The 72,089-nt window shown below is 37.4% G+C and overlaps 2 pseudogenes; one reads left to right on the plus strand and one right to left on the minus strand.

The window, feature by feature from the left end:
• Positions 1-9,594: 9,594 nt before the first annotated feature.
• Positions 9,595-16,426, minus strand: LOC149240669 (photosystem I chlorophyll a/b-binding protein 3-1, chloroplastic pseudogene; annotated as a pseudogene).
• A 165-nt stretch (positions 16,427-16,591) lies between these two features.
• LOC149240670 (shaggy-related protein kinase epsilon pseudogene) lies at positions 16,592-18,165 on the plus strand (annotated as a pseudogene).
• Positions 18,166-72,089: the final 53,924 nt, after the last annotated feature.

Consider the following 72,089-nt stretch of genomic DNA (forward strand, 5'->3'; position numbering starts at 1 on the left):
TGTATGTATTGAAAAATGACTTCATCCCAAACAAATTTATTATCAATCTAAAACCAAAGTGTTCACTATTTTTTAATATAAAATAAAATATGTTTATTTTCATATGCCACATCAGTCTTTACACTTACTCAGAAGCATCCATTTGATATTAAAATTGTACATGTCAAATTGACTGAGTAGACGATAACCGACCTTCCATGGTTTCCGCGGAGAAAACGATTTTACAAGCTCTCTAGTCGTGTAATTAATACACGGATAGAAGTCCAATAGTAAACTAGGATAATATAATGCAAAAAACCATTTGCAGATTTTCACCTCGACTCTATGATGCAGGATGAAGGATCGGATGGTGTGCTAGAAGTCGCTGTGCTGCCCACACTATGCACATCTATGAAAGGGGGTCTTGTGGGCGAAGGAAGATGTTCTTTCTGAGAGGTCAACATCGTCACCACACGAGACATTGAAGGTCTCAACGCTGGAGCTGCCTGAATGCACAGAAGACCAATTTTAATGATCCTAATCCGTTCCTCCCAAGAATAACTACCCTCCAATGTGAGATCGATAACTTCCAAAGCTCTCTCTGCGTTATACAGTTTCCATGTCTGGTAATTGACCAATATCAACCACGCATACAACTTTAGTTAGCGACGAATCATAATTATTATAACAACATGTTCGCAAACATCTGCTTCAAAAGATGAGATCCACAATGGCTATACTCGTTCGATGAGAAACTCTGTGTCTTGAGCTGAACTCTGATTCTTTCTTCCGCTGATAATCTCAAGTACCAGCACTCCAAAGCTGAATACATCTGCTTTCTCTGTTAGCTGTCCGCAGTACACGTACTCAGGTGCCATGTAACCACTTCACAACATATTAATAACCCTCTGAAAGTTATATGAACGATATTGGAGAGAAAATACTTACAAAGTTCCTGCAACTCTAGTGCTGACATGGGTTTTATCGTCTTCAAACAGTTTGGCTAAGCCGAAGTCTGTGAATTTGGGTTTGTGTTTATTATCGAGTAAAATATTACTTGCTTTAATATGTCTATGAATGATTAGGAAGGTAAAAAACAAACTCAACTAGAACAAATCAGAATCATCGAGAAGGTACCGAATATAGAGGCTACCATTCTGGATGTATTCTTAAACTAGTAGCCTTTCTAAATTTATCACTGAGGAACCAAGCAGTTTCACTAGGTTCTTGTGCTGAATATGACTAATAAAATTTGTTTCATTCAGAAATTCGATATCTCCTTGACTTGAACCTATTTTCAACAGTTTCACTACAACCTCTCTGCCATCTGGTAGATCCCCCTGTTGATCAAGAAGAATCATGCCCAGTCCAGAATATTTCTATGGTTTAATCATTAACAATGGTATCTACATTTAAATAAATTAAACTGGATGTAAAACCAAACCCTCACTTTAAACACGGATCCAAAACCGCCTTCGCCAAGCTTTCTCTCTGCCTGAAAATTAGACGTGGCCCCTCTCAAAGTCTCGTAGTTGAAAATAAGTTCCAGATTCGCTATAGTCGCAGACAAGCTAATTGCTCCTTCGCCTTCTGCCAAAACAGTTGCAAAGCGTTTTATTATCTTGAGAAAAGGAAATAGGGAAACGGCTCATAATATCATTGAATCATCTACAATTTCAAGACCTTTCATTTGAGAAATATGTTCCCAATTTTTCCCACGAGAGAAAATTTTCAGCTTGCAAAGGGTTATCGCTGCAATTAATCCAATCGTAGGGGTTGCTACTCCCAGAATTACCCGAAGCACTTTGGATTTTTGTGCTTCTGCAAATTTTCACAAGAAATCTCAGGTACTTTGCACAAGGAATCTCAAATTATTCACACAAGGAACCACAGAAATCACCAAAATGAAATTTTTACAAAATCCCCAAGATATTCTTGTTAATGATAAACTATGTGAAAGAAGATAATTATAAACTACGTGATACTATGTTAAAGAAGAGACTATGTTAAACTATGTTGTATTCCTGATAATTATAAACTATGTGATACTATGTTAAAGAAGATACTTATACTGGAGGGCTTTCTGGCTAATGAGGACGGTGATGGCGACGGCGAGATAATTGGAGGATTGAAAAATGGATAAAGCTCCGAACGCAAGTAGTAGTTCACAGATCCGAATTGTGATCCAACAACTCCAGCCTTGCAGTTGTTATATATTTGGGACCACGCAAACTTCAGGCACGCCTCGCCCTCTTCTTTGGACAGAGCGTCCCAACACTGCGCCAAGCTGTGGATAAGAACTGTGGAGTTATAGGGCGCAACGTCTTGCTCCGCGGAAAAAAGATTGAGACTCTTCGCAGCTTTATACAGAACACTATGGAGCATGGCCTTACTGGTAATTGTGAACTCTGGCTGACTGTTTTCCCCGGGATTGCACATAAGAAGTTTTCTCCGCTCTCATTAAAATTGTTGGAAAAACTATGATTGTCGTAACGTAATAAGCAGGCATCTAGTATCATGGACGCAGAAGTTTTGTTGCATCCTTCAAAAATATGATTTTGGTAACTAGTGCCTGATATAATCGCGGCTTTTGCAGATGCCACGCACTGTTTGCAATCGTCGGAGTTTAAATCTCACCTGCATTGGGAAAACCCAAAACTTTACTGTGGTTGTTTTGCCCCTCATCAACACTAGATGTATTGAATCCACTCGTTGAAACGTTCCCCACCAACGACTCGAGAACCTACTTTCGATTACTCTGAAAAGCACTACCGCTGTTCTCATAAAACAACCTAACCGGATTACTCAACGGATCAGCAGCTGAGAGGGGCACAAGCAGACACACACTTCCGATAAGGAATAGGCTGCTAATTAACTTGTTCATCTTCATTGCCATTGCCCAGGCGTTCGCGCAACGTTATCCTCTATTCTAATTAGATGAGTGGAGGCGGTACAGGAATAGCTTCGGTAAGTTCAAATTAGATGAGTGGAGGTAGTTCAGCCATGGCTTTCGCAAGTTCAAGTTATTGCATTCATCTGCAGGTTCAAGTTATTCCATGGCCCCTTCCAGGTCGTTGAAATGGCCGATTGTTGACTTACGCCAGTCATTGCGACATCGTCGCAAGTGGCTACTGTAGAATGTTGGAATATTAATTCCAACTGTAGGCACCGTGGACGCAGCGTGGACAGCAACTCAGCCAGCACCCCGAAACCGCTCAGCGAAACCAGCAAACCATCTGATGCATTTCGGACCGCTTTTGCGGTGAGAGCAGTTTCCGTACACACGAGCCCGATCCAGTTAATTTTAGCCAGGCGTCCTCAGCCAATTCCGCTTCCGTACTGGTTTATCGGATGCTAAAGTTCAGCGTGAAGTGGGCTCCCGATATTCATTCCAGCCGTCCGATCGCCTTCGTTGTTCTCCGCCGTCGATTGCTTCAAAGTTGCATTCGAGCCAGCATTTAAAAATTTGCGTGGAGTAAAGTTGAAGTTTGGTTGACCGCCGGTGAAGCAAGGTGTGATACCGCACAGCAGTGCGAATCAAAAAAATCAGATTGTTGCATTTTTGCACATGGGAGAGAGGTGAGCTCGCGGCAGCGAAAGGAAACAGGGGCAGCATAGGTTCACAATTTGTAAAGCGAATATTGCACAGCAGTGCATAAATGAAGAAGCAGGGGAGATCTTTTTATGAAGATAATTTTTGTATATGTGAACGCACAGCAGTGTCAAACAAAAACCCAGGTTGAAATGTATTTTTTGTTGGTTGCCCAAACGAAGGGAAGGAAGCAAGAGTAAAGTTTTTTTTTGTGAATATAATGTAAATCTTACTGCATATGAAAAATTTATTTTTACAGCAGTATATGTAAAATATTTTCACACCAGTAAATGTACAAGGGTTTTACAGCTGTAAATGAAAATGGGTTTTTACACACCAGCAGTGTAAATTCTCAGGAGGAGACAGAGTAAATATTTTGTTGGTTGAATGTATTTTTGGTAAATCCCTCTGAGTGAAAGAGGATGAATATGTATCAGGCATTTATGTTTAATGAATAGAAATCATTTTCTGGGTATGTAATACTCTGTTCTCAGTCATTTTTTTAAAAAGCTTCCCTGTGCAAAAGATCCTGTGGAGAGAAGGAAACAGAGCATTGCCTCTGTGTGTTTAGTTTTTTTTTGTTTTTGGGATTTTACCAGAAAAATCCCCAACAGTGGTATCAGAGCAGGCTTAGGCTCTTTGAAGGTGTCAAAGAAGCTGAAGGAAAGAGTCTTGTTGCAGCAGCAAGTCTTCTCCAGCAGAGTGAAGTCTTAGGCAAAAGAACCCAGGTATTCCTCAAAGTTTTTTTTCTGTGTTGCTGTTGAAGAAACAGTGAGTCATTTTAAAAACACAGTCAGGTATTTTAAACATAGTTAAGAATGGCAAGGTCAAAGAAGAAAGCCTCCAATCCTCCTAAGGTTGTGTCTCCCTCTTCTACTAAAATAGAAAACAATCTATTTGAAAGCATTCTATTTGAGGCTCCAAGGTTCGATGGGAACTTTGATATATGGGAAATAAAAATGAGGACTTTCTTAAAGTTTGAAGGGATTGAAATTTGGGAATCAGTGATTGATGATAGCAAGAAGGATAAAGAATCCAAGGAGTACAATGCAAAGGCAGCAAAGACTATCTTGGATGGACTCCCTGATTCTATAAAGAAGAATCTAGGAAAATATTCATCAGCAAAGGAGATATGGGACAGACTTCATGACCTTCATGCAAAGGGAGCACTGACCATGACCATCAGTCAAGAAGGAAATTCTAAACCCATCATAGAAGCTGAAAATGAGAAGGTTGACCTCATCAAGCTTCAAGTACAAGAAAGGGATGAAGAGCTCGCTAAGCTTAAGAAGGAACTTGATGAAAGCAAGAGGAAGCATCATGAAGAAGTCATATCCATGACAAATAAATTGAATAAAGCAAAGAAGCAGGAAGATATTTTGTCAAATCAACTTGAACAAAGGCACAAGAGAGTGAACAAACTTGTAGAAGAGATTGGACAATACAAGGTAGAGGTCTCCTCCCTTAAGTCTGAACTACAAGAAGCTAGGAAGCAGGCACAAGAAGCTGAAAAGAAAATGGAGAGCAGTCAAGCAAAGAATGAAGAAATCTCCAAAATGAAGACAGACATCATCTCTCTTAAAATAGTAGCAGCTGAAGCTACTCGTAGCGAAGAAGAAACTGAGGAACAACTTGCAAAGAAAAATAATGAATGTGAAAGATTGGAAGAAGAGATTGTCATCCTCATGAAAAAGGTTGAAGGGATGAACAAAATCATGAAGAGCTCTCAAGCCTTGGATGACATGCTCAGCTATCACAGATCTCCATCTGATAAATCAGGACTCAGGTATGTAAGTGAACCCTCAAACAAGAATGAAGATGCTTTAAGCAAAGGAGATGCGAAGAAGGCAGAAAGAAATTGTGATGCTCCTAGTTCCAGCAAAGGCAAGGAGAAAGATCAAGGCTACAATAGAAGAAATCCTACTCCAAGTAGAAAACCAGCTCCAAGAAGAAATGTAGCTGATGTCAAAGAGGTAAGAGGCAATGGTTATCATCAAAGGATCTCAAGGCAGCAAGGCTTCAGAAGTACATCAAGGAAACCTCCATCTCCCAGGTACCAAAGTTCATTTTTTGGTTATTGTTATTCTTGCTCAAACTTTGGTCATAAGGCAAAAGACTGTAGAGCATTTCATAGAGATAGATGTTGTAGTCTCCGACAATCTCCAAGAAACAATTTTGCAAGAAGAAATCATGAATTCTTATTCATGAGAAACGTAGAATGTTTCAAGTGTCATAACATTGGGCATATGGCACGTGATTGTAACTTAACATGGGCTCCTATGCAAGCTAGACCCATGCAAAAGAAAAAAGTTACACAAGTATGGAGAAGGAAGGAAATACAGTCTGAAAGTCCCTTGAGCTCTCAAGCTGATCTAAGTTTCTTTTAAGAAAACTTTGTTGAAAGAAAACGAATGCATACAGTTAAGGGGGAGCCTGTAATTATTGATCATTATTGTTGAACTGTTTTAATAGTCATTCTTTGATGAAGATCTTGTTCTAGGGGAGAGATATGGAATTAAATCTGCCATAAAAGCAGAGAAAAAAAATCTGCAGGGCATGGAGACTGCGTGGAGGATGTATTGCAGCGCAGTAGAGCGCAAATGAAATCTTTTTGTTAATCCCTCTGAAATGTAATACGCAACGGTGTTGAAAAATGTAATGTTTTTGCCTTGTTTTTTTATCACATATGCAATGCAATATGCACAGAAGTGCGGAGAAGAAAAATGGGCAGCGTTGAAATGTGAAGTGCAGCAGTGCGATAAGAAAAATGAGAAGCAGTAGAATGCATAGCAGTTCCGAAAAAAATTTCTTTATGAATTATATGCATTGTAATGCAAAGCAAGGAGACCCGCACAGCAGTGCGAAGGTAGAACATAGAACAGGGGCAGCGTGGAAACTTTTGTGTGTGGAGCACATGGATTAGAATGCACAGCAACATGGAAATTTTTTTTGTGGAACACATGGATTGAAATGCATAGCAATGGAATGTAGTTTTCCTTTTATGTAATATGAGAGAATATACTCACAGCAGAGTGAGTGTAATACACAGTAGATGGAAATGTTTTTTATTGGCAATGAAAACGCAAAGAAGTGAGAGGAAAATGAGAAGAGGGCAAAAGGCAGCAGAGCGTAAATGCCCAGTGTTTAAGAATGCAATGAAATTTTTCACACAGCAGTGAAAAGGGTAATGTAAGTCTTGTTTTTGTTGTTGGAGAATATGTAGTAAAAACACACAGCAATGTGAATATGAAAAATGCAGCAGCATGAAGTTTTTTTGTTAAAAAAAACGAAATGTAATGGGCAGCAGCGCATGTAAAAGAAATTTTTCTTTACAGCAGTAAATGTAAATGCAGTTTTTGTTGTTTGCATCTGAAATGCAAGTGAGACACAGCAACAGTGCGATTGTAATCAATAAAGGGGAGCAGGCAGCAGCGTGAAGTTTTGGTTGTTGTTCATTGTGAAAACAACAGAAAGGGAATGCGCAGTAGCACAAGTGAAATGTAATGCAAAGAAAACACAACAGCGTGAAATCTTTGCAGTTATTCTGTTGAGAAAACAAAAGGCAATACGCTACAGCGCGTATGTGCTAAATGAATGTAAGAGACAGATTGAAGTGCCTCTGAAGAAGACATGTTGGAGAATCCCTCTGTTAAGAGGAAGATCTGTTGTCTTTTGGTGAATCCCTCTGTTAAGAGGAAGATGCTTTTCAGCATAGTGTGGTAAATCCCTCTGTCAAGAGGAAGATGCTTTTTAGCATACACTGGTGAATCCCTCTGTCATGAGGAAGGTGCTCTTCAGCACAGTCTCAGGTGAATCCCTCTGTCATGAGGAAGGTGCTCTTAAGCATAGTCTCAGGTGAATCTCTCTATGTGAGGAAGATATTCTTGTAACAGCAGTTGGTGAATCCCTCTATGTGAGGAAGTGTTTGGGTATGTTTGAACGCCTAGCAGTTGAAATTAAAGGGGAGTGTTGGAATATTAATTCCAACTGCAGGCACCGTGGACGCAGCGTGGACAGCAACTCAGCCAGCACGTACAACCCCGAAACCGCTCAGCGAAACCAGCAAGCCGTTTGATGCATTTTGGACCGCTTTTGTGGTGAGAGCAGTTTCCATACACACGAGCCCGATCCAGTTAATTTTAGCCACGCGTCCTCAGCCAATTCCGCTTCCGTACTGGTTTATCGGACGCTAAAGTTCAGTGTGAAGTGGGCTCCCGATATTCATTCCAGCCGTCCGATTGCCTTCGTTGTTCTCCGCCGTCAATTGCTTCAAAGTTGCATTCGAGCCAGCATTTAAAACTTTGCGTGGAGTAAAGTTGAAGTTTGGTTGACCGCCGGTAAAAATTTAATGCTTTAATTGTGTTCGTAGAAGTATTGGTAAGAGTCTTTAATTTTAATATATTTTTTTATGCTGGAGGTATGGGCATATGCTCTTACGTGTTATATCTTTTTGTATGGCATATATATTATATGTTATGTTGTTGTTCGTGTTGACTATTGTAAAACGAAGCCGCAGGGAAAAACCAAAAGAAATATTGCACAACAGTGCATAAAGAAAAATGGGGGAGCGCATAAGCTTTTGGTAATTTTTTTTGTGTCAACCTGTGGTGAAGCAAGGTGTGATACCGCACAGCAGTGCGAATCAAAAAAATCAGGTTGTTTCATTTTTGCACATGGGAGAGAGGTGAGCTCGCGGCAGCGAAAGGAAACAGGGGGCAGCATGGGTTCACAATTTGTAAATCGAATATTGCACAGCAGTGCATAAATGAAGAAGCAGGGGAGATCTTTTTATGAAGATAATTTTTGTATGTGTGAACGCACAGCAGTGCCAAACAAAAGCCCAGGTTGAAATGTAAATGTTTTTGGTTGCCCAAACGAAGGGAAGGAAGCAAGAGTAAAGTTTTTTTTTGTGAATATAATGTAAATCTTACTGCATATGAAAAATTTATTTTTACAGCAATATATGTAAAATGTTTTCACACCAGTAAATGTAAAAGGGTTTTACAGCTGTAAATGAAAATAGGTTTTTACACACCAGCAGTGTAAATTCTCAGGAGGAGACAGAGTAAATATTTTGTTGGTTGAATGTATTTTTGGTAAATCCCTCTGAGTGAAAGAGGACGTATATGTATCAGGCATTTATGTTTAATGAATAGAAATCATTTTCTGGGTATGTAATACTCTGTTCTCAGTCACTTTTTTAAAAAGCTTCCCTGTGCAAAAGATCCTGTGGAGAGAAGGAAACAGAGCATTGCCTCTGTGTGTTTAGTTTTTTTTGTTTTTGGGATTTTACCAGGAAAATCCCCAACACAGAATTGACAACTCCATAAAAATTAAGAGAACACCAGGTTGTGATCTGTACTGCTGAGGTCATTTCAGACGAAAGGGGCGAAGGAACGCTTAAAGAAACTGAGAATGTGGACAATTGCATACTCTTAAAATTTTGAGATTGTTTATTTTCTCAAGATTTTATAATAAGGACATTATCTCACACTCCATTATGGTCAACTCTCTCAATCGATTCAACAATTCAGAGGAACCGGATTGCTATAGTACAAAGGTCCATTTTCACTTATAGTAATGAATGGATGTTTGACTGACAGTAGGAGAAGACGATGAGACCACCATCTGTTAACACAAGAGCAGAGCAGAAACTTGCAAGGTCGCTAAAGAATCTGGATTGCAGTGAGTAGACCGAGGCGTTACCATGCACATGATGTGGCATCTCAAGAGCATTGCGTTGGGCTGATCCTCCATCTCACATCCGGGAGGAGATGGTGGCATAAAAAGGGCTAAATTTGAATAAAATACATGAATGTGACCCTTAGACACAGAGTAAAGGTATTCAAATAAACAAAAAAAACTAGCCAACTTAAATATACTTAACAAAGATCCATGCACATCCTTCTATTTTTACATTGCAATTTTACAGATACAGAAGGTTCATCATACAATATATTAAAAACATTAACCAGTGAAAGCCAAAGGAAATTTCAGAGTGTAATTCCTTCTATATTTTTGGCCTAGTTGTGGATCTTCAGGTTGGTGAGAATGTTGTTGTTTACTAGATCAGCCAAATGATCTAGGTATTGAAATGGCCCAACTCGAATAACAAGGCCCTGAATCAAATAACCCAAGATAGCCAACATTGCAAGCCTTCCACTCTTGACCTCTCTCAGCTTCTCATGGACTTCTTGTTCTTACCTAATCCCAGAGGATTGAATAAGGGACCTTCGGGGTATGCGGGATTACCTGAACCACCCAAGTACTTCTCAAATCCCAAGAAATATTGTTTTCCCATCTATCCGAGGTTTTAGGTTTTTGTAATCCTGTAATCTTTTGTGTTATGCAAATCCCATAAGGGTCATCTCTAGTACAAAAATGTTGGGAATTTTTTTTGCTAAAATTCCAAAAACAAAATCACAGAACAGAGAACAATGCTCTGTTTTTCTCCATAGGATCTTAGCACAAGGGAAGCTTTTAAAAAAAGTTCTGAGCAAACAGAGTTTTTCCTCATACAAAATAAAACTTGTATTCATTAATCAAAGAAAACTTCAGTTACAAATTTGGGATTCACCAAGAACATTCAACAAAAAAAAACTACTCTGTCTCCTCCTGAGATTTTTACACTACTGTGTGTAAAAATCTCTTTTACATTCACTGCTGTAAAAACAAAATAAAAACTCTGTCTCTCAAAGATTCAATGGTGTGTAAATTTTTCATTTACGCTGCTGCATTCTTTTTTTCATCGCACTGCTGTGCATTTCATTGCTTCCATTACATACATAGAACCAAAAAAAAATTACATCTTGTTTTACTTATGACCTAAGACAAAACTCCCGTGAAAATAAAAAACTATAAACTTAAAATCCTTACCAAAACTTACCAACCCACAGTAAATTAGATTTACTGTTTCACTGACATTTACTATTTTACTGACGGTCAAAATGAAACTTTTACTCCACGTTAATCTCATGTTGCAGCCTTTTACTTCAACCATTAAATTATGCGATTTGCGATTTACAATTTGATCGCATCGCGAAATCGCATTTGGCGAAAGGGAAAAAAAATGAAGCATTAACATTTGGGTGCGATCTGTAATGTGTGATAGGATCGCATCGCACCATCGCAATCGGAGAAATCAAGTGAACAGACGGAGGCTCCAAGGATGCATGCGATTTGCGATCTGCGATCTCATCACATCACAAAGGTAAAGAAAAACAGTTTGTTGCAGTTGAAATTATATTTCAACACTCCCCTTTAATTTCAACTGTTGGGTTATCGGTCATACCGAGACATTTCCTCAAAAACTCAAAAATTTTCTGCCCCAATGGTTTGGTTAGAATGTTTGCAACCTGCTCTTGAGTGCTGCAATGTTGTAAAACAATTTCTCCGTTGTTCACCAATTCTCTGATGTAGTGAAACCTTGTATCAATGTGTTTCATTCGCTTGTGAAACACAGAATTCTTGGACAATGTAATAGCTGAGCTATTGTCACAAAAAATCACCGTTGCTGTTGCCTGCTCTTGGCATAGACTTCTTAACAGTCTCCTCATCCAAACCACTTGACATGCTGCTGCTGTAGCTGCCATGTACTCTACTTCTGCTGTAGACAACGCCACAATTGGCTGTTTCTTGGAAGCCCATGAAATGGCTCCTGAACCCATGTGAAAAACGTAACCGGATGTGCTTTTCCGGTCATCTATACTTCCAGCCCAATCACTATCGGTGTAGCCAACTAAATCTGAACTTTCTGAAAAAGTATACAAAATGCCAAATCCTTTTGTACCTTTGACATACCTCAGAATTCTTTTTGTTGCTTGCCAATGTGCTTCTTTTGGCCTCTCCATGAATCTGGAAATTAAGCTAACAACAAACATTATGTCCGGCCTAGTTGGAGTTAAATACATAAGGCTGCCAACTATGCTCTTGTACACGCTAGGATCAAAATATTTGCTACTGTCCTCTTTCCTGAGTTTTAATCCCATTACTGTGGGAGTGACTGCTGCTTTGCTGTCCTGCATATTAAATCTTTTCAATACTTCATTAACATATTTTGCCTATGAGATAAAAATCCAATTTTCATTTTGATCTACTTCTATCCCTAAGAAGTATTTCAGCAAACCTATGCCAGTCATCTCAAATTCATCTTTCATGACTGTTTTGAAATTTTCAATGAGGTAGTCATCATTACTTGTAAAAATAACATCATCAACATACAACACTACAATTAATATTTTACCATCCTTTTCTTTGATGTAGATGGTGGGTTCTCCCTCACACTTTGCAAATTCATTTTCCAGTAGATAGGAATCTATCCTACTATACCATGCTCTTGGTGCTTGCTTCAGCCCATAAAGAGTTTTCTTCAATCTGCACACTTTGTGCTCTTGGCCTTTCTTCTCATAACCTGGAGGTTGTTCAATGTAAACCTCTTCCTTTAACACTCCATTTAAGAATGTTGACTTCACGTCCATTTGGTAAACTTTCCACTTGTTTTGTGCTGCTATGGACAACAATGCTCTCACAGTTTCCATTCTTGCAACCAGTGCAAAAGTCTCCTCATAATCTCTCCCATACTGCTGCTTGTATCCCTTGACAACAAGTCTTGCCTTGTGCCTTTCTATCTTGCCTTCAGCATTTCTCTTGGTCCTATAGACCCATTTAACTCCAATGACTTCTTTACCTTTTGGTAGCTCAACCAAATCCCATGTCTTGTTTCTTTCTATGGCATTCATCTCCTCATCCATAGCTTTTATCCATTTCTCATCCTCAATTGAATCTTCGAAATGAATAGGGTTATCAACATGACAATACAAAGCAAATAAAGAATTCATTCCTTCATCATAAATGTCACTTAAATTTCTGAATTTTTTACCTCTTTCATTTGGTGTGCAAGTGCTTGAAGACGCACTTGAATTTCCTCCTTATGGTGTGCTTGGAGAAGCACTCTCATTTCCCCTCAAGGGTGTTTCTTGTTGTCCTTGTGTTGGCGCTGCTGTTTGGGGATGTGTTTCAGCCAACTCTTCATCATCTTCATCATGAGACAAACAGTTTTTAACATTAACTGTTTTCTCTATGCTTCCATCCCAAGCTTCCTCCTCAATGAACTGAACATCTCTGCTCACAAAAAACTTCTTGGTGGATGGGATATACAACCTGTAAGCTTTGGATTCCTCACTTTATCCAATGAAAACACATTTCTCCCCTTTGCTGTCCAACTTCTTCCTTAGTTGATCTGGAATGTGTGCATAATCCACAAATCCAAAACTTTCATGTGGGTGACTCCTTGCTTTCTCCCACTCCATGCTTCTTCCAGCACTTTGTTCATCACAACTTTTGTAGGACACCTATTCAAAATATATACTGCACAGTGTACAACTTCAGCCCAATAATCATTTGGCAAATGCTTTGCCTTTAACATGCTCCTCGCCATATCCATGATGGTCCTATTCTTTCTTTCGGCAACTCCATTTTACTGTGGAGTGTACCTTGTGGTAAACTGCTTATGTATTCCATTTTCTCTACAAAACCATAGGAATTCCTTGGAGATATACTCACCTCCTCCATCAGTTCTCAAAAATTTGATACGCAGCCCACTTTGATTTTCCACAAGTGCTTTAAAATTTTGAAATTTTTCAAACACTTCACTTTTGTTCTTCAGGGAATAAACACAAGTCTTTCTGGTGAAATCATCAATGAATGTTAGAAAATATTGGCTGTCTGCTAGTGATGGAGTTTGCATCGGTCCACATAAGTCTGTGTGGACAATTTCTAAGGGTGCCTTTGCCCTTATGATTTTCCCTTATGGAAAACTTTCTCTGTGTTGTTTCCCCAAGATACAACCTTCACAAAGCTTGTCTGGTTTCTCTATCAATGGTAATCCTCTTACCATTCCTTTTCTACTCAACAGGTTAAGACCTCCAAAGTTGAGATGTCCAAATCTCAAGTGCCACAACCAATTTTCATCTTTTGGTTGGCTTTGGAAAGCCTCTTGGGTAACTGCTACAATTACTTCTTTGTTTTTCAAATCTGCCCTTATTCTGAGAGGGAACATCTTGTTCCTTGTCATCTTCACTTCGGCAATACATCGTTTGCTGGGTGCTCTATCCATGATGGTGCATACATCATTTACAAAGAAAACATTGTAACCCTTTTGAACAAACTATCCAATACTCAAGAGGTTACACTTCATTCCAGGAACATAATAGACATCTGCTATGGTTTTCTTTTCACCTTTCTTTGTAAATATTTTAACTTCTCCTTTACCCATAACAAAAATTTTGCTATCAGTCCCAAGTGTGACTTGTGACTGCACACTTTCATCTAAAGCAGAAAACAAAGCTATGTTTCCTGTCATATGGTTGCTACAACTAGAATCTAGAAACCATATATCTTCACTGTTTGTTTCAGCCATGCTACAAGCTAAAAGCATATTATCCTGGCTTATTTTTTCTCTAGGGATATTTGCACTAGATCTATTATTCATATCATGCTACTTCTTCCTACATTCATTGGCATAATGCCCATATTTTTTACAATAATAACATTGGACATTGGATTTTTCATACCTTTGTTCTTGAGCATGATGTTGTCCACTTTGTTGGCTGTTGTCTTGGCCTTGGTTCTGATTTGGATTGCTGCCACTTCCTTGAGCATTTGCTGGACTGTTCCTTCCACCTCTGTTTTGTCTTCTGCCTCTTCCTCTCTTGTTTCCTCTGCCTTGACCTCTTCCTCTTCCAAATGACATCTGGGTCTTGAAGGCTTGCTCTAGAGATGAGTTTTCATTTCTACTCAACCTCTGTTCATGTGTTATCAGTGATGCATGAAGTTCATCAACTGAAAAGTTTGAGAGATCCTTTGTCTCTTCTATGGTGGTGACAATCACATGGAACTTTGAGGGTAGGACCCTCAATAGTTTCTCCACAATCCTCCTTTCTTCAAGAACTTCTCCATGAGTCCTTATTTGTGTGACCAGACCAATCACATGTGTGAAGAATGAGTCAATACTATCTGACTCCTTCATGCAAAGATTTTCAAAATCTCTCCTCAGCGACTGTAGTTTTGCTGTCTTTACTTTCTCCATGCCTTGATAGGCTTTCTTGAGAGTTTGCCATGCTTCTTTGGATGTCTTTACTGCTGCTATCCTTGGAAACACACTCTCATGCACTACTTGATACAAAAATACAAGGGCTTTTGAATCATTCTTCTTGTAGTTCTTCAGCAGATCTTTCTCTGCCTGAATTAGATTATTAAACTCATTTTCATCTGCTGGTTCTTTAAAACCGTCTTCAACTATTTCCCATAAGTCTTGTGAGGCAAACAGGGCTCTCATGGTTATTGCCCAATAGTCATAGTTTTTTTCATTAAACTGTGGGAGCTGAGTATTAAAAATACCCATACTAGATCTGGTGCTGGCCATTCCTTGCATTCTCAACTATGCTTCAAATACCTGACTGTGTATTTAAAATAACTCACCGTTTCTTCAGCAGCAACACAAAAAAATCTTTGAGAAATACCTGGATCCTTTCTTGACTGAGTCTTCACTCTGCTAGAGAAGTTGCTGCAACAAAAGGAACCTTCCTTCAGCTTCTTTGACACCTTCAAAGAGCCTGGACCAGCTCTGATACCACTGTTGGGAATTTTTCTTCTAAAATTCCAAAAACAAAATCACAGAACAGAGAAAAATGCTTTGTTTTTCTCCATAGGATCTTAGCACAGGGAAGCTTTTAATAAAAGTTCTGAGCAGACAGAGTTTTTCCTCATACAAAATAAAACTTGTATCCATTAATCAAAGACAACTACAGTTACAAATTTCTTCCTCTCTCTCAGAGGGATTCACCAAGAACATTTCAACAAAAAAAACTACTTTGTCTCCTCCTGAGATTTTACACTGCTGTGTGTAAAAATCTCTTTTACATTCACTGCTGTAAAAACAGACTACAGAGAATTACATTCACTGCTGTAAAAACAAAATAAAAACTCTGTCTCTCAAAGATTCAATGGTGTGTAAATTTGTAATTTACGCTGCTGCGTTCTTTTTTTCATCGCACTGCTGTGCATTTCATTGCTTCCATTACATACACAGAACCAAAAAAAAATTACATATTGTTTTACTTATGCCCTAAGACAAAACTCTCGTGAAAATAAAAAACTATAAAATTAAAATCCTTACTAAAACTTGCCAACCCACAATAAATTACATTTATTGTTTTACTGACATTTATTGTTTTACTGACAGTCAAAATGAAACTTTTACTCCATGTTAATTTCATATTGTAGGCCTGTACTTCAACCATTAAATTATGCGATTTGCGATTTGCGACTTGATCGCATCGCGAAATCGCATTTGGCAGAAGGGAAAAAAAATGAAGCATTAACATTTGGGTGCGATCTGCGATATGCGATCGAATCGCATCGCACCATCGCAATCAGAGAAATCAAGTGAACAGACGGAGGCTCCAAGCATGCATGCGATTTGCGATCTGCGATCTCATCGCATCGCAAAGGTAAAGAAAAACAGTTTGTTGCAGTTGAAATTATATTTCAACAAAAAAGAGTGAAAGGGTCAGACCAACCTGTTGGAGGAATGACTCCAGTTCGGACCTAGGGAAGTGTGGTCTCCTGTGGGATTAGCCCAAGTTTGCCTAAAGATTTCAAGAGCAGTGGCTCCAACTGCACCCAGCATTGTGAATCATTCGTTGATGATTTCTCCATAAGAGAGCCAACCTGGTTCGATAAAATCTCTAGGTCCTTCAGGATCCATCAAGCCCAATGGATCAAATCCAAAGTCACCAGGTAGGCTGCAATTACCCAAATATATTCAAATAATCAGAAGAAGAATCACCATTCCATATAACTCTTTGAGAATTTCATTGGTGTCCTACTTCTATAACTTTTAAGTTTTTATGGATAACAAGTTGAAGAAGAGGACATTAAACAAATTGTATGAATTGTCTAACCTTAACCCTTACAGGCAGCATGGGATATGCAGCATGAATATACAAATTAGTTAAAATCATGGGTAAACAACAACAAAAGTTATCGAATTTGGCATCCTTTTCAGATTACAAATTAGTTAAAAGCATGGGTAAGCAACAATAAAAGTTCTCGAATTTGACATCCTTTTCAAAGAAACTCCATTCAATATAGTATATTAGCAAACAATGATCCCACAATAGTTAAAAAAACTACCTCATACCCAGCCAAGTTGGTCACCAAAGACCTCAAAATCAACTCATCCTGAAATAAACAAGAAATCAAGACCTTACCTTCACTATATCAGTTAAGTGACTTTACGACATTCACTTTTCATGAGGTAGGCAACCCTACCTAAGGGAATTCATAGAAGGGGATGGAAAGAAAATCAGCCCGTTCTCCCCCACCCCAGTGAGCTTCACTTAAGTTTCAGATAAACAACAATAGGTGGTCAAAACAGGCAACCAAAACAGACCATCAGATACAAGGAAGAATGTATGTTGGGCACTGGATCATTTGGTATTGTCTTCCAATGGCAATGGCACAGAGACTGGCCACATAATTTCAACAACAATAGGTGGTCAAAATGGGCAGCCAAAACAGACCATCAGATACAGGGAAGAACGTATTGTGGGCACTGGGTCATTTGGTATTGTCTTCCAGGCCACATGCTTAGAAACTGGAGAGGTCGTTGCCATAAAAATGGTGCTGCAGCATAAGAGATACAAGAATAGAGAACTGCAAATTATGTGCATGCTTGACCATCCTAATATTGTTCAACTCAAACATTGTTTCTTTTCAACTACTGACAAAGATGAATTATACCTCAACCTTGTATTGGAGTATGTACCTGAAACAATGTATCAAGTTACAATATACTATAGGAGGATGAACCAACGTATGCCATTGATATATGTCATACTCTACACCTATCAAATAAATGTCGTTCTCTGGCTTACATCCATGGTGTTGTTGGCATTTGTCATCGTGATATAAAACCTCAAAATTTATTGGTTGACCCCATATTCACCAGTTTGAGCTTTGTGACTTTGGCAGTGCCAAGAAGTTGGTGAAAGGGGAGGCCAATATATCATAAATATGTTCGTGTTATTACAGATCTCTAAAACTTATTTTGGGCGCTACAAAGTATAATCGAAAATGGATATATGTTCATTGGATTGCTGCTTCGAAGAATTTCTCCTTGGATTGCCCCTGTTACGGGAATAGATATATGGTCATTGGATTGCGTCTTAGCAGAATTTCTCCTTGGACTGCCACTGTTTCCTGGAGAAAGTAGTGTTGACCAGTTGGTGGAGATCATCAAGGTTTCGAGGACTCCAATTCGAGAGGAGATTAAGTGCATGAATCCAAACCATAAAAATTTTAAATTCCCTCAAATTAAAGCACATCCATGACACAAGGTATTTCACAAACTTACACCTCCAGAAACAGTGGATGTCGTATCAAGACTGCTCGAGTATTCTCCAAACCTTCACTGTACTGCTCTGGAGGCTTGTGCGCATCCTTTCTTTGATGAGATGCTTGATCCCAATACAAAATTACCAAATGCTCATCCTCTACCACTTCTCTTTGACTTTACACCCCAAGAGCTGTAGGGAGCCTCACCAGAATTATTTCAGCGACTTGTGCCTGAGAAATCTGCCAAAACAACTTTAAGCAATGAGTTTTATATATCACATATATGTTCGCGTTATTACAAAGCTCCATAACTTATTTTTGGAGCTACATACTATACTATGAAAATAGATATATGGTCATTGGATTGCATCTTAGCAGAAATGCTCCTTGGACTGCCTCAGTTTCCTAGAGAAAGTGGCGTTGACCAGTTGGTGGAGATCATCAAGGTTCCGGGGACTCCAACTCGAAGGGAGATTAAGTTCATGAATCCAAATTATACAGAGTTTAAATTCCCTCAAATTAAAGCACATCCATGACAGAAGGTATTTCACAAATGCAAACCTCCAGAAACGATGGATGTTGTATCAAGACTGCTCCAGTATTCTCCAAACCTATGTTGTATTTCTCTAAAGGCCTGTACACATCCTTTCTTTTATGAGATGCATGATCCCAATACACAATTACCAAATTCTCGTCCTTTGTCACTTCTCTTTGACTTTACACCCCAAGAGTTGCAGGGAGCCTCACTAGAATTATTTCGACGACTTGTGCCTCTTTAATCTACCAAAACAACTTTTAAGCAATGAGTTTTCTACTCTATAAGCATAGAGACCACCACCACACCACACCAAATAAAACATAACACAGGGTCAGGAAAACTCGTACTTCTGAAAAGATGGTTCTCCAAACTACCTCTGGGCATAAATTCATAAACCAACACTCTTTCCTCGTCCTCACAACAATAACCAACACACATTTCATATCCTTTCAATATATGTTTTATGCAGTTAAACAAGAATGAGACTCACTTAATCTCTGCCTAGGTCTACAAGAGGGCCTGCACTCTCTATAGGATGCAGAGATAAAATGATGGGTTTTTCCAGTTCTCTCTCCCCCAACCCTTACCCTTTATTTTGAACAAACAATTTTGATTGTTAAAAAACTTTGCCTTTTTCTCTCCTCTCTCAGGTCTTCAAATTGAAAGTGAAGTAAATTGTGAAAATGCACCACTGGTTAGAACATTAGTGTTGTGCATTCCTAAGCAATAATGGTGATTGGAACTGTGCCATGGTACACCTAATCTCAAAGAAACTGTGCCACAATCTACCCAGTTTCCTGACATCCCAGGGGGCAACCAACAAATTTACATTCTATTTCACAAGAGACTTGCAACAAGAATCTAGGATCAAGTGGCTTGTTAATCAAGAATGATCTACAATATCCCAACATTCAAACATATTGGAGCATTTTATCTCCCTATCAAAGATTCTTTGGTCCGTAACTTCATCTTATAATTGATATCATGTCATCCTTTCAAAAAATTCCAACCAAATTAAATTTTCAGAGAATTCTATTTAACATAGCCAAGATGAAGAAAATATTGGAGCGATAGTTCTTCACATTATTTACTATATGTTTCACTTTTCTCTAAGAAAAATTATTGAATTATAACTCACTAGTTAAATAAGAGTTCACATCAAATTTTTTGACTCAGATATTGGCATCTAGTGATTCTGTTTCATCAATTTTGTAGATGGAAAAAGATAGCAAGGTGAACACAAGTCGCTACAAGAATTATTTATGCAAAAGCACAGGAAAATAATTGTTTGATTAAAGCCATCTATAAAATGTTCATGAATATTTTGAATCTAAAGACACTGTATTATTCTATTCTTAATCGGTTATTTGCCAAGACCACGGATGCAATCCTATCAACTCAGACTCAACTGGAAGAAATAATCATTATCCAACCATGCAGAGAAGGCTACAATAACATAGAAAGTGTAAGAAGGCATACATATGTTTCTATTCACTATGAAGATATGACATTTCACAATACTTTGTCACAGAATAAAGTTGTGACCTTCAATTCTTGAGTTCCTGTGATTGGTGACAAATCAAACAATCAAAAAATTGAGATAACCCTTTCAACATTAGAGAGTTTCACTTCCAAATATTTGTAGGATGATGTTTTCCTTAAATTCATTATGGCATCATGAAAAACATAAAGATAAGATGAAATGTATTTTCTAAAAAAGGGTTTTCAATTTTTTTAAGTTAATAAAAAATTTCAAATGGAGAAACGAAAACAAATACAAATATCTAAACAAGTTACAACAAACAAATGAAATGGAATTATATAGTGACTGCATCTCATGCTAGAACAGATAGTAGAAGGCAAGTTGACTGTTTCCCCTCACGCTTGTAACCTCAACATCAATTCATCTCTTTAGTTCCAGAGTTCATCATAAAGCTACAACAACTCCCCTCCATGCCCAGTACAGGGAGGCAAGATCATTTCACCAGGTTCTTCCGCTCCAAGGGTATTTCAGTCTTGAATGGTATAAGAGCTATTGTCAAGGGTTATTTACAAGTTACAACCCCCACTACTAGTCCAATGACCTTTTCTCATCCTGGAGCACCCACTTGATGGCATCATCAAGCTCTACATCAAGAATTTTGTGTAATAATTTTGATTTCACTCATCGTGAAAACCTCCAAATTCGATCCTGGGGACCACTGCAAGAATTCCTCCACTTCCCATAGTGTCAAAGGGTTGTTTTTAGAATTCATTTTCGACCATGATAGCTTCTAAAATGATGTCATTTTTCTGATCTCTGTAGAGGATTTTGGCTGGGAAGCTTGACATTTGACAACGCTCACGACCACGAATTCCTCTTGTGTGAAAAAAATCTTCATCAACCCCTACCAACACACTGTATTCTTACTATTGTTCTAAGCAGAGATGGGATTTTCTAATAAAACTATGACAGAGATGGCATTTTTTGATAAAAATGTGATTTTCAAGATAAAACTATGATTTGTAGGTGACAAAAGGTGTTGTGTTTATGAGGTTCGAACCGGGAACAACAAAGGAGGGGATGGCTTCTACAATGCATGGATCTCTAGGACGTGTTATGCGTAGGGTGGAAAATGCGAGCTGAAGAAGGTTGTACTCAACAACACGCCAAATGCAAGTCGAAGAAGGTTATTGAGGTGTTAACTCCTAGGGTTAACTCCCAACCTCAAAAACATTGGTAAAAAAAGTTTACACAACCTCAAAAACATTGATAAAAAATTTACATGTGTTAAATTTTGATGGGTGAGAATGACGAAAATGGAGTGAGGGGATTGGTTGGGCTAAACAGTGTTTGCCCAACCAACTTCATAGAGAAAATGCCTTTTGGTGTAACAATCACTTCAAACATTATAGCTGAATTGATTGCTTCAAACATTATAGTTGAAATGAGTAGCGACTTGCTTACTTCGTGCCTTGTAGCTCTGCATGGCTAAAGTTTCATTTGTTTGATTTTTTCCACACTAAAAAAATTAGTTTGACTTTTATGTAATTTTGAAATTTTATGAATGATTTAATTAATATAATTTTATATAAAATTAGCATATTTATATTATTAAAGATGGTTGATATATATTTTTCAATACTTTTTTTCAATTTTTTTAATCAATATATGAAAATGACATTCATATATCAACCATATTCTTTAGTGTGATTGTGCTAATAGAAAACCAATGTGCATGGGACAAATTCGTAGACAATGGTTGATTATGGTTAAAAATAGTTGTTAAGGGTTAACCATGGTTGAAGAGGATTGATGAGATTGATCATGGTTGAAACGATTCACTGAGGTTGAAGAGAGTTGATCAAGGTTGACCATGATTGATGTCACATTAATGTTAATGTTGATGCTAAAATCATAGTTACATTAATGGTTGAAGAGAGTTGATGAGGTTGACCATGGTTCAAGGTAGACTTTGGTTCAATATGGTTGCTTATGGTTGACCTTGGTTTATCATGTCAACCATGTTTACGAGGGATGTTGAGTAGAGATTATGGTGGACTAAACATGACCATGGATGACCATGTTAACCATGTTTAACTTGTTGACCATGTGATATGAATTTATGACGGGAATGAAATGACATATAGATTTATAACTAGAACACAGAGAAGTGTGAAACTTGACTTCTATTAATAAATGGAAAATGTTGAAACTATATAAATGTAGAATGAAAACAAACTAGCATGAATGGTGGTAGCTTCTTTTTTAGAAGAGATGTGGTCGCTACACACCTCCATCAAATTGTCTTAGAATGAGGCTCATAGGAATTTTTCATCATAAAGAAGCAATGACAAAACCTAAACATCCAAAAACCTAACCCTAGGAAATGAAGTGTTAAATGCTTGTGGAACCCAATGGGGTATGTTGGAACGTCAACTTCTGAGGGTTGTAACTTTGGCATACAATTTATATTTGGTATGCATGATAACTCATTGGAAATGTCTATTTGAGATGTACAATTTCCAACTATCGACAAAGTATATGAATTTTGTTGGTGTATTTCCCCAATAAACATCATTGAGTGCCTCAAAATAACTTCGAAATTTCAAGACCTAAAAATTATATAAAAAGTTACCAAAATATAAATTGTGTTATGAACCAGTGGAATAGGTGGATGACCACCGATATCCACCTCGACTAGTCCTCCACCCTTAGGAAGAAATGATATCCATTGTGTTGATTTCCTCTATGAGATAGGAAAACTTCTGCTAAGATTGGTCCCTGCTAAGCCACTTGGGTCGGTGTAGGAGTTGGATTGCTTTGACAACTTGATACAACTAGATCCTAGATTGTTGAGTGTTCTTAATTTGTGTTACCACGGCCTAATCAAATGTGACATGTTAAATTCAAACTAGTTTGATCCTCATCAATGTCATATGCTCCACAATTTTTTATGTGTCTAACAATGGTGAAAAGTATGGGAAAAGGTAGTCCACATTGAAAATTGGGTGCAAGCCATGGAAGAGGGGATAGTTAGCTCAAAAGCATTGTCACCCACAACCTTGGTGATGGTGTAAGGTCCATAGTGGAGTGGTCGAAGCTTCTAATGGGCCCCTAGAAGGTGTTCCTTTGGTAAATGTAACTAGACCATCTCTCCCACTTGAAAATTGTGTGGCACTTGGTGCTAACCATTGTGTTGTTTGTAGTTAGCATTGGCTTTTCACAAGATATCATGGACCTATTGGTGGATGTGTTGAATTCATTCATTAAACTAGGTAGCTTTGTTGGTCCTAGATTGAACATGTACAAATTCTTCATGTGTAGTTATGAGGGGCAATGCGAAAACAATGGTACCCAATGGTTGAAATCATAGGCCCACTTGAAAGGGTTGATGACCAATTGAGCTATAGAGAGATGTCTTATAGCTATGTTGAACATAGGGGAGACCCTTATCCCATGTGTGTGGATTTCTAGAGTTGTACATGTAAAAAATGTGTACGATCATTCTTTTGATGACCTCTGCTTGGCCAATCGTCTGAGGTTGGAAGGAAGTTGATTTTGTGAGGTTGATGTCAAAAAGTTATCAGAGGCTCGAATAGAATGCGCTAAGGAACTTGCTATCCTAATTTGATATGATGGTGTGTGGGATCTCAAAATGTGCCCACACCCATTCGAAGAAGAGCTTGGCAATGACTTCTACTATGATTCTCTTCTTGTAGGGTGTTAGAATGGCCATTTTAGAAAATATATAAATGGCCACAAACATATTCATTTATATGCTTGATAAAACAAAGGCCACACATATAGTCCATTGAGATGGTTTCAAAAGGTTGGTTAGGAGTAGGAAAAAGGGGTGTAAAGGCCTCTCTTGTTAATGGATAGTTTGGTAATGTCACATGTGGTACATGACTTGATATATTTGCCTATGAAAGTTTCAACCAATAAAAATAATTTTGCATTAATTCCACTATTCTATCCACTCCAAAGTTCCTAGGTAACCAACAATAATGTTCCTCCCATATCATCTTGGGATGCTCGCTTGAAGGAACACAAATGTGTACCAAGTAGCAAAATAGTCCATCATGGAGGTGGAATTCTTGAACTTTCTTACTTATCTTCAACATCTAGCATATGGAAGTGAATTTCAATTCATTGTTGTATAATTGTGGCCACCTAGAGGTTTCATGCCCACAAGAGTTGAGAACTATGGCCAATGCCACAACCAAGGGTTGACTGAGGTATTCTATGACATGATCATTGATACCCTTCTTATATTTGATGTTCAAATGGAACTTTTGTAGGTATACTGACAGTTGTTGATGGCAATTGTTTTCTAACTTAACTTGTGTCTACACAAATTGAATAGGCATATGATCCATGTTGATAAATGTCTCTTTCCCCAGAATATAATGTTTCCATTGTTGGTAAGCTTGCATGATGAAATACATCTCCTTATAATAGGTGATGTATCTCTAGATAGTATGAAAGAGTGTTTCTCTAAGATAGGACATCAGGTGTCCTTGCTGAATGAGGACAGCACCAATAGCATAGTCAGAGGTATCTATCTCAATATCAAATGGTTCTTGTAGGTATTGGAGGGAGTGGACTAGTGCAGAGCAAAGAAAGTGTTTTAATTCATTAAATGGCTTATGTTCTAATTAAAACAAGAAAACAAAAAAACTTTACTTTTTCTCTACCCTGTTGGAAATAATACTGAGAGGGGGGGTGAATCAGTATTATCAAGCAATTTACCAAATCTTCCTTATTTGATCTTTTGAGTTATTCTTGCATATCAGTACCATAAAATAATGAGCATGAATAAAGAAAATAGACAGTCACACCAAAGAACACAAGATGTAAGGTGGAAACCCAATGCGGGAGAAAACCACCTGCTGCAATATGTCTCTATCTTCTTTCAAGAAATTCTTTTTACAATGATTTTGTACTGGTGCAGTCCTTTACCAGCACGCAGGCTGCAACCTGCAGAGAGCTACAACTCTCTCTCGTTTTCCAGTCTCTCCTGGAAGGGAGCTACAACCCCCTACTTCTTTTCATGAAGAATCAAATGATCAACAAGTATACAACAGATACAGTCCACTACAGATATCAGATCAGTAATTACAGAAATAACCCAGAACACCTTATGAACAGAAATATACAGTCAACAGATCATCTTAAGACAGGGACGCATATTTTCTTTCTGTGACCTGCGACTGGACGCAGTCTACCTTCCACTGTTCTGCGTGCTGACGCACTGTTCCTCTATGCTTTGCTGCGACCGGCGCACCCAGAAACACTATCGCGCCGCGTCTTTTGCTTCAGAGACGCACCCAATAACACAGTCGCACCGCGTCTTTTGCCTCAGAGACGCACCTGAGCCTTTACTGTACTGCGTCCCGGCGCACTTTCCCTTCACTGAACCTGCGTCCCTTCAGATATAAAAGATATGAGGACTTCAGAACCAACCCAAACACTCAGATCCACAGATCTGATCATGCGCCATAGAGATCACAGTCCATTAGAAGATTCGCCTTCATAGATCTGGACTAGATCTCACCAAAAGATATTCAACCAAGATGATGCATAATCCAAATGAACTCCTTTGCTTTATATAGGCAAGCTTCTCCCCAAAACATGGAACAAAACCACGAGCCGACACCATAGAAACACAAAACCGTCGGCTAGATACCACACAAGAAACCCCCACGTGCTTTTCTCTGCCTTGAAATGTGTGCACTGGGCGGACGCACCTCCTGAACAGCTGGCCTGCGTCCCTGGACGCGGGTTCTGTATGGTATACCTGCGGGGACGCACTTGCTGAACATATTTCCTGCGTCCTTCTTGATTTATCACCTGAATGGGTTTGCCATCAAGGACAACACCTGAATCATAATGCCAACAATCTCCCCCTTTGGACTTGATGGCAACCACATAATCTTCAGCTTCATTCTCCCCCTTTGACATCAAGGGCAAAGGGTATGCTCCCCCTATGCTCATGCATCTCCAGATCTGTAACCAGAAATCCATCATGAAGGAGATAGAGACATATTGCAGCTATTTCCAAGATCTCCTTTTCCATAATGCCAAGAATGCATTATGTGCTCCCCCTGAGCCTATACCACCAATAGGAAGATGATCAACAGTAAGATGATGCATCAACAACCCCCAGCTTTTGCCTGAGGTATTCAAAAGTGTCCCTGGGCAACGGTTTGGTGAAAATATCAGCAACTTGTTCCTTAGAAGGAACATACTCCAACTTGACCTTCTGTTCAAGTACTTGTTCCCGGAGAAAATGGTACTTGATTGGTATGTGCTTGGTTTTTGAATGCATAACCGGATTCTTTGAGATGCTGATTGCACTTGTGTTGTCACATAAGATAGGAATAGGAGGTGTACAAGTGATGTGATAATCCTGCAAAGTCTGCATCATCCAAAGAAGTTGGGTGCAACAAGATGCAGCAGCAACATATTCCGCTTCAGCTGTAGACAAGGCAATTGAACTCTGTTTCTTGCTGAACCAAGAGACCAGTCTGGGACCCATAAAGAACGCACCACCACTTGTGCTTTTCCTGTCATCCACGCTTCCGGCCCAATCTGCATCTGTATAGGCATGAAGAGTAAGATCTGTATCTCTAGGATACCATAAGCCATAATTTTGAGTCCCTTGAAGATATTTGAAAATTCTCTTTACTGCTTGAAGATGAGTCTCCTTCGGATTTGCCTGAAATCTTCCAACTATTCCAACTGCATGCATGATGTCTGGTCGGGTACCTGTCAAATATAGTAAACTTCCAATCATAGATCTGTAGGTTGGTTGATGTACTGCTGCAGATTCATCATTTGCACTGAGACTACATCCTGTGACCATGGGTGTACATACTGGTTTTGCATCTTCCATGCCATATTTCTTTAAAATCTGCTTGAGATACTTGGTTTGAGATAAAAAGATTCCTCCTTCCTTCTGTTGGATTTGCAAACCAAGGAAATATGTCAGTTCTCCTAGCAAGGACATTTCAAATTCTTTCTGCATGACTGAGGCAAAGCTTTGACTCATAGCTTCTTCATTACTGCCAAAAATAATGTCATCAACATACACAACAAGTATTAGCAATTTGTCATTTTCAACTTTTATATACAGATTGCTATCTGCTGAACCTTTTAAGAAACCTTGTTGATGAAGATATTTGTCCAACCGGTAGTACCAAGCCCTTGGAGCTTGTTTGAGACCATAGAGAGCCTTTTTCAATCGGCATACAAGATTTGGATCATTTCCAAGAATGAACCCATCTGGCTGTTCAATGTACACTTCTTCTTCCAAGTCTCCATTCAAAAAGGCTGATTTCACATCCATTTGAAATACTTTGAATTTCTGAAAACTTGAGAGAGCAAGGAACATTCGGATGGCCTCAAGTCTTGCAACAGGAGCAAAAGTTTCTTCAAAGTCTATTCCTTCTTGCTGCGCATACCCTTTACAAACGAGTCTGGCTTTGTTTCTAATTACTTCTCCATTTTCATTCAATTTATTTTTGAAGACCCATTTTGTTCCAATAACATTCTTATCTTTTGGTCTAGGAACCAGCTCCCAAGTGTTGTTCTTTTCGATTTGCTCAAGTTCTTCATCCATTGCTTTCACCCAACATTCATCTTTGCATGCCTCTTTCACATTTTGTGGTTCGGTGGAGGAAAGTAATGCCAAATAGCTTGAAGCTTCTGCAACTGTTCTTCTAGTTTGTATACCTGCTTCTTTTTGTCCCATGATCTGAGATTCTGGATGGTTCTTCTGAACATATCTGGATGGAGTCTTTTCTTCTATTCTTGTCCGTTCTTCTACTTCTTCGTGAGGTTCTTCTTGAGATTCTTCTTGAGGTTCTTCTTCTTCATCATTCTGTCTTTGAGGGTAGCTCTCATCTTCTTCGATGTCTTCACGATGTATTTGCCTAGGAATATATCCCTTTTCATCAACCACTACATCAATGCTGTCAACAATTCTGCCAAGTCTTTTATTGTAGCATTTGTATGCTTTGCTATGTGGAGAATAGCCAAGAAGAATGCCTTCATCTGCTCTAGGATCAAGTTTGCCAAGCTGCTCCTCAGTATTCTTGATATAGCATTTGCTCCCAAATATTTTGAAGTGCTTTACCGAAGGAGTTTTACCACTCCAGAGCTCATGAGGGGTTTGAGTGCTGTTCACCCGGACATTTGTCTTGTTGAGAATAATAACCGCAGTATGTGCAGCCTCACCCCAGAAGGTTGCGGGGGTTCCTGATTCATCAAGCATAGCACGAGCCATTTGTTGGATTGTTCTGTTCATTCTTTCAACAACTCCATTTTGCTGAGGCGTTCTAGCTGTAGAGAATTCTCTCCTTATCCCATGTTCATCACAGAAATCGAAAAATTCATTTGAAGTAAATTCCCCACCTCTGTCAGATCTGAGGCACTTAATTTTGTGACCTGATTCATTTTCAGCCAAGGCTTTGAAGGTTTTGAATTTTTCGAATGCTTCATCTTTGTGCTTCATAAGTCCTAACCAAACAAACCTGGAGAAATCGTCAATAAATAATATCAAGTATTCCTCTCCTCTAGGTGTTCTTTTTCTGAATGGTCCACATACATCTGTATGTACTAGCTCAAGAGGCATGCTGGCTGATCCTTCTTTCTCTGGAAAGTTAGTTCTGGTTTGTTTTCCAAACTGACATGATCTGCATATGGTGTTGTCAGGAATTTTGATATCTGGAAGATCGCGAACTGCCTGATATTTGCAAGCTTTCCTTATTTGTGAGAAGCTTAGATGTCCCAACCTTCGATGCCATAACCAGTGCTCTTCATTCTTGCTTAGATAGCATTGTTGTTGTCCTTCATCAAATATGTATAGATTATTTGGAGTTCTCTTTCCTTTGAGAACTGTTTTACCTGTATCAAGATCACGAACAAGGCATCCATTTGATCTGAATATAACCTCGGTTCTTTGATCACACATCTGGCTGACACTTAGTAGATTATGCTTCAATCCATCAACAAACAAAACATTTCCAGCCTTAACATCTTCTTTTAAAGGAGCAATACCTTTTCCTTTTATAGTTGCAGGAGTATCATTTCCAAAAGAGACTTTCTTTCCCTTTTCTAAATTAGAATAAGACTCAAGTTTTTCTTTATCACCTGTCATATGCTTCGAACATCCACTGTCAATGTACCATAGATTTTCTTGTCCTTCTGCATAAAATGCTATCCCACATCTTTCTGTTTGAGGTTCCTTTATTCTCCATGTTTTGGCGCCTGAGGCTTGTTCCTTTTTCTGCTCTTGTACCTTTCTTTCCGGAAACCTGCTTCTGCATTCAAAGTCTTTATGTCCAAAATTATTGCAAATAGAACATTCAACTTCATTTTCAAGAGCTGAAAAGTTGTTATAGGTCCTTTTTGTAATTCCTGTCATACTTCTTTGTTTTTGAGCTTCCCTAGTCATGATTGTTTTATACGCAACACATTGAGCTGCTTTGTGACCAAAGTTATGGCAAGAAAAGCATTGTCCATTGAAGAAGCTTCTGCGATTATTGGATCTACCAGCCAACTGATTGTAATTTCTATTTTCATCTATTCTTGAACCAAATTGAGAAGATTTTACCTGTGGCTGGTTGTGGCTTTTGTTCACCCTTAAGCTGGATTGCCCCTGATAGTTTCTGCTTGACATTTGTCCCTGCTTTACCTGATGATCTTCCTTGTGCTCTTGCTCATTTCTTCTTGCTGCATCAAGATAACTTTTTGAAGTGGATGCTTGAGAAGTTTCTCCATTATAGCCCAAACCTGTCTTATTTAGTGGAGACCGCTGCACACTGATAATCTCATCCAAAGTTTCAGATCCTTTGACAAACTTGAGATTAATAGTTTTTGTTTTCTCAATTTCTTTTCTAAGACCAACAATTTCACCTTCTAATTTTTCAAGATGTTTTTCCTTTTCATCAATTTGGAATTGTAGAGTATCAATAATCATGTTCTTTTCTTCTATGCATCTCTTGAGTCTAGTAATTTCATCATAAAGGTTATCCACATCTACAGCATCCTCATAATCATCATCTTCAAATGCCATTAACAACCCATATTTATTACCTTGTTCATCTTCATCACTGTTTGATAAGCCATCACTATCTTCATGGGTGTAGTAGCTTTTCTTATTTGCGCTTTGTTTCTTGTTCCATCTAACTGGTTCCTTTCCTTTATCCTTATAAGAGCATTTTGCAGCATAATGACCTACTCTTCCACAAGCAAAGCATTTGAAAGGTAGCTTACCTCTGAACCTTCCAGAACCTCTTTGAAGATTTCTGACAAAATTTGATTCTTCTTCCTCTTCTTCTGGATCATGGCTTGCTTCATAGTAATCTTCTTTGCCTGATGCTTTAAAAGCAGCCTCCCTTCTGTCTGATGGTCCTCCCTTTCTCATTTCATAAGCAGTTAGAATTCCATGTAGCTGAGACATAGTAAGAACACGGAGATTTTCTTTTTCTTCTATTGCAGATACTTTGGATTCAAACTTGGGGGATAATGATCTTAGAATCTTTTGAACTACTAGAGACTCCTTTACTTCTTCACCCAAATTTTTCATACAATTTACAATCTCATCTACCCGAAGAAAATAATTAGCCACACTTTCATCATTATACATCTTGAGAGTCTCATATTGAATTCTGAGAGTTTGAAGTTTGGCTTGTTTTACCTGTTCATCTCCTTCATAGCTTGTGATCATTTTGTCCCATATTTCTTTTGCTGATTTGAAGTGCATTACCTTCATGAATTCTGTTTGGGATATACTTCCTAATAGAGTACTGACTGCTTTTGCATTTGTTTCATACTTCTTTTTCTCAGCTGGATCTGTAGGAGTAGGTGAAGGAAAAGCATAGCCTGTTTCTACAATGTCCCAAACTTCAGTACCAAGAGATTGAAGATATGCAGTAACTCTTACCTTCCAATAATTGAAGTTTGTCCCATCAAAAACTGGTGGCCTGATTGATGCTTCTCTCTCGTAGTTGCTCATGATGAACGATCTACCTTCAAGCGATCAAGCTTTTCTGAAGGACCTGCTCCGATACCAATTGTTGGAAATAATACTGAGAGGGGGGGTGAATCAGTATTATCAAGCAATTTACCAAATCTTCCTTATTTGATCTTTTGAGTTATTCTTGCATATCAGTACCATAAAATAATGAGCATGAATAAAGAAAATAGACAGCCACACCAAAGAACACAAGATGTAAGGTGGAAACCCAATGCGGGAGAAAACCACCTGCTGCAATATGTCTCTATCTTCTTTCAAGAAATTCTTTTTACAATGATTTTGTACTGGTGCAGTCCTTTACCAGCACGCAGGCTGCAACCTGCAGAGAGCTACAACTCTCTCTCGTTTTCCAGTCTCTCCTGGAAGGGAGCTACAACCCCCTACTTCTTTTCATGAAGAATCAAATGATCAACAAGTATACAACAGATACAGTCCACTACAGATATCAGATCAGTAATTACAGAAATAACCCAGAACACCTTATGAACAGAAATATACAGTCAACAGATCATCTTAAGACAGGGACGCATATTTTCTTTCTGTGACCTGCGACTGGACGCAGTCTACCTTCCACTGTTCTGCGTGCTGACGCACTGTTCCTCTATGCTTTGCTGCGACCGGCGCACCCAGAAACACTATCGCGCCGCGTCTTTTGCTTCAGAGACGCACCCAATAACACAGTCGCGCCGCGTCTTTTGCCTCAGAGACGCACCTGAGCCTTTACTGTACTGCGTCCCGGCGCACTTTCCCTTCACTGAACCTGCGTCCCTTCAGATATAAAAGATATGAGGACTTCAGAACCAACCCAAACACTCAGATCCACAGATCTGATCATGCGCCATAGAGATCACAGTCCATTAGAAGATTCGCCTTCATAGATCTGGACTAGATCTCACCAAAAGATATTCAACCAAGATGATGCATAATCCAAATGAACTCCTTTGCTTTATATAGGCAAGCTTCTCCCCAAAACATGGAACAAAACCACGAGCCGACACCATAGAAACACAAAACCGTCGGCTAGATACCACACAAGAAACCCCCACGTGCTTTTCTCTGCCTTGAAATGTGTGCACTGGGCGGACGCACCTCCTGAACGGCTGGCCTGCGTCCCTGGACGCGGGTTCTGTATGGTATACCTGCAGGGACGCACTTGCTGAACATATTTCCTGCGTCCTTCTTGATTTATCACCTGAATGGGTTTGCCATCAAGGACAACACCTGAATCATAATGCCAACATACCCTTGGTCGCTTGAATTAAAGTCTAATTGATATATGAGAACCCCAACATGAATCTTCAATAGAACTTAGCAAGGCTCAAGACATTGTGAATCTCTGTTAGAGTCTTCAGGTCTAGCCAATCTCAAATGACTTCAATCTTGGTTGGATCCACATGCACACCTTTCTCATCAATAATGTAACCTACGTATTGAACCTTGTCCATGTCGAAGGGGTATTTTTCAAAGTTAGTACATAGCTTGTATTATCACAAAGTGTGAATGATTTGTTGAATATCTTACAAGTTTTTTTCTAAACTCTTACTGAAGATGAGGATATCATCCAAATATAAAACCACAAAAGAGTTTGTGAAATGTCACAAGATATGATCCATCATTCCCATGAAAGTTTCTAGAGCCTTTGTTAACCAAAGGGCGTGACCAACCATTAGAAAAATCTCTCCCTTGACTTGAAAGAAATCTTCCACACATTAGTTGATCCTATTAGCACTTATTGGTAGCTAGAATTCAAATCAATCTTTTTGAAGTAGGCCCCCCACTTAAAGTTGGTCACGAAAGTCGTCAATTTGGGAGATTAGGTACCAGTTCTTGGTTGTGACTTTGTTCAAGACTTGGTAATTAATGCATAGTCACCAAGTCGCATCTTTCTTTTGCACATTTGGGCTTCCACAAGGTGAGGAACTTGGCCAAATGTTCCCCTTTTGGATTAGTTCTTGGATCTATCACTTGATTTGTTCATTTTCCATAAGAGAGGGACAATATATTGTCCCATTGGGTAGAGGTGCACTAAGGTTCACATTGATTGAATTCTCGATCTAAAAATGTAGAGGTACCCATTGGGTGAGGAGAATATGTCCTTGTATTTTTCCATGTCCTTATTCACTTGCCTCTATTATATGAAGGATCCCTATGTGGAGGCTATGGATGTGGACACAATCTTCCCCTTACTTTAAGAGTGAATTAGGAAGAAGATAAATTTCCCAATCTTAGAGATGACCTTACTGCATTACTTGATATCTTGTATAGTTATCTTCCCAAAGTAATAATAACGCTATGGGGTTTAGACTCATATACAACATGTCACTTCCACAAGTATGGTTGGCATAACAAAACATCACAAACTTCAAGGGTAGCAACATCACACAATACCTTGTCCTTAAAAGGCTTGATGATGTAGGGCAAGTGATACTGTTGGCTGACGTAAGGCTCTGTCTCTAGGTGGAGACACCTAGTAGTGTATGGATGCAAGTGTGGTGTTGTTGATATTCCCAACCACTTAATGAAATATGCTAAGATGAGGTTCTTTTGACACTTGCTATCAACAATCAAACAAAATAGAGAACCCTTTAGCCACATTCATGAGTGAAAGAAGCGCTCACCTTCCTCAAGACCTTTGGGTTCACTTTTTTGGACCTTGGTGGTGGAGATGGTGGCACTGGGTTATGTGTGAATGATCTATTTCCCCTTGTCTAGTTATGATTTAGAGTTAGCATATGTTTCTAACTATGAGGATTTTATCGTGGCCACCAATGGCTGTCTTGCACGACATTCATTAGTGTTATGAGAGGGGATCTTATGGAACTTGCACCACTTTCCTATGTCTTTCTTCTTCTTCCTATTACCATTTCTTGTTTTCATCTTAGGTGGGCTGTCTTTTGGGGATCCGCCCCAATTTTGTTATTATTCTATAATTTGGGGATGTCCCTGCCCTGTTTTTGTTGTGAAGGATTCATAGATCCAAAGTCTCATTTTGTCTGTTTAAGCTTTTACTCTATTTTTATAGCATATAAGTATGTTGCGTTAAGTGAGGAGATGTCTAGAAACTCCATTTCTTTCAAAATGTATTTTTGTAGACAACCATGGTACAAGAATTATATTTTTCTCAAAGTCTCTGGTACCTATCTTGGTGCACAAGGTATGAAATATCTTTGTGAAATCTGGTAGTTATTGGTTCATTTCCTATCATAGTGTGATGCATCTCATGCATTGGTCTTTGTAGCTTATAATAGTGAGATAATGTTCCTTAACAACATCCCTAAGAGATTCCCAAATGGGTGCAAATAAAAATAGTGTGGATTCCTCAGTGGCTATCTTCTAACAATGAGTTTTCCATTAATCACTAACATGTGGGAGAACCCTTAAGGAATGCAAAGGTAATATTTTCTTTATCAAAAAAATCGTGGATTGAAAAATATCCTTCAAGCATATTTAACATTTATCTAGAGAATTCACATCTATTTAGCCTTCAAATAAAGGAATATCAAAATTAACTTTTATATTAAAGGGTGGAACACCTCCAAAGTGGCCACTAGATGAAGATGCATCGGCTATTGACATTTGTCAAAGAATTAGGGAAAAATCATCTATCATCTCATTACTTTGTTGCATGAGGGATTCTTCAAACAATAATTTAATAGGATCTCTTACTCCCTTATATTTCTTTTCTTCCACCATGGGAGGTCATCGAAGTCAGTGAGGATGGTCTTTCAAGGTCTTAAGTAGTTCGAGTCCCAACTCCCTATACCCCGACCTCATTAGGACATGCACAAAAAAACATATAAAGAGTAGACTTCTCTGATACCAGTGATCCAAATTTATGAACATAATGAAATGTTTTACAAACTTATAATCAAAACATAGAGATATAAAGAACCTTGACTTATATTAAATAAATGCAAAATGTTAAAACTATAAAAATGCAAAAGGAAAACAAACTAACCTGAATGGTGGTAGCCTATATTTGAAAATAGATGCAATGACTACATGTCTTCACCGAAATATCTTACAATGAGGTCCAAAGGCCTTTTCTATCATAAAAAAATAGATGAGAAACCTAAACATCCAAAAACCTAACCCTAGGAGATGAAGTGCCAAAGGCTTGTGGCCTCGATGGGGTAAGTTGGAATGTCAACTTCTCGGGGTTGTAACTTTGACATATAATATCCATTTGGCGTGCATGATATCCCATTAGAATGGTCTATTTGGCATGTATGATTTTCGACTACTGATGAAGTCTATGATTGTTTTTGGATATTTCCTAAAAAAACATCATTTATGGCCTAAAAACGGCTTTGAAAGTTCAGGACCTACAAACTATAGAAAAATTGCCAAAATAGAAACTATGTTGTGAACGAGTGGAATAGTTGGGTAGTCACCAATATCCACCTGGATCACCATGTTTGACCATGGTTGAGCCTTTTTAACAATAATTGACTATGGTTAACTATGGAGAACCTAGGAGAAAAATGTTGACCATGGTTGACAACATTTAACTATAAATGACTATGGTTGACCACAGTTAACTATGATGACCACCCAACCATGGTCAAGCATAGTTGACCATGGGTGACCAACTAATGTATGCATGATCTAATTAAGAATATTAGCTTGTTATGCTAAAATCCTCCTAATATTAGAAACAAAATGGTATTCATGTGCTTAAGGATTCATGAGTTTTGCAAGTGAAAATGAGTTTTTATGTTAATTTTATGAGCAATTTTAACATAAATAAGAAACTAAATAATAGCATATAATTGTATAAAACATCACCAAAAACACATCACAATAGGAACATTATGAAGGAGTTCATCCCTCCTGGGCTACGTCTCCTTGGTCTAGCTTCCAATGTCTTGGGCCTCTCTATTATGATCAAATGTGTAAAAAGATGTGTTTACAATGCTCAAATGCTTCTAAAACCTACTCCAATGAGTCCAGAATGTCCAAAAATGGCTACCTAGCCTCTTTCTGCACCTAAGTTGGTCAAAAGCTAGAAACTTTATGACCTCTCCTAGTTTTTCAACTATTCACTCCACAAATTGTCCAAAATATGGCATCATCCTACAATTTCACCTTCTAAGTGTGCTAACAGAGTGAACATTTCACCGAGAATAGGGCGAAATTGTCGGACAATTAAAAAGAGTGCTAATGTCTACGAACCAAAATTCATGGCCACGTGGGGTGCATAGGACCAGGGTCGGGCTCTTAACTCCTACCTAATCCACTAACCACCAAAACTTCACGGGCACGTTCACATATGGTGGTCATGTTTAAGAATCATTGGTTATGGTTAACGTGGCGGTGAAGGGAACGGATTATGTGGAAATCATATGGGCGGTTAACATAACATTTTGTTTAGGGAAATGGTTAGCCCCTAGCCATGGTTCGTGGACCAAGGTTGGGGGTTAATCACTGTCCCCACACCCCAAATAAATGTGGTATATACCTTAAATAATACGTGCCATCACATATAGTTAAGAACCATCGCTTGGTATATTGGTAATGGCACTATGTTATGAGCCTAGTCCCTCCGGCCCTCACCCATAATTTTAAGAGGCCCTCAGGAGTGCACATGGTGGTCTCTAACTGGGCCACGTGTCACCTCTTGATTGGCTGAGTCAATACCCATGCAACCAATGAAAAACTACCAATTGGACTTGTACAGTGATGACACTTGTCATCTCCTCATTCGTCGAAGGAGATTCGTTGACCAGTCAACCTGCCGGCTCATCCTGCATTGTTAGCACCACATCAGTAGTAAGGACTATTGACTAAGCTATAAAATTATGCATAATTTAACTATTTGAGAAAATGGACAGAATGCGTTTCTGGGAGCATATGGTGTCCATTTTGCATGAAAAGAGTTGTGTTAGATTCAGTATGACGAGAAATATACTGACATTTAGGTTCCACACAATTCTAATTCACTTTTATCTTTTAGCATAATTCTAAGCACCTGATCATTCCTTCCCACTAGAAGCCTTTTGGACCCAAAAAGATCACTTTCAGTTGTCCAGCAGGTTGGGGTATAGTTCCCCTACCTTTTCTTTGAAGGATTTTTTTCCCTTAAGCCCCACTCGAAGATAGTCGACACTTCCTCTTTTCGATGTCCTTGTTCTTCTGTCAAGTATAGTGTCTTGCTAAATCTCATCAAGGAATTTTGGAGAAAATTCTTCAATAGATGGAATTTGAACAATGTTTCCTTGATCTTCAATTAAAGGAGGCTCATACAACCTTAAGTTCTCAACGTTAACAACAGAGTAAATTTGCATGTGTGTAGGAAACTCTAACTTGAAGGCATTGCTACCAATCTTTTCCAAAATTCTAAATGGACCATATCTAATTTGTTTTAGCTTTTTACCTTCTCATTGGAGCCTCTCTTTGCTAATGTGAAGTAAAAATTCATCACCAACTTGAAACTTGTGATCTCTTGCTTTTCCTTTCTTCAATTTTTTCTTGAACTCTTTGATGTACCAATTGGATTTGTTCAATGAGCCTTCTTGCTTTTTCTATGTCACTATGACCATCAATAGCAACATCTTTACCAAAAATGAAATCCAAACGAGATTTAGGCAAGCATCCCAAACATGCCTCAGATGGCGATGTTTGAGTTGAAGAGTCCTTGACCTAGTTGTAAGCATGTTGAATATAGTGCAAATGTTCATTCCACAACTTAGGATGCTTACTACAATACCCATGAAGAAGATGTATCATTGTCCTGTTCACCACTTCTGTTTGACCATCTATTTGTGGATGAAATGTTGTACTCCTTTTCAATTTGGTGTCCATGAATCCCCACAATCTTGACCAAAAAATCCCAACAAAGTGAGAATCTCAATCACTAACAATGGATGTGGGAAATCCAAAATGTACCCATACATTCTAAATGAATAACTGATTAGTCTGTTTAGCTGTAAATTTCTTTTTACATGGCATCAAAATATACATTTTTTTGAACCAACACACAACTACATACAAATAATCATGACCTCTTTTTGACAATGGAAGACCTCCTAAAAAACCCATAGAAACACTCTCCCACGGTCCTGAAGGAATGGAAGTGGTGTGTAGAATCCTAACTTCCTATTGCTAGGCTTACTGAATACACATAATAAACATCCTTTAATTAAACAAGACACACTTTCAAGCGTATGAGGCTAGTAAAAATACCTTTGTAGATGTTCCACCGTCTTACTTACACCAAAATGACCAGCAATAAGAGAAGTATGTGCCTGTCTTATGATGTTGACTCTTTCTCCCTATGGAATAAAAATCTTGCCAAAATGGTACAACAAGTTATCATGCAAATGATAATCTAATTCCTCTACTTGGTTACCTTGACTCAAGATTGCATAAACATCTTAAAAGTCATTGTCTAATGCATATTGCTCAATATAACTTTCATCCAAAACAAAATTATGCTTGAGTAAATTAGTTGCACTAACAATACGCTTAAAAATCATATCACCAACTTTATTTTAGATACCTTCCTTATTCTTGATTAACAAGTGGAATTGTTGAAGAAAACCTATCCATCGGAAGTGCCTTGATTGCTGCAACTTTGATTGACATTGCAATTATTGCAATGGTTTATGATCAATGTGAATGATTGTTTCCTTACCCATCAAGTAGTGTTTCCACTTTTTAACACTTTGCACCAATGCATACAATTCCTTGTCATTTGTACGATAGTTAATCATTTCACCATTAAAAGTTTCTGAATGAAAACAGATAGACTTATCATGTTGCATGAGGACTACACCCATGGTTTAGTCACTAGCATCAGTCTGAATCTCAAATGACTCTCTCAAGTCTGGAAGTGCAAGCACTGGAGATGAACTGATATTTTCCTTCAATGAATCAAAGGCCTTTTGTTGTTTGCCTCCCCACTAAAAAACCTTTTTTCACACTTGTCAATGCATGCAAAGGAGCTACTATAGAAGAAAAGTTAGCAATGAATTTCCTCCAATATTGGGCTTCTCCCAAAAAACTTCTTACCTCAGTAAATGTTTTGGGCCTTGTCCAATTCAAAATGACATCAACCTTAGAGGGATATATTTTCAACTCACCTCCTCCAACAATATGACTCAAGTAAACTAAATAAGTTTTTCCAAACTCACACTTTGACATCTTAAGATACAACTGTTCTTTCTTTAAGACATCAAGTAATTTTTTCACATGCATGACATGTTCATCATGAGATTTACTGAAAATTAAGATTTCATCTAACTAGACTATAACAAACTCATCAAGAAATAGCCTCAACACATTATTCATCACACACATGAATGTAGCAGGAGGATTACATAAACCAAAAGGCATAACTAGCCATTCAAACAAACCTTGTTTTGTTTTGAATGTTGTCTTCCAAATGTCTTCTTTATCAATTCTAATTTGATGGTAGCCACTCCTTAAGTCCAACTTAGTAAAATAATTTGCATCTTTCAATTGATCAAGTCAATCATCTATTCTAGGCAGCGGGTAGCAGTTCTTTATCGTAATTTTGTTCAATGTACGAAAGTCCACACACATTTGCCATGTTCCATCCTTCTTTGGCACCAAGACAATAGGTAAACCACCTGGTGAGGAATATTGCCTCATGATCCCTTTATCCAACAACTCCTGAATTTTCTTTTTAATTTCTACACTTTCCATCATTAACATCCTGTACATGCCAATGCTAGGAAGAGGACAATCCTTCTGCAATTGTATCTCATGTTGGATTCCTCTCTTGGGAGGAAATCCTTTTGGTTCCTAAAACATCTCACCATATTGGTTAACAACATCAACCAGTTCAAATTTCAATTCTGAATCACAACCTTTAAAATCTTCATTATCGACATAATTATTGGGTTTGATCATTAGAAGCACAAAATTCTTGCTTGAATTCACTAGTATTTTTATATGACATGCATTAACAAGTGAAAACTTTAGTTTCTTTCTATGAGCTCTCACAATATATTCTACTCCATCTTTGAACAAATGGTATATGTTTTCATGTCTATGGAAGATAGCTTTTCTATCATATAGATACAAGCTTCCCAAAACTATACCACATATATCTAATCACACAACATCAAGCTCCACTTCATCTATGAAATTCGCAGTAATGGCGAATTTCAGTTTACACTTTCTAGTAACATGTAATTGTGCATTGTCACACACCCATCTGAGTGGATATGGTTTATGATGTTGAATGGTTTCCAAGTTTAAACTTTTGACAATGTTTTCATAGATAAGATTAGCTTGAGAGCCACTATCGAAAAGTGGATCAATTTTTCTATGTTTTGAGATCACCCTTATGTGAAAAAGTTCTATCCTCTTCTTTTCATTTGGAGTTTCATTGTGTGAATTTGAAGTACTAGTGATACATTATTTTCCTTTCATACCCATGGCTGTAATTTTAGTTTCATCACCCAAATTGGATCCCAAATCCTATTGAGTGGTTGTAGTTGTCTTTTGTTTTCCCTTGTTGTTGATTTTTTTTGGTTTCATTTTAGGATGAAGCTTCCAACAATGAGCTTCATCATGACCCTCTTTGGAAAAATGTGTGCATGTTAATTTCTCTCCATCCTTCTTGACACATGCATTTTTCTTTCCCTTCCCTTTTGAAACCCTTTTCTTTTTATTTTCTCTTAAATGTATTTTTACTACCTTCTTTTGGAGTGTTTTTCCCTCTTACCTCAATATGAGTGGCTTGCACACACATGTCATCTGGATTATTGGGATTAAACATTAAGATAGTATGCCTAAGGTAACTTTGTAAACCCCCTATGTACTTTAGTAGTGTCTCTTGTAATTTCAAATCTACACCTAACATTAGACACCTTTTTTTGAATTCTTGGGTGTAATCTTGCACATTTTGAACTTTAAGTTGTCTAAAGTTTTGCCAATTCATGATGGCTTTCTACATATAAGCTAGGGGGTAGAATTGTCTTTTAATTACAGCAATGAAATCAGACCAATAAATTAAGATCTTACCATGTTTTTTTATCTCCTCTTGTGTCTTTGATGCCCACCATACTAGTGATGCACTCTCCGTTCTCAAGGAATCTAACTAAATCTTTATGTCATCCTCTTGAAGGTTTTGAATTTTGCAATAGACCTCCAACTGACGAATCCAATTATCAAGCTTCCTTGCATTCACTTCACCATTATACATGGGTAGCTAAAATTTAATCTCAATTTTTAGTAAGGGTGATTTATTAGTTCCTTTTGAGGTATGTTGATGAGTATGAGTAAGGGTTTTGTTAGTGGAAGAGGGTGAAGATGTCTGTGAAGAACAAGATGAAGAAGATGGTGGTGAGGGTGCAGGTTTATCTCCATTTCCATTACCTCCTATTGAAGAACCTTTTCCTTTGGGGGGTTTGGAGCTCTCACCCTATAGCCTGGTATTCCTCTCTTCATAAAGGACCTTCAGCACCTTTGTCATATCAAATAAAGCCTTCCTGAATACCTTCTCATCTTTTGTCATGTTTGTAGGTTCTCCTTCATGAGACATGCTCATTGGAGTCTCAACTTCAACTTCAGGATGAACTGGTGTTGGACATTATGTAACCTTGCCCTCCTTCCCCTTGATCCAAATTCATGGCTTCCAACCAACTTCCCTTTTCCTCTTTTGAGTTTTAACCTTGTAAGCATGACATAAACTTGCAAACAATTAAATCCTTCTGGCACAAAGAAAACCTATTGCTATGATACCAAGATGATTTGATTAAGAATATTAGTTTGTTGTGCTAAGATCCTCCTTAGATTAGAAAGAAAATTCTATTCATGTGTTTAAGGATTCATCAGTTTTGCAAATGAAAAATGAGTTTTTATGTTAATTTTATGAGAAATTTTAACATAAATAAGAAATTGAACAACAACATATAAATGTACAGAACATCACCAAAAACACATCACAATAGAAACATGATGAAGGAGTTCACCCCTCTTGGGCTATGTCTCCTTGGTCCAGCTTCTAATGACTTGGGCCTCTCTATTATTATCAAATGTGTAAAAATATATGTTTAAAATGCTGAAATGCTTCTAAAACCTGCTCCAATGGGTCAAGAATGTCCAAAAATGGCTACCTAGCCTCCTTCTACACCCAATTTGGTAAAAGAATAGAGAAATTATGACCTCTCCTAGTTTTTCCACTATTCACTCTACAAATTGCCCAAAATCTGGCATCATCCTACAATTTCAGCTGCCAAGCATGCTAACAAACCGAAAATTTCACCTCAAATCGGGTGAAATTATTGGATAGTTAAAAAGATAGCTAACACCTATGAACCAAAATTCGTGGCCACATGGGGCGCATGGGACTGGAGTCGGGCTCTTAACTCCCGCCCAATCCACTAAAAACCAAAACTTTGTGGGCGCATTCACATATAGCAGTCATAGTTATTAGTCATGGGTTATGGTTAACGTGGCGGTGAAGGGCACGGTTTATGTGGAAATCATATGGGCGGTTAACATAACATTTTTTTTGGGGTCGTGGTTAGCCCCTAACCATGGTCTGTGGACCGAGGTCGGGGGTTAACCATGGTCCCCACCCCCCAAATACATGTGGTATATACCTTAAATAATATGCGCCATCACATATAGTTAAGAACCATCGCTTGGTGTATTGGTAACGACACTGTGTTATGAGATCGAAGGTCGCATGTTCGAACCTTGTCGGTCCCTCCTACCTTCACTCGTAATTTTAATAGGCCCTCAAGAGGACACGTGGTGGTCTCTGACTGGGCCACGTGTTACCTCCTGATTAGCTGAGTCATACCCATGCAAGCAATCAAAACTACCAAATCGACTTGTATGGTGATGACACTTGTCATCTCCTCATTCATCAAAGGAGATCCGTTGACTAATCGACCTTCCAACTTAGCCTGCACAATCAGCACCACGTCAGCAATATAGACTTCTGACTGGGCTGCACAATTTTGCAAAATTTACTTGTTTGATAAAACTAACATAACGTGTTTTTGGGAGAATACTCTGTCCATTTTATACGAAACAAGTTGTGATAGATTTAGGACGTCGAGCATTACGTGGTCATTCAGGTTCCACACCATTCTGATGACTTTGATTTTTTAGCATAATTCTGATGACCTGATTAATGTATGACCATGGTGACCATGGTTATATATAATTTAGTTGGTTTGATCATTATTGGCTATGGTTGAGCTTGTTAACTAAAAGGTTTGACCATGGCAAGCACGTTTGACATGGCTAGGATTATATGGCCATGGTCGACTATGGTTAGATATGGTTTACTATGGTGAACATGGTTGTCAATTTCTAAATATAGATGATTGTGGTTATTCATGTTGATTAATGTTAATAATATTTTACCATGGTTGATCATGTAGACCACTTGCCTATGTTTTAAAAGGGTTTCTTTTGTTGTGTATGTTGTCCATGGCTAATCATGTTTAACTAAGTTCATTGTATTTGAACTATTTTTCTATGGTTTACCATGATTGACCATAGATGAGCATGTGCACCCAAGTTTGGCCATGGTAAACCATGGGTGAATATGGTTAACTTACCTAACTGTCTTCAATGGTCACATTTGACAAAGATAACTATAGTTGACTAGCATTTCCATTGAATTTGTCCTGCGTTGTGCATAATTTCCATCGCATTGTGATGTTAATTATTGTTCACCACAATGCAATATCAAATTTTTATTTGTTAAATTGTGACATTTGTAGTTGTTTGTAACAATGTGACATCAATGTTTGTTCACCACATGCAATGTCAATTTTTGTTCATCACATGTAATGTCAAGTCTTGTTCGTCACTTTGCAATATCAATTTTTGTTCATCACATTATTGCGATGTTTTTTCTTTCATCATATTGCCACATTGAATTTAGCTATCACATGAATGAGTGACACTTTTTTTTAATAAAGTGTAATGCCTATGTTTATTCATTATATCGTTAGATATTGATGAGTTTTTATCACATTGTAATGTCAACTTTTTCCCATTAAAATGCAATGTTAATATTTAATAATCATATTCCAATTAAACTTTTGTTCACCACATTACAACATCAAATTCTTTGACCATGGTTTAGCTTCTTTGACCGTGGTTAACTATGGTCAACCATTGGTGACAATGGGAGAACATGGTTGACCATGGGTGGCTATAGGTGAAATTTGTTGACCACAGGAAAATTCTAAGGATGGAAGTTTATCTCAAAGTTTAGAAACATTGGTGAATCTAACTAGTCTCTAATAGAAAAATTGTAAAATGTTTGATGATATTTTTGTAAAAATATCTAGATTTCTAATTATATTATATTAGTCTATATAATATCTTAGTAGGTTTTAAGGTAATATAATTGTATACTATAAAACTTGGGTAAATCATTTATATAAAAAAAGTAAATTGGAAAATCATTTTTTTGGAAAAAGTATAGAAAAGAAGCCCACATGCTAATATTAGCCCCTAAATTTTCCATGGTTGATCATGATTATCAACGTTTAACTATAGATGAATATGGTTGACCATGGTTGTTAATGTTTAACTATAGATTAATATGGTTGATCAATATTAAGTGGGTTAACCATGGATGAAATTATTGAGTTGGTTTAACCATGGTTGACCATTGAAGAGTTAGTTTGAGCATTATTGTGCTTGTTTCACCATCTCTACCAATGTTTAACTATAGATGTGTATGGGTGACCATGTTAATTATGGTTGATCATGTTGACTATGGTAACCATGTTTGATAATGAATTACCATGTTCAACCTTGTTAAGTTGGCTTGATCATGGATTAACCTATTAACCATGATCTAATATGGTTCTCCATGGTCAACACTTTTGACCATAGTTCAATTTTTTTAACCATGATTAACTATAGAAAACCGTGGTTAAACATGGTTGACCATGGTTGTCAATGTTTCACTATAAATGAAGGTAATGTGGTTGTTAACCTTGTAAATATATTAAACCTAGTAAACCTAGGTCAACCTACTAAGCGCATGCTAATCTGGTCAACATATGTCATCCTAGTAAACCTAGGTCAATGTAGTAAACCTAGGTCAACTTAGTAAACCCAATAAACCTAGGTTAACATAATAAACCTAGGTCAATCTAATAAACCTAGTAAACTAGGTGAAAATAATAGACCTAATCAAACTAGGTAAGCCTAGTAAATATAGGTCAAGCTAGCTTAGCCTAGTAAACCTCTGTCATCCTAGTAAAGCTAATAAAAATAGGTCAACCTAGTAAACTTGAGTCATCCTAGTAAACCTAGTAGACCTAGGTCAACTTGTAAACCATAGGTCATCTTAGTAAACTTAGGTAAACCTAGTAAACCTTGCAAACCTAGGTTAACCTAGAAAACTTAGGTCAACCTAATCCACCTATTAAACCTAATAAACCCAGGTCAACCTAGCGAACCTAGTAAACCTAATAAACCTAGGAAAACTTAGTGAACCCCAATCAATTTAAAAAGCTTGCATCAACTTAGTGTATGTTGGGTGTGTTATATTCTTTACATGACTAGTCCCATGTGTTTTTATGTTGTATCAGGTGCTGCAAGGGCTGCAATGGGGCAACAACACTCCTATCGATGGGTGGTACCCCCCATGCATAGGGTTTGGGGCAGTGCACCGAGAATTTTCTTTTTTTGCAAACCCAATAATAGTTAGGCAGACCCAAGGATGGGGAGCATGTAGGAATTTATAGGGTAAGTTCCTTAGATAGAACACCAAAGGACACTGCTCACAAACAAATCACAGATCAATACACCAATATTATTGACGTGGTTAAAACCCTCAAAGGGAGAAACAGTCCACCGACCTAAGCCAACGTGGCCACTTCAAGCAATTTATTAATGAAAGAAAGAAAATTTGCATAAGCTTCTCTCATGAACAATTACCCTACAAATGAACCTCCATGCTATTTAAATAGAGATCATCGACCAATCGGGCGGTAAGCCACGGATCAAGTCTCGATAATACCGAGGAGAGAATGAACTGTCAGATCAGTTCATGTTAGAACATATTGTGACCTTTAGATTGCAAGTTACAAATGTGCATAGTAAAGAAACACACTTTACCTAACTCTATATTGGACCAAGTTATACTTAACTATTTCCTATGTGTCAGAATATCCTAACATCCCCCCTTAAGAACAACTTGGGATAGGATTGAAGGATGTAAAAATATGACACAATAGGAGAAGGAAGGAGGAATTAGAGCCTATCCCCCCTCAGTGACAACTTCCTTAACTCCAACCATAATTCGAAGTTTAGTAAACTTCACCTCTGTGAGAGCCTTTGTAAGGATGTCTGCAACTTGATCATCTGTTGAACAATATTGCACTTCAAGAACATGGTCATGAATGAGATTTCTGATGAAGTTCATGTGTAGTTCAATGTGTTTGATGCATTGATGTTGGACTGGATCTTTGCATAGTTGAATGACACTTCGATTATCACACCAAAGTGTAGTTGGATTTTGGTGCTGAAAGCCAAACTCTGATAGGATCCGACGAAGCCATGGAGCTTCCTTACTAGCTTCTATGATGCCACGATACTCTTCTTCTACAAAAGAAAGAGAAATGGAACTTTCTTTCTTGCAAGCCCATGTAATAGGTCTAGAACCAAGAGTGAAGACATAACCTGCAGTAGACTTCCAATCATCAAGGTCACTAGCCCAATTGGAATGAGTGAAACCAACCAATAGAGGTGATGCTTCTACACTGTAATGAATCCCAAACTAAACTATACCTCAAACATAACGGAGTATTCTTTTAGCTGCTTTCCAATGAATTTCATGTGGGTTTTTCATAAACCGATCAAGAAGGCCAACAACAAAGGAAAGGTCAGGACGTGTATGGCTCAAATACAAAAGTTTTCCTACAAGCTGATGGTATAAGGTAGCATCAACTTCAAGGGAAGTACAAGTGACTGAAATTTTGGCTCCAGACTGAAAGTGAGAAGGGGTTGGCTTACAGTCTTCCATGTGAAAGTGGCATAAAAGATCACAGGAATACTTTGATTGGGAAAGAGAAATACCTTCCTTGGATTGCAAGACTTGAAGACCAAGAAGATAATGCTAGTGTCTTAAGTCTGTCATTTCAAACTTATTTTTAAGGTTGGACTTCACATGGTTTATAAGGTTGGGATCACTACGAGTAAGGACAAGATCATCAACATAAAGAACAATAATGATAAGAGACTTACCCACTTTCTTGGCGTAGACAATATTGTAAGAATGACACCTAGGAAAGCCAGTATCTAAAAGAAAGATATCCATTTTTTCATACCAAGACCGAGAGGCTTGCTTGAGACCATAAAGGGATTTCTTAAGCTAGCATAGAAGGCTGGAGTTTGTTTTTATAAATCCAGTAGCTTGTTCCATATAGATTTCTTCATGCAAGTCCCCATGCAAAAAGGCAGATTTAACATCCATCTAATCAACTTCCCATTTGAAAGAGGCAACAAGGGAAAGAACAAGGTAGATAGAGTTCATTTTGGCAACATGGGAGAAGGTTTTAGTATATTCAATGCCATCAACTTATGAAAAACCCTTAGCAACAAGACGAGCTTTATGTTTATCAACTTTTCCATTTGGTCCATACTTGGTTCTGTAAACCTATTTGCATCTAACAAGTTTTCATCCCTTTGGAAGAGGAACAAGATCCCATGTATCATTTTCCAATAATGAATGATACTCTTCACTCATAGCTGCGTCCCAATTTGGATGGCCTGAAGCTTCTACAAAGGTGTCAGGATCATAATTCGCTGAAGCTTGAGCTAGTAAAGAAGAGGCTCTATCGAACTGAGAACATGTATGTCGCTGATCTGTAGGATCACCTGCAAGAGCACCTGCTGCATCCTGAGTATCATGGACCCATTTTGGAAGCTGAGGAGCTGACAGAGGATCCTGAGAAGGTGGGGAGGATTGTCATCCTCGTTTTCATCATCCGAAGAAGAAATATTTTCATAAGTAGAAGGGATAGAGAGAGGTGGCACATCCACCGAACTAGGCTCGTAGGCCGATATATTTCTAGAAAAATTTACATCTCTTCTAATGATGACATTTTTGGACTTAAGTGGAATAAGTCTATATCCTTTGACATCTTCACAATATCCAACAAAAATACATTTTTCACTCTTAGGTTCTAAAGCTTTATGTTTGTCATCTGGAATATGGGCCCATGCTTCACTTCCAAAAACACGAAAGTGTCTTAAATCTGGTTTAATTGAGCTCCATGCTTCTTCTGGAGTGATATTCCTTAAAACCTTAGTAGGAGTCCGATTTACTATGTAATTTGCACAGCGAATTGCTTCTACCCGAAAATTAAGACTAAGTCCTTTAGATTGAAGCATACAATTAGCCATTTACTTTAAGGTGTGATTCTTCCTTTGAGCTACACCATTTTGTTGTGGAGTATATGGAACAGTATGTTGCATTTGAATTCCATTCTCGATGCAAATTTTGATGAATTTGTTGTTAACATATTCTCCGCCATTATATCTTAAGAATTTGATGCCCATATTGTTTTTCAACAAAGGCCTTAAAGGCCAAGAACATGTTAATACTTCACTCTTGAGTTTTAAGAAGTATACCCAAGTGGGTCTGGAGAAATCATCAATGAAATTTAAGAAATACTTGTAGCGAGAGAATGAAACAACTGGAAGTGGACCACATAAATCACTATGCACAAGCTGTAAAGGGGCTGAGGCATGTCAAGAGGCACGTTTTTCAAAACTATCTTGATGATGTTTTCTGAACACACATGTGGAACAAACACCATCTCTGCAAGATACTATAGGAAGACTTGTCACCATATTTTCTTTACGTAAATTTTGAAGAGAGCTATAGTTTATGCGACCAAATCGCTCATGCCAAAGTTTATTCATTTCATAATTATGAGCAACAAATATCGAGGGAAGAGTTGATGACCCAAAGTTTTTAAACTTATACAACCTTGTAGAATCATTAGCAATGCCAGTAGCTAAAATATGTCTAGGATCTCTTAGGTCCTTAATTACAACATCATGAGGTGAAAATTCAATGGTTTTACCTTCACTTGAATGAGTTATCTGATCTCTCTCTCTCTCTCTCTCTCTCTCTCTCTCTCTCTCTCTATATATATATATATATATATATATATATATAATATTGCAGGATAAGGTTGGAACACATAGTACATCATTAAATTGACCATCATCTAGATGGATAGTTCCAGTCCCTACAACACTAAGAGGTCTATCATCACCAACATATATATTTTTAGTGTTACAATCATTTAAAGAAGAAAACATGGCTTTGTTTTTGGCCATGTGATAAGAAGCTCCAGAATCAATGAGAAACTCATGAGAACGAGAAGAAGAAGATACATTTAGTGCATAACTAGACCAAGATGCTTGACAACCACATGCAGAAAGTGTTATTCCTGAAGATGAAGTTGAATTTGAAGAGTGTTCCAAATGGATGTTATACTTCTTCATTGTTGCTTCCAAGGCTTCCATATTCTTAGAGAATTTTCATACGAAGTGGCCATCTTCATTACAAAAGTGGCAATGTCTATCAGTCTTCTTCCCTTTCTTTTTATTTTCCTTATCATTTTGTTGAAATGAATTTTCATTTTGAGACTAAAATTTTGGACCCTTGTTTGGTTTAGGACCAAAACTTTTAGGATACTTCTTCTTAGGATTCTTTGAATTTGGTTGTTGTTGCGGGACTAAGGCTTTCTTAGAAGAGTTCCCAAGATGAAAAAGACCAAGATGTAAGCGTTTTTCTTGTTCTCTTATTAAAGAATCACAAAATGCATCAAAAGAGGGGGGACTTGTAGTCTTGTCCTTGAGAAATGTAGGCTTCTCTAGTAGAATGGGAGGTAGAAACAAACGCAGCTGGTCCCAACTTAGTAAGAATGGAATAGATAAGGCTACCATCTTCTTTCTTAACCATAACACCTTCCAAGAGAAGTTTAAGGGTCTTAAACTTGGACAAAAAATCTTCAATGGAAGAAAATTATTGGGGTCCAATGTAAGAAACTCATTTTTGAGTTGATGAGCTCTAATTTCATTTTTAATTCCAAAAAATTTAGTAAGTTGTTTCATTGCTTCATTAGGGGTATAAATTTCTGCGATATGGAATCTAAGGTTTGGAGAAATAGACATCCCTATCAACCCACGTGCTTGATCTTCCCTATTTTCCAGTTTGGCTGCCTTATCTTCATCTTTAAGTTTATTTTTTTGGCCTGAGGTTATTTTGTAAATACCTTTACTTCTAAGTAAATCCACAATGTAGGACCACCATTGGAAGTAGTTGGTGTTGTCAAGAATAACTTGGTATAGAATTTCCATTTTAACAGAAACTGAAGATGTAGATGCTAAAACTAAGTGTTCCAATGGAAATTTCTCAAAAAAATAGCCAATTAAAAAAAAATGGCTCTAAAAACAGCTTCCGAATGAAGAAGTTATGGCTTTTTGAAGAAAATTTGTTGAAGATGTTGACGAAGTGCGTGAATGTGCAGAAGTGAATGATAATGTTATATTTAGAAACAAATCCCCCTCCTTTCCAAACTTAATCTAATTAGCTCACATTAAAAAAAAAAAAATTATGTGACCCACTTTTATAAATAAGTGAAAGTTACTTTTACAATGGTACTTTATGAGCTGCCCACTAAATTGTAACTTAAATAAAAGATAAAGAGACTTTACAATTATGTGACTCACTTTTTATAATGGGTGAGAACACTTTACATAAAGTAACATTAAAAAATAAGCTACATGTGCTTTTTGAAAAAGTAACTCAACAAAAAGAAAGACTTGAACGCAAGACCTCTATTCTCATAAAGTAACTTTGGACCAAGTGAGCTAGTTTAAAACATTAGTAATTTTTTGAAAAAATGAAGGTTTTTTTTTTTTTAAGTCACTGAAGCTTTGGAGTGCGTACTTGCTTGAAAAAGCTCTTTTTGGCTTCAAAAAAAAAAACCACACAACCCAACATGGACATACAAAAAAAACCAAACCTTATGGCTTGAAGTTAGCTTTCGCCAGAAACTAAATATTTTCCTCAATGTTTCTAATTTCCAAGATTACACTAAGGCATTGCGGAAAAGAGCATACACATGAAAAAAAACCTTCCTTTCTGTTTCTGATTTTGCCAAATTGCATAGAGTCGTAGGGCAAAGAGCATACACAGAAATGAAATGTATAGATCTAGTAATAAAACAAGAGAGCTAAATAAACCGAAATAAATAGATAGATGAATAACTAAAACTGCAAATAAAGATTTTATACGTCCAGATCTTAAAAATGACATAGTTAGGGCTACCGGAAACCTTTTCACGTGAAACAAAATGGGTTACTCATTGGAACGAATGCTCCTAACACAATAGAGTAGTCCTATCGACCTGAAAGCAGTAAAAAAAATATATCTAGGAAACAATAGTCGCACGCACTTGTACCGGCTTCGGATTTGGATCACCAACAGATGCAACCCTCAACTTGGTTCTGATACCATGTAGGAATTTACAGGGTAAGTTCCTCAGATAGAACACCAAAGGAAACCCCTCAAAAATATATCACAGATCAATACACCAATATTATTGACGTGGTTAAAACCATCAAAGAGGGAAACAGTCCACAGCCTGAGCCAACGTGGCCACTTCAGGCAATTTATTAATAAAAGAAAGAAAATTTACCTAACCTTCTCTCATGAACGGTCACTGTACAAATGAACCTCCATGCTCTTTAAATAGAGATCATGGACCAATCGGGTGTTAAGCCATGGATCAAGTGTCGGTAATATCGAGGAGAGAATGAATTGTTAGATCACTTCATGTCTAGAACATATCGTGATTGTTGGATTGTAAGTTACAAATGTACATAGTAAAGAAAGACACTTTACCTAACTCTATACTATGCCAAGTTATACTTAACTATTTCCTATGTGTCGGAATATCCTAATAGGGCATACCTAAAGATGGTGGCTGGAACTACCCATGGTTTCGATCATGTTTCTTTCACATGGTTTTGCGCATGATATTTTTTTCCCATGGTATTTTGTAAATCCGGTCAAGGGAACTATGATTATGTTCTAATCTAGGGTTAATGGATTAGGGTTTATAAATGCATCCACATGTATATAATGTATTGTAGCATTGAAAGGAATATAATGAAAAATCAATTTGGTTTTCTTGGTTTGGGTTCCAGGAAAAAATATCTACCTATATTCTATGTTCTCTCCATAGTATATTTTTTTCTGTTGTAAGAATATGTTTGCAGATGATTTCTGTATAGAATTAAAACCTACGTTTGGTATTTGAGTTATATCAACTTCAAGGGGAAGCCTTTTCTATTTAGGGGTTTTTCTCAAGCCTATGGTAGACCCTGTTATGGTGGGATATCTACAAGATTGATTCTTGTAGTGAAAGAATATGGTAAATAATGGAAAGATAGATATTGACAAATTCAATCGACAAAGTTTTGAGTTATGGAAGCTCAGGATGGAGGATATGTTGGTGGACAAAGATCAACAGATTTTTGTAGATCTAGGTACGACACCAACAAGAATGTTGGTAGAAGACTGGGTGAAGTTAGATCGGAAGGAAAAGAGAAAAATATGAATTTTTTATTTTTATTTTATTTATTTATTTTTTATTTTATTTTTTTTATTTTTTTTTCCAGATTCAATATTGTTGAATGTATTGGGAGAAGCTACGAAAAAGGCTTTGTGGGACAAGTTAGGGCCTTTACATGAATCTAAGTCTCTTGTGAACACACTATTCCTACGGACAAAGTTGTATTACTTGAGGTTGGTGGATGGAGACTTAGTGACAGATCATCTAAATACTTTTAATACTGTGGTAAGTCAGTTATTATCTGTTGATATTAAAATTTAAAATGAAGATAAATACATTAGTTTGTTTTGTTGTCTACCAGAATCATGGGATATTCTAGTTGTTGCTATAGGTAGAAATACAACTACCTTTAATTTTGATGAAATAGTCTCATCCTTGTTGTTGGAGAAGACGATAAAAATAAAAAGGGAGAACCAAAATGGAGATGCCTTGATTGTAAGAGGACAATCCCAAAACAGAAATAGAAATAAGTCCTCAAGTGGGAGATCTAAATCTATAGGTATATTTAAATATCTAGGAAAATATGTATAGGTAAGTTGGAAATGTAGAAAAGAAAGGCACTAAAAAAAAGATTGCAGATCTAAAAATACCGAGAAAGGAAAGGGATCTGATGATGCTCTTTGTGTAAAGGCAAAATATACCTCATATGAAGGTTGGGATGTGTACCTGACTTCTTCTTCAAGTATACATGTATATCATGAGGCATCGTTGATTGACTCAAGTGCATCCTTTCATATGTCTCCCCATAGGGAGTGGTTCTGTCAGTATGATAAATATGATGGTGGTGAAGTCTTCCAAGGAGATGAAAAGAAGAACAGAATCATAGGACACAAAAATAAATATTAAGTTGCAAGGTGGAAGTATTAGAACACTTCTTGGTGCTTTACACATTCATGGATTGGCTAGAAATCTTGATGCAGGAGCATCAACCCATCCTTCAAAAAATCAACAAGGAGATCTAGAAGGAGAAACTGTAGAAAAGGAAGGATAATATCTATTTCTTAAAGGATTCAAAAGATTCAAAAATCACATCCATAAGAAATCTTAGGATTCATTGCTAGATTTGTAGAGAAGATCATGGATCTTGAAATAATCCATGATATTATAATTTTCTAATATAAATTTTCAAATTATGTGTGTATAAAGGGCAGCCAATTGGATGAATATCATACCTGTTGAGGCACCATGTAATAGTGTGGTGATTAAATTAATGAAATGTGATTTATGCGTTAGGAAATTCTATATGTGTGAATTGTGGGTTGATGTTTCGATGGCTTGATCCATTGATAGGATGATTTTTTTTATGAATTAACATTGCATGTAATGACATGTGATCCAAGAATTAGGAATTGATGTTGCATGCATACATGGGATAGAGTACATAAAAGAAGAGTGTAGTGGGGCCATAACTTATAGGTCCAATGTTAAGACCATAAGAAAACATGGAAACGACAGACCCCCATAAATTGTAATCATCAAGTGGTATCAGACCATAGAATATTCATGTGCATAGTGTGGAGGAGAAGTAGTAGAATAAGGTATAGGTGGATTGAAGATTTGGAAAGATATTGTTTTTTGTGTGCAGGTGACAGCAGAGGAAGGTGAGAAGATTGCAACAACCTAGAGCAAGGAGTGCTCGAAAGGTTACAGAGAAGAGAACTGGGAAGATTGCAAATGCCCAATCTCGAGAGAAATTTTAGTGAGGTATCGTGTAGAAAGGTAGAGATTTCTTACTGAAGAGGAATGTTGCATCTAATGAGTTGAAGCTGTTATGTGAAGAGCAGAAATCATGACTAGGAGGTCATAAATTTTTGTACCTTGGGAGGCTAGTTTAGGAGCATTAGCCCATGCTCCATAAAATCAGCAAGAAGTAGTTCTAGAAGGTGCAACTCTCAAAAAGGGAGGATAATATCTATTTTTTAAAGGATTAAAAATCTTCAAAAATCACATCCATGAGAAATATTAGGAATTTGTTGAGAGATTTATGGAGAATATTGTGGATCTTGAAATACTCCATGGTATTGCAATTTTCTAATTCAAATTGTAAACATGTATGTGTATGAAGGGTGGTCAATTGGATGAATATCAGACCCACTAAGGCACGATGCAGTAGTATAGTGATTAAATTAATGAAATATGATTTATGTGTTAGGAAATTTTATGTGTGTGAATTGTGGGTTGAATTTTTTATGGCTTGATGCATTGATAGGATGAATTTGTTTGATGAATTAATGTTGCATGTAATGACTGTGTGATCAAAGCACAAGGAATTCATGTTGCGTGCACACATGGGATAGAGTGTGTAGCAAAAGAGTGTAGTGGTGCCATAACCTATAAGTCTAGGATTAAGACCATAAGAAAACTTTAAAACGATAGACCCCCATAAATTTTTTTCATCAAATTTAATTTTTGTAAGTAAGATGGATGTTGCAGGTCTAAAAATGGTGTTCGAGAAAGATACCAACAGATGGTTAAGGGAGCACTCGTATTGATGAGGGGATTTCTAATTGGAACTCTGTATAATATTCTGGGTAGAACTATTGTTGATGGGTGTAATAATTGTATGGTTGCTGAAAGTGGAGTAGAAAATCGTCTAGTATTTGTTGAAAAGACTATGTTGTGGCATCAAATATTGGGAAACATTGGAGAAGGGCCTTTGAATACTGCATGGAAATGGTATGGTAGAAGGCATGTATAATTTATCTCTGGATTTATATTTTTATGAACATTGTGTATATGGGAAGCAAAATCGAGTGAGTTTCCCCCCAGTTGCTAAGAGGGTGAAAGGCATATTAGAGCTAGTGCACAGTGATGTGTTTGGACCTTTTCCGGCTCCATATCTAGGTAAATCTATGTATTATGTATCATTTATATATGACTTCTTAAGGAATACATGGATATATTTTCTCGAGAAGATATATGAAGTATTAGGTAGGTTTAAAGAATTTAAGGCCCTAGTGGAAAATCAGACAGAGAAGAAGATTAAGGTGTTGAAGGCAGACGATGGTGCAAAGTTTTGCAAGAAGGAATTTGAAAAGTTTTATAAGAAGTGTGATATAGCATGACAAAATACTACTCCATATACACCTTAGCAAAATGGAGTTGTAGAAAGAATGAACAGGACATTGATGAAAAATGCAAGAAACATCCTCAGTGGTGTCGATGTAGGATAAGAATTATGGGAAGATGTAGTGGATACTACATGTTACCTATTTAATAGATCACCTTCATTAACGTTGGAGGATAAGACTCCACATGAAGTATGGATTGGTAAGAAAAAATCTCTCTCACATCTTTGGGCATTTGGCTACGATGCGTACATGTTCCAAAGGATAAAAGAACCAAGATGGATAGTAAATATGAAAGATGTATCTTTATTTGGTTTAAGGATGGTTTAAAAGGTTATAAGCTTTGGAACTTATTATAGGGAAAACCCAACACCCCCCATTTTTGAGTTATTGACTCAAATAATGGGGACCCTTTATATTAGTTTTTGGCTAAGAATTTTTTATGATTTTTATTTAAGTTGATTGTCTTACAATTTTGAGATTTTTCATTTTTTATTAGATTTCCATATAGATTGTTTCATTGAATTCAACATTTCACTATTTTTCCATCGATACTTGTTTCGCCTCATTTGGTCAACCAATTTGTAAATAACACTCCTTTGAAGTTTGATCATTTTATCGCGTGGACTAAGAAATGTGAATAAATGTATGATATTTCAATTTTGACAATTAAAATATCCATTCATTGTGAATATTAAGTCTTAGTTAATTTTTACTAATTCTTTCATTTTTCACTAATAATCTTACAAAATGACCCAACTAAATTGTACAACAGATGAAAACATGTTTTGGGATCCTGATAATTTATTCCAATTTATTATTTTAAATCAAATTGCCAAATCCAAAACCCCAAAATTACAAAGTGACTATAGTCCAATTTGTAAGATCATTAATTCATGTGGGCCCCACTTCACATCCCTTCTCTTCTTTAAAAAAAATTGTGATAAAATTTTGTGATGTGAAATTCCGATATCACATATCACAACTTCCTTAAAATCCTTAATTTATTTTTTTTGGATTCGCGATTGGAAATATGTGATAGGTTAAATAATTTTAATATAAAGTTCTTTTATCAACTCCTTATACCTCCCAACTTCGATGAACTCAGCCACCCTCCACCTCATTACCTTATCTCTCCACCTCTCCTCACCTCACGTAAGCCTCCTTATCACTCCACTCTTCCATTAACTCCCTCCTCCATAAATCATACACTATAAGTCATATTTTGGTTGATATATTAATTTGAGTTTTGATTTTATTATTATAATTGGTAATAAATATGTTAGATTTATATTATAATTATAGATTTATATTATAATATTAATATGATTATATTATATTATAATTAATGGTTAAATCATTTTTTGTATTAACTAATTTATAATTATTTAAGTTTAATAATGTAGATGTAATTAATTAGTATTAATTAATTAATAATTGTAGTTTAATTTAGAATTAGATTTTAATTAAAAAAATTCTAATTTTTAGCCTGAGCAACATAAATTCCAGAATTTTAACAATTTTAATATACCAAATTTAGAAGCTCATTAATGGGATTTTACTTGGCCAAATGGGGCCCAGGATGGCTCATTAGAAATATAAAACTATGGAGAATATTTCTGAACTAGTTTCATTTCCATATTTGATCATTTATTGGGTCTAAACTCCAGCAGAAGATCAAGCTCCAAATTTTTAACAAAACTAATTTCTAAGTTTAATTTTCTACATTTTCATTTGCCCATAACTTCTTCTGAGTGTAGATACATTCGCCTATTTTCTCCTTGACTAATTAAATACTCACAAGCATCAATAGAAAGCTCTCATTCCTTTTCATTTAATTATTTAATCAAATTTAATTAGATATGTTTGAATTTCAGATTTGGTATTTTGATTTTATTTCTTGCATTTTAATTTAGTTTTGATTTATTTTTGTAGGGAAACAGTTGAGGAGACGAGAATAAGAAGATATCAATAAATGAGAATGCCCCAACAAGAGAAGAATGACATTTTGGGCCAATTAAAATGGATTGAATATATCCACTCTTCAACAACTTTCCCATTGAGAATTCGTTTTGCAAATATTATAAATAGCAGGTTGTAGAATGTTTTAAGGGCTTCTCTCCTCTGTAATTCTGGAATTATAGAAGCACTATTGTAATAGGGATTTAGAGTTGTAGGTGAGAGGAGAGAAAATCTCAGATCTGGGGATTATTGAGGATTTTGTTTTTTCCGTTATGAATTATGTATGATGGGCAGAGCTTGCACTACTGCAACTCTTGTTGTAACAACAACATTTCAAATATTGTAGAGGATTGTTGGAGACCAGAGCCAGAGAAATGGATTCAATAAATTGGTATTTCTAATACTATTGTTTTAAATAGTAGTTTCATTTTATGGTAGCAGGAATGTGTCATTTTATTCATATTTGTGCACTATTGTCAGTATAAATAATTTGTCTCAACCATATGTTATTATTTTTCTCTGCTCTTATGGGTTGAATTATGATTTCTAAGTAACTATTTACTCATAAATCTATCTTTTAATATTGATTTAACAAATAATGATATGTTGTGAACTACTTCCTAAATGTTGTTGGTTGATTATTTCAATTAAGAGGTTTGAATGTGTTTTGGTATTAATAATATCAATTAATCAAACTACTTTGTTAGCATGATATTAATTATAAGACAAACATATTTAAGCCTATATCATTTAAATATCTTTCTATTAGTTGGGTTAGATCTATATCTGCCTAATTAAGATAGGATTAGGATTTAGTTTATTTTGCTTGCATTGTATAATAATTAGAATTTTGATTGATTCTACATTCCCGAAAGTCCTCTTCACAAAGAGGCAAACTTTAGTTGTGGCTTGACAGATCCTTAGATCAACTTAATGGTCATTCTTTTATGTTTTAACCCCGTACAGAAATTACCTGCGTATGAATTCTAAAAATAGAAAATAAACAATAGTGAGAGCATAAAACATAAAACATATATACATAGAGATTTTCTCTTGGATCCCAAAACCAGGACTACTAGATTGATTTTCATTATATTCCTTTCAATGTTACAATATATATATATATATATATATATATATATATATATATATATATATATATATATATATATATGTTGAATCATCCATAAACCCCAATCCATTAACCCTAGATTAGAACATAATCATAGTTCCCTTGATCGGATCTACAAAATACCATGGACAGAAAACTGTCATGCCTAAAACCATGTGTTAAATACATGCAAAAAACCATAGGTAGGTCCGTCCACCTAATATATGGTAAAAAAAATATCTCCGCGGGTATTTCCCCGGACCCCGTGCAGGAGGGCTACCATTCCCCTGCAAACCCCCCGACAGGGGGGAACCACCCCCTCTCTGACCTTGTTGTAGCGGCTACAACTACCCTCCAAAATTTTTCCTTGCTTAGTTTTTGAGCCTCCCTTCCAACTTTTCACATCAGCTTGCCTTGCTTCATCAAGTTCACAAGCTTTTGTGTTTTGCTTACACAAAGGCAACGTGTCCATCACAACTCGATGAATTCTCCTCACATGTTGATCACCAAGATTTGGTCTAGCTACAGGCTGAGAAACTCCCCCAAGAAATTACACAATTCTAGAGGGAAGCCAACCTTCTCTCCATAAATTGCGCAATCCTAACTGGTAGCCTACTAGGCTCCAGAATTGCGCAATTCTAGTAGTCAACACTCAGAGTGAAAATTGTGCAATTTTCCCCAGCAAGGATGCTCAGTCCCGAATTTGTACAAATCTGGGTAGCAGTCAGCTTCTCTGCCCAGAAATTTCACAAATCTCCTAAGCAGCCAGCCCAGCTCCCAACCAGAAATGCGCATTTTCTCCCAACAGTCGAGTAGTCTATTGCATGTGCAGCTGAGTTGACCGGCTGCATCTCCTAAGGTAGCATGCAAAGGAATCCCTTGTTTCATGGATCTATGTTTAGCAGTTGAAGGTTACATGTAAGGATCATTTCAGAAACCTCCCACCAAGTGTCGCTTTTCCTAGATTTGCAGCATGCACGTCATAACCTCAATATTATCAAAACTCATTAATTGGATGCTGCAGAGCTCTTTCCTCACATCAACCTTGTAGCTATGGAATCCCACATCACATCTAGGAGCAGTCGGCACATTCAACTCAGTTGTTTTGGGGTAAGCATGCTTTCCATGCCTTGTTGTTTTGGAGAATTTGGTATCTACAGATAAATACTAATTCCCTAGATAAGTAGGAATATCTAGAACAACAATTTAAAGCACTTTAGCCTTTTCCTATAAGCAATAGATAAGACAAAGCAGATGAGAAGACCTACTTGTAGTTCCAATTTCCTCTTGTCTCCTTTGTATCGATCTTGTCACTCCTTCCCATACTTAACATGCTTGAGAAGTACCTGTAAACACCAACAGAAGACAAAGAACCGATTAAAGCAAAAGATCTATTGAATACAAGTAAATGGAATCATATTCATTTCACACATATAAGCATCATAAGACACTACAAACATATGGGAGAAAGGTTCAAATACTTTATTGAATAGAAGAAGGAATTACAACCATTGTATCTGATTCAAATTCATTCCTACAGCTTGGATCCCATCCACATCACATCAAAAGAATGACAAACTTGTAGCATTACAATACTTGCTTCAAAGCCAATTCTCATAGCAACATTATCTCCTTATAATTCAACATAGTCCAGCCCCTAATCACTTAGATTAGTGGTCAATTTATAGGGTTATGAAGGAGGTTTTGTCATAAATGGTGATATTGAATGGCCTTCCATACCTAGAATTAGTTCCATGGAGGAAGGGATGAGAGGATAGAATGCATCTTAACTCATTCCTCATCCATTTTCGAGCTCATAGGAGTTGATAAGTGAGGGAACCTTCTAGATGACTCCAAAAGATAAGAATATTCCCCAAACCCTATGTGAATTTCACTCAATCTCACCCAACGTAGGTGAAAGGAAGCCTAAATGCTCTGCAAAATACCCTGAAATGGACTCAACTACTCTGTAGCGCACCCTTACATGGGCCTACCTACACTGGTCCCTCTAGAGGTCATTTTGGGATGTATTCAAGTCATGAAACTGTCTGGGAAGGAGGCATTCAAAGGGGTGACTTATTTAGGGCATGTAGCAACTGAAATTAGGGTTTGATTAGCCCTAAAACATTGATCTTGATGATAGGAGTGATGTTCCCAAATGGATATGTAATAGTTGCCCCCTAAAGCATGAAGTCGGAAAAATGCAAATGTTGAATGAAATGCTTTACGATGTGATGAGGAGGCTTCGAAGTGGAAGGTGACCTGCATCAATTATAGTACATATATCATGATATTTTGATTTTCTATGAATTGCTGAGGGAAGGCATACCCATGGTCAGCTTATAAACTTTCATTACATGTACATAAACAATGGTCTACAGATATAGACCCATGATCAGAATGACCACCAATGTAAAACCATTGTACATATGATTTAGTACTCCTGAAATCACAGTATGGATAGATGAAACTAGATCCGGGGTCTTCTATCTCGTTCAATATTTCGCTCAAGTACGAGTATAACCATGTGAATATATGATCTGAAGTCAAACATGGGAAGACACCATCTAGTTACTAGCCAATGATGTAAGATGTTAACAAACGCGAGAGAAATCACCGATAATGATAATGATCCTCAAGGTACTACAATACATTCTGCATGGTGTGAATGGATGATTTGGTGTTGAACACCATACAAAGTCTTTCGATTGAAGGCCATTGTTGTCAACCTATCACCAAAAGTGAGAAACCTACCATTGATGTATGCAAGCCTCAAGGTACTGAAAGGGTGTTTCTAAGACAACTTCTTGGATAATGTACTGATGTCGACAAGAAGTGACTCGTCAAAGGAGGGCCTTGATGTATTCCACATCAATGACATGAAATGAGTGTAGTGATTTTGGAGATGGAATTGGACTGATGAAACGAAGTTTAGTAATGGCGGTCATGAAAATGAAGGTTTATGATATTGCAAAGGATGAATTTTAACTGAATGATTTCTCTTGAACATATCGGCAAAACTAAATGAATTGGCAGCATTGATCCAAAACCAAATTAATGGATGGTGTGATGGACCATAGGTATGACAACCATCAAGCAAATAACCCGACCCAAACAATTTGAATGAATTGGCAGCATTGGCCCAAAACAAAAGTGATGGATGGTGTGATAGACCATAGGTATGATAACCGTCAAGTAGATAACCCAACCCAAATAGTCACGGAGATGAATTGAAAGTGTCATGTTCAAGAGAGACCTACTACCATAAAGTGGCTTACCCCTTTTCCCATTTTCCCCAGTCATTGCTGACCAGTACCTCTTTATTTTTAATCAAGCTTGAGGAGGATAACATATGCTTGTTGTATAATTCCACCCTTCGGGTGAATCCATCACTATTTAATGTTTTAATGAGTCTAGCGAAGGTGAAACTCGATCTTGTCTATATGGAAAAGTTTGTCACTATTTGATGTTATAACTAGTTTAACAACAAAGATAACTCGGTCCTTTTCATGTTTAGAGAGTTTGAAAAGGGACAAAAAGAAAACTCCACACGTTCTTTTTCGTAGATTTATCTCTCAAGCTCAAAAAAGCATAAAACAATACGAGAGAGATGCCGTTTCCAATCCGTTAACAAGCTGAAAAGGACAAACCCTCGACAATCTTTTCATGTTTAGAGGGTCTGAAAGGAGCTTAAAGAGGACTCCATTTTCAGGAATGAGTGGTGTCTAGGATAGAAACTAGTTCCGGTGATGTTGAAACTTCTCAAAACATGTTGATTTATGTGAAGAGGCTGGCTAATAATACCACTCATTTCAACTGTTCCTCAAAAAGGGTAAAACAACCAAGTGAAAGCATATGATCGGCCAAGCAAATAGTGACTATGGAAAGAGAAAAACCAAGGCTCATCTGACGAAAGAGGTTGATAGAATGGCAATCGCGAGGGTTAAAATGGAGATGGGTTCATTTTTACACAAGCTTGAACCATAGGGAACTATGCTTGGATTCAGCTTCATGTTTACACAAGCTTGAAAATAAAAACTATGCTTGGATTTAGTTTCATTTTTAGACAAGCTTGAAACGAAGAACTATGCTTGAATTTAGTTTCATTTTTACACAAGCTTGAAACAAAGAACTATGCTTGAATTCAGTTTCATTTTAATACAAGCTTGAAATGAAGAACTATGTTTGAGATTGGTTTACATGCCCCCAACATGATGAAAGGGAGAGTCTCCTATAACCAGATGGAAGTCGTTGTGGTGAGGCGGGATGGTTATCCAACACCTTTTTGGCTTCGTCCAGATAGGGACAAAGGTGAATGGGGTGATTCCCTTCACATAACCTACAGGGAAACTTAACTTTACCACTAGGTGCATTCTCCCCAAGCTTCATTATATTCACCTAAGTAGACTACTTGTGGCTATGAGGGGGATGTAATAAAGCTTCTTTTACAAGATGAAGTGAAAAACTCGTCTGGGATTTTACGAGATCAAATCAAAGACTTGACTTGGAACTTTGCTCCAGGGGACCTTGTTTCATTTTTTAATGAGCTTGACACAAGACAAGGAACTCTGCTCAGATTCCTTGTTTCATTTTTTAACGAGCTTGACACAAGACAAGGAACTATGCTCATACTCCTTGGTTCATTTTTTAACGAGGTTGACATAAGACAAGGAACTATCCTCATGGGAGATGTTTCATTTTTTAATGAGGTTGACACAGTAAAAGAACTATCCTCATACTCCTTGATCACAACCCATAAGAGGTCATGACTTCCAGGAGGTTCTCATCAAATGGGAGAACAATGCTCTGGAAGGAGATATCTGGTTCCAATGCCCTTATTACATATTGCACAACATCATGGAATTGATCATCTGTTGATGTAGGCATGTAACGGGTTGCCACATAATTAACCTGTGATGGGGATGATACCATTGGTACAAAAGGACCATTTAGGGAATATGGTTGACTGGAAGCCATATTTGGACCGAGAAATGAAAGCCAGTCAACGGTGACAATTCTCCCTTCATGCAGGAAACACATGACTCGAAAGAGTGTTGAAACAATAGCTCCCATGTCATAAACATAGTCGCGCCCAAGAAGTAAATTGTAATGTAAAGGGAATGGAACTACCATCACATTCAGATAAATGATTTTTCCTCCCAAAGTAATAGGCAACTGAGGAAGGGTCCCTAATGGTTGACTCGTTCCTCTGTTAAAAGCCAATAGATTCTGGGTAATTGGCACAAGTGGCGTCAAACCGAGCACTTTCCAATCAGTTGAGGAAATGATACTCATAGATGCACCTTCATCCATAATAGTGCCAGATACAATCATATTACAAACTTGTACTATGATCTAGAAAGGCACATAAGAAGGAAGACGAAATCCTGCCAGTCGATTCCAATCAAAGGAAGTGACTAGACTATTTGGAGGGGGTACTGTAAGAATGGGAGAATTAACCCCTTGAGTTATGAGAGAGGAAGGATTTTCCTCCTATCTTGATGGAACATGAGGATTCCCCCCAAGCTCACTGGAATCTGAATAAACAAAAAGAACCTGAGTGGTATCATACCCACTCTCTACTAGAAAGGTATGATTAACTAAAGGTGAAATTGGGTCAATTGTTTCCTCGACCTATTGATTTTTGTTAGGTATAGACTCATAGGATTCACTTTCAGAGAGAGTGGGTTTGACCAACGGTTGATTTTGGTCAGTGAATTCATCAACTAGTGAAGGATTAAGGGAGACTCTCTTGTAACCAAATGGAAGTCGTCGCGGAGAGGCAAGTTGGTTATCCAACACTTTTTTGGCTTCATCCAGATAGGGACAAAGGTGAATGGGGTGATTCCCTTCACATAACCTATAGGGAAACTTAACTCTACCCTTATTTCCATGAACTTTATTACCACCAGTTGATGGTGTGTCACTAGCATGATCTCGATAAGTTGATGACACAGGATGATGTGAACGAGAAGACCATTCTTCTAAGATCTGAGAATATCAGGACAATTTCGAAGAATATGGTCTCCCATACAAAGTTTGCATGGATATCAAACTTTGTGAGGTTTGATAGATGGTTTCTCATCAGATGTTTCATTCAAAGCAATGGTTACTTGGTTTCCTCTCTGCTAAATTTTCTTCTTCTTATTCTTCTTCTTCTTCTTCCCTTTCTTCTTCTTCTTAGCCACCTAGTTACTAGTTCTAATACTTTCACCAGGCAAAGAGGAAGAAGGGGAGGAAGAAACAAACGAGGAAGAAGGCAAAGGGTCAACCTTAGGATCAACTAGAGGTTGATTTTTTCCAGTTGGATATGTACTCAATTTCATAGAAATCATGACATTTTGAACCAGGGAGGTTGAAAACAACCATACTGGCAAGGAAACGATAAGTCTCGGAAGGGACAATGTAGCCATATAAAGAGCACAAATATTTCCAAAAGGAAGAAAAGGACTAGGATTCCCATAAAAAGGAATTCCTTGATCGGTGGACTCTGGATTTGTTGCCATATGTCTCAACCTAAGACCAACTAAGGAGCGAGCATGGAGGATGTTATCCACAGTCAATCAATTTTATTTTAATCAAAGTAACATAACAAAACAAAAAATGGATAATCTAGGCAAAAGGTTTACCAAGCAACTATAAACTGTAGAATACGTCCTAGCGAACCGAGAAGTACGGGTAGGCAATCTCCTCGAATGTTGTGTTCGGTGTATCACAGTATACAAGGTGGATGACTTAGTTAGCTAAGGATGGATAGCAACCTAGTGTTGTCCTCCCATATATACCCGAAGGTACATGGAGGCCCAATCTATATAAGCATTGTCTAATGCAAAACCACACAATGAGAGCATTCTCATATAATTTACGTACTGTAACACCGCCCTATATACCCGATGGTATTCAAACGAGCTATGATATACTCACGTATGTGGAATGAGGAATCACACTCGAGATGTATGCAAACAAGTTAGCGACAACTGCTTTGTTTTATGATGCTGGAACACGTCGCTATCCTCTAACCACTAAATGTTTTTCATTAATGACAATGCTCTATTAGGTAAATTGATGTTAATTTTAATTTGATCTTGCTTAGGAATTTGCCTTTCAAGTTCACCATGTGATGTATTCTAAAATTCCTAGGACTACAACTATCATGATAAGCATTCTTTTCATTCAATTTAACGATGAAAATCCTAGCTACTAGTTATAGAGAAATTAGATTTTTTTTTATCAAAGAGCAAAGAGCACAATCTAATGCAATTTCCTTACACTATTCCTATGAGCACACACAAACGTTTTCAATGCAACATGCATGTATTTATTTTTTATTTCCTTAATGTGACTATGAACAAGAAGGAAAGTTATGCACATACAATCAATCAATCTTTAATAAGAACGAAGACTTTACGATAGTTCTGTTTCGAAGGAAAAGAATAATTTTACGATACTTTCTTTCAAACAAAGATTAATCAACTCTATTCTAACTTTGACTAGAGATCGGTAATGAAAAAGAAAACGTTTAAGAAACATTAATAAATCAAGTTAAAGTAGGGCTAGGAAGGGAGATAGAAACTTGTTCTTTGAGACATCACATTCATTGATCAATCAACAAGTAAACAAACAGAGAAAAGTTGGCAAAAACTCATTCTAGAGGTTGGAAACTGACCCTAGGAGGATCAACGCAACCCTGAATGGGAGACAGTGCGCTTCAGAGCACTGTCCCTAAGCCAATGGTGCTCTGCAGTGCACTGTGTCCCTCACAAGCCTGCATTTGTGACAATGAGCCATTTCAAAAGGCAATTTGACACAGTTTTGACAAAAATTCAATGCAAAAGAGTCAAAATACAATCAATGTGTTGAAATATGGCAACAAGAATATTCCAATTTAATTTGTCCTTGAATTAAATTGTGAATTAAAATCGAGTTTAGTCTTAACATCTACTTGGAAATAATTAATTAATTTATTTTAAATTAATTAGTTGGACAAATTCAACTTAGAAGTCTTTCTGAAGTCATGCAAGAGTTATCACTTAAATTAAGGAGATAAGATCGAGTTATATTTGAGTTGTAATTAGTTAACTCAATTTATTGAGTTAAGTCCAGTTAAATTAGTTCCAAACTGTTTGAGGAACTAATAGAGAGTTAACTGTCAGTTGATGCATTAATGCACTCAACTAGTGCTAGTCCAGTTAACTGAAGATTCCCTCATCAGAAACTCATGCATGTCTATTCTGAGAAAGACCTAGTTGAGATTAATGTTTAAGGGCAGTGTACTATCAATTGCATGTGTTTTCTCATGGAGAAAAATCATGCATGTAATCAAGGATAAATCCTTGAGGATTGTGCAGTTTTGGAGGGAGGGTTTTCCACTTGGTAACTAGGAATCATCCACAAGGAATAGCGCAAGGAAATAGGAGCCTTGTTTGAGGAAGACTCTTGAGACATTTTTTCCCTCCTTAGCCCCTCACCGGTCTGATCCATCCATTCATTCAATCCAAAGCATCAAAACAATTTCCTTCCTTTCCCCAATCATAACTCTGCAAAAACTAGGCCTCATCCCAAACCCAAAATTTTCCTTTCCCTTTTTCCAATAAAAAAACCCCAAAAAATCAAATCAAATCCTTGCACTTCATACCTAGCCTAAAACTAGTCTGTATTTCAGTCATCTGCAACCCCATTGATTATCTTTTGCTGAGATTGACCTAGAAAGAGCCCTCTCCTGTCCTCGTAGGGCTAACTACGAGGCTGAGCATGGTTTGATGTGGACCTAGAACCTTGCCTTTTCAGCTTGAGGCAAATATAGGCCTGTGTTTTGCCTTTTTTGACACCTTCCCCTCACTTATCTTTGAAATTCCACTTTCCCCTGTGTCCTAACATCCCTCCCTAATTCTCAAAATTTCCTCAAGAATTTAGAAGCCCCCTATCCCCTTCATTTCACTTCATTTCAACAAATCCCCTGTTCCACACATCGGGGTAGGTTTTACTCAAATGATGTTTTGGAGCAATAAAAGATGAATTTCGGAAAAATGAGAGAGTTTTTTGTTCACAATAGGCCAAGGAAGAAAAACGTCCTTCCTTTTTTACACAGGTGTTATGGTTTTAAAGAAATGTCGAAAATACCATTACCTCAGGAGAACTGAATGCACCTCTGAAGTGACCTTGGGAAAATAAAGATTTATCCTAGCTTGGTGGCCCAAATAACTTTTTTGATGCATCAAATGATAACTAGACACAAAGATATTTCCAATGAGCTATCATGAGCTCAATTTGGAGTTGAGGAAGCCCTTCAAAAGTTGACTGCAACAACACTCTGCCTTTAGGAAACCTCATTTGGCACATTTTGACCAGTCTTGGAAGATTTGATTTTTGATAGGTAAAATGAACTCCAAATTGAAATATTCTAGTTGGGTTGAAAAGTAGACTAAAATACCTTTCCAACAAGCTATCCTATGCCCAATTTGAACATTGGGAAGGCCTTTAAAAGTCTCCTGTAAAAAGCATTATGCATAGGGCAGGTGGCGTAGCGCACATAACTGGCGCAGCGCATTGGGCTCAAATTTCCAGTGTAAAAATACACTAGCATAGCGCATAGGGAAGGCACGACACGTTGGGCTTGTGGCACGGTGCATATATCTGCCAAGCCTGTTTCACTCCAAAACTCTCTCCAATTGCCAAAATTGTTCACGACTCATATTGTGCATGTAAGCTACAATCTCTCCATTGCTAGTAAAGGAGTTTTTCATAAAGTTTATGGTGATTGTCAAAAGGAAAAATCAAACCCTACATTCTTGACATTTCCCAAGAAATTGTTGCCTAGTAGGGCTATCCTAGGGTTTTCATTGGTTTTTTTGGCTTCCAAGTACATTTTCCGATTCCTTCACCTTTTCACTCCTTCACTCCTTTTCTCACCTTATTCCCCTATTCCCTAAACTCTCATATTCCTAAAAATCATCTATCCCTATCCCAATTCCCATTTCCTAATTCCTAAAATACAAATTCTCAAACCCTAATCTTATACAAAAATCCCAAAACATCCCACATTTCCCTAAACTAAAATCTATCCCAAACAGTCCCTTAATTCTCCACCATCTTTCCCTCACCTTAAACCCATCATCCATATTAAATCATCTGTTCCTCTACATCCCAAATCACTTATTTCTAAAGTCCTATTCTCCTATCCCTAAACCCTACCATACCCTATTACTCTCTATTTGCCATACCATTTGCAAAATTCCTAAATCCCCAAACCTCACGCTCCTAAAACACAATCAAGTGATTGTCCTCACATTGAAGACTTCACTTGATTGAACCATATCCTTTCCCTCACTCCATTATACCTATTGTTCCATATTTCTCACAGTCCCTCATTTCCCTTTGGCATATTTGGCACTTGGAGACAAAGACATCAAGTCTTCATTTCTCATTTTCAACAAACCAAACATACACTTAACATACACCTTGCAGCACCATGGAGATGGACACCGACATATCATATGAACAAGACAGTGATTTCCACCACTGAAACTGCATGCACCAGGAGGACACTAAAACGTCGAAAAAGAGGATGAAGGACTTCAAATCTTGGCTGAGGCTTCCTTGGCCCATCTCAACACTTGATAAAGATGACTCAGCCCAAATTTCAAGAAATTTGGAGCAATTTTTGGCATTTTGAAATTTTTTGCACTAAAAAACAGGTTTTGCCTCCCTATGCGCTGTGCCACGTGGTGCTCGCTTTTTCTAGAGGGCTCAAAATCAAGAAAAAATTGAATTTTTGGATTTTTCATGATAAATTATGGTTGGTTGTGCATGGCCAAGAAATTTGGGCAGGTTTTGAGCCCTCAAAAGGTCAAAAAACACTCAAAAAATGACCTCACTGCCCCTATTTTGAGACACAGGAAGCAATGTTGGGAGATTGAAGTTTTGGAAGGGAAAATGACATTCAAATTCAGAAATTCCACTTGAGTTGGAAAGTAGAAAGGAAGGGCTTTCCAACAAGCTATCTTGAGTGCAATTTGGACTTCAGGAAGTGCCTCAAAATCAACTCCAAATTGGTGCGATGCATAGAGAATCAGGCGCGACGCATAGAGGATTTTTGCCTATTTTTCACTGTTTAGCTCAGAAATTCGCCCATTTTTTACCAGTTTTGCTTTTTGATGTTACTCTTGATCTTTCATGATGTAATTTGATAACTATGATGTAATATTGGCACATTTTTAATTGTTCTAGAGGATTCATTAACTAAAAAGTGAAAATTAAATGAATGAATCAGTTTCCTAGCATATAGGGGTAAGTTGTTTGACTACCTAGATTTCAGTTCCTTGTTTATAATTGGTTTAAACAACTCCTAGAATGATGAGCTCGACCCCTAGAGGCATGGGAAGGAGTTATTCTTGTCTATATCATGTAATTTCTCAGTCATTTTCAGGGTTGGATACTTGGGATTGCTTGGCACTTCATTGTACATTTCATTTCTGCAATTTTGGCAAAGGAAAGACCAGGGTTTTGCAGCACTTGTTGGGATCCATGTGGCTTTATGTTTTGATGGTGTTTTTCTCTAAGTAATTGTAAGTTTACTGATGTTTATGTGTATCATTTTCCCTTCTCTTTTCTTCTGAAATTAAACAAATGAGTGATTGAGGTAGAATTCATTGGACTGTTGTGCTCTGCCTTGAAATTTTGTTTAATTCTACATGTTTTCATCTATTTGAGGAGGACTCTTGAGACATTTTTTCCCTCCTTAGCCCCTCACCGGTCTGATCCATCCATTCATTCAATCCAAAGCATCAAAACGATTTCCTTCCTTGCCCCAATCAGAACTCTGCAAAAACTAGGCCTCATCCCCGGACCCAAAATTTGTCTTTCCCTTTTTCCAACAAAAGACCCCCAAAAATCAAATCAAATCATTGCACTTCATACCTAGCCTAAAATTAGTTTGTATTTAAGTAATCTCCAGCCCCATTGATTATCTTTTGCTGAGATTGACCCGGAGAGAGCCCTCTCCTGTCCTTAGAGGGCTAGCTACGAGGCTGAGCGTGGTTTGATGTGGACCTAGAACCTTGCCTTTTCAGCCTGAGGCAAACCTAGGCTCTAACATAGTGGTGACCATACTGGGGAAGAAAATGGTTTTCTTGTTGATGTCATTTGTTTTATAGCTATAGACGGAGCCTGAAGTTATGCTAGGTAGCCTTCGAAATGCTTTTGCTTTGCATTAGAAAAACTAGATAAACATTGCTTCAGTCAATCTCCGGTCTAGCTTGTAAATGTGTCATCTAACTTGTTAATTGCCCCAGTACATGTATCAAGTTCAGATCTGATTGTTGATGGTGGACAACAATCAGACATAAGAAGGTTAAAATCATTCACCTGATGACTCCATTCACTGAAAAATCCAGAAATCAATGCTTCATGGTGACTCCACTGCAGGAATATCAGTAGCTTTAAGATTTTCAAGATGGAACGGGTTGCAAGAAGATACGCTCCCATGAGCCGAGATCACATTCCAGGTTTTCCAAATAAAATTCCCAAGGTAGATTGGAAAAATAATTTACCTATGTTTAAAGATGATGATAGGAAGGATGATGCCTTACATCTGGTTAGATTTCACATACATATTCGCAAGTTGAAGGTTGATTTTCCTGAAGATTGCTTGATGAAGATATTCATGGCCACTTTGGAAGGTGAAGCCTGATCTTGGTATGAAAGTTTTCCGCCTGCTTGTATTTATAGTTTGAAGGATTTTCATGCCATGTTCTTTGAAAGGTATAAAGCATATTATCCATCATTAAATTTAGTTCAGAACTGTTGCAAACATGCTTATAGTTTTATTGAAAGCCTTGAGAAATATTATGAAGATGATGACTTCATGGATGATGAGATCATGGAAGCCTTGTACGAGAATCCATTTACAACAACATGAAGAGAACCTAGAGGATTCCCATCAAGATGCTCAGGGAGATTTACAGCAGGATTAAGATCTTGGTACAATGGAAAATGATGAAAGAGAAGGTTTTGTTTTAGATCTGTCCATAGAGGAAGACGATATGCATGAAAGTCAAGTTTCAATTTCAGAAGGTGATAAAGTCAAGTCATCTATTTCAGATCTAGATTCAGATAGTGACGATCAAGAATACCTTGTGTTGAATCCCATGAAGGAGAGCTCTGCTGTTGAGCTCGTTCTCAGTTCATTAGAACACAACCTTCATGAGGAGGTAATCCAATCAGTCCATGAAAAACAGAATGAGATCTTTGTTCAAGTAAGTGATAAATCTTCTTTCAATAATCAGTGATAAATGATA

Source organism: Pinus tabuliformis, chromosome 8 (genome assembly GCF_031772625.1).
Source record: "Pinus tabuliformis cultivar Carrire ecotype Pingquan chromosome 8, CPIR1, whole genome shotgun sequence".
NCBI classification, from domain to species: domain Eukaryota; kingdom Viridiplantae; phylum Streptophyta; class Pinopsida; order Pinales; family Pinaceae; genus Pinus; species Pinus tabuliformis.